Source organism: Papaver somniferum, chromosome 6 (genome assembly GCF_003573695.1).
Source record: "Papaver somniferum cultivar HN1 chromosome 6, ASM357369v1, whole genome shotgun sequence".
NCBI lineage: Eukaryota > Viridiplantae > Streptophyta > Magnoliopsida > Ranunculales > Papaveraceae > Papaver > Papaver somniferum.
The window spans coordinates 108,179,793-108,251,881 of record NC_039363.1 but is presented as its reverse complement, the minus strand read 5'-3'; the positions used below and the strand labels follow the sequence as shown (position 1 = coordinate 108,251,881).

Below are 72,089 nucleotides of genomic sequence, written 5' to 3'. Positions count from 1 at the left end.
ACAGGGATATTTAGACTATTGTTAGTTCTAAAGACGATCTTGTGATAATCCATTCTTAACAGACTCCGCTCTGTGCGTGATTGATCACAAGAGATTCAAGTGATTGTGTGCAGGTTTTTATTGAAGATTTAAGAAGATTTGAATACAAAGAAGATATTGAAGATATGACTTGGGTTTTATAATCTTTGGTGTGCACAATACTTGTTTGGGTAAAAGAGGATCCAATTAATAATCGATTTATCCTTGTGGTAGATTGGATTGATTAATTGAGTAGATCGGCATCAACACGGTTCTTCGGATTAAAGGTGTTGTTGCCTTAATCTTAATATATTACCTTTGGGTGATTGAACATAAGATAGATCTAAACCTGACGAAGGAGTTTATGTTAAGATAAACGGAAGAGCCTTTGTCCGACTCATATCACTTGGTTGAATAGAGTTGATACCAAACAGATTTTTTGTTCCTTTACTATTTGGAATACGAACCAAAGGGATTGTTCCAAGTACGTGACTTATTCATAAGTCGGAGGCGTGGGAATACAAACGGAACTAGGTGAACTATAAGGTTAGTTACTTGGTCTCAACTATACGAAGTTAAGTGTAATTTTGTGTAGCGGCTTAATCCTGAGAGTATTCAATTCTGGACTAGGTCCCGGGGTTTTTATGCATTTTCGGTTTCCTTGTTAACAAAATCTTGTTGTGTCATTTACTTTTATTTTCTGTATTATAATTTTTTTTATTATAATTAAAGTAAATTACACAAACGTTAATTCCTATTTACTTGATAAGCAATCCTATTGTGTTTGGTTAAGTCCGAACCTTTATATCAAGTAAACATACTTCGTTGGTGTATTGTCTCGATCTTGTATCCATAGACGATCACACGAAGTGTGAACCGATTAGTTGTATCGTATCGACTCAGTCCATAGACAATCACTTTCGGAGAAAGGACTTATAGGTAGGAAAAGTTTTAGCTTGAGGTATATTTGGATACCCTCGCCTTTTTAATTGGTATCAGAGCAGGAAAACACGAAAAGATCTAACAATCTGTGTTTGGTGCGATCCAACCTATAAGAATGAACTCGAGTTCTCATGAATCGACTTCAATTAACGTGCCGCCAAGATTTGACGGAACAAACTATCTGTGGTGGAAATCTTCTATGAGATCTTTTCTTCAATCACGAGACTTTAATACTTGGTTATTAGTCGTCGATGGTTATACTCTTCCAAAGAGAGAAAATTCAGAAACTGAACTCAAACGTTTAGTAGAGTTTTCGAATGAAGAAAAGGCACCTGCAATGCAGAATTCAGATGGTTTGAATACTATTATTCATGTTGTAAGCCGTGACTTACAACATCATGTGTTTACATGTCAAACTTCGAAAGAAGCTTGGGATAATCTTCAGATCGTATTCGAAGGAAACTCATCAGAGAAAGAAACTAGACTTCAAACCCTCACTTCCGAGTGGGAAAACCTTTGAATGGATGACAATGACACTTTTGAGGAGTTTCATATTAATCTCTCTGAGATAATTAATGCTTCTTTCTCGTTAGGAAAGACTATTTCTAAAAAAGATATAGTATGCAAGGTTCTCAGATCGTTGCCATCTAGATACGATTCTAAGAAACATGAAATCATAGAAGCAAATGATCTTTCAACTCTCACACGAAGCACACTCGTTGGTAAGTTAAAGATCTTTGATCATGAATCACAGTCTATTCAAAGTAAAGGAATCACTTTTAAAGCAAAATTTTCAAATGCTCAAATGGAGAAGAATAGACAGTTGGATGATTCAAATGAACTGATTGCAGAAAATTCTGATGATGAAATTGAACAATCATTATCATTAATTACTAGACAGTTTCGATATCTCTTGAAGAAAAGAAACAAGAGATTCGTTAAGGATACTTATCGATCTTCTCGACCACATGATCGGGTTCCTGTCAAAAGGGATCAGGAAGAAGATGATGAATATCAGCCGCAGTGCTTCAAGTGTAAAGGGTTTGGTCATATTGCTAAAGACTGTCCCAATCTTAAGAAATACACTGGAAGCAAGGCATTGGCTGTAACTCTAGATGAGTCCTCTGAGTCATACGATTCTGAAGATGAGGAAACAGCTGATGTTGCATTAGTTGTCAACCTTATTACTTCCTCCACCATTAGTGATTTACCCATTTTAAGAATGGACATGTCTTCCGATGTAATTAAATCATCTAATGTTAAAGGGAGAAATAAGACAAGATACAAAAACTGTCTTAATAGAATTACTAAAAGTTGCATGTGCAGTTTCAGTATATCCCAAGATACTTCGTTGGTTCGGGGTAATAGAAAGAGATCTTTTCATACTATACTAGATCAAGAACACTCTGGTTGTTCAAAATTCCATAATGAGATAAAATCTCATACTAATGCCACTTGATCGTTATTATAATTCTTTCCTCATCTCGTGTGCCAATTTTTGAGTGAGGAAGAAGAAAAATCAAGGCACTTTTGTGTAGATTATGGAAATAATATCTAGTATTTGAAGATATTTAATATATTCGTATATTTAGAAATATTATATTTTCAAAAGTATGAAAATTATAAAAAGTCTCTTCTCCTATTTTGATCATTCCTTGTCCGAACATTGGGTCCGGATCAAATGGTTTCTCTGGAGAAGATGCAAGATCAGAAAGATCATCTTAAAACTAAGTCTGGATTATCTCTTGACATTAAGGGTAAAATCAGAAAGGGAGATTGGCTTAGCAAGAAGGAAAGAGAGAATACTCTGAAGAAAGATCAGTGTATTGAGGCATTGACACATTTTTGTGTTCAATCAAAGACATAATTACATGCTCTTGCAGAATCCTTCACGAAAATTTCTCATCTGCAAGAGTATCTGGTCAAGCAACAAGGGTTTCTACTTGAAGAAATTCAAAAGCTGAAAAGTAGTAATCCACCTTTATTCAGCTCGGACATGAAGGACTAGGTTGCAAGGAATAATAGACATCAATTTTTTGATTTCTTTCACTGATTGTATTGGTCTATTATGAATAAAATTATTTGATTAGTAATTTTTTTTTGTGATGGATTTCGGTTTACATAGCTTGTGCTTAATTGCTTTTATCTTATTGCTATGTATGTTTATGGGATGTTTGATTTCGGTTTTACTACCTTAATATTCGATCTCATGTATGGTGAACCCTCATGGTGTGGGTGACTTTTAGATTTAGCGGGATTAAGTTCTAGCCCTAGTAGGTAGGCTTTATCGAAGTATTATGAGGGCTTCTACTAGAAACAATATGTGAAAAAGTCACAATATGTTGAATCGGTTTTGGTTTGGCATAAAAGTATAAGTGTTTCAACGGTTTTCAACTTTTGCTTGCAATTGGTAAAACCGGTTTTCAACCTTTCTCTGGTAAAGGTTGAGGTGTGTTGTTATTCTTTTGTTTATGCATAAGGATAACAACGTGGTGATATTTCGATATCAATTCTCCCTGGACGAAGATGCTATCATATTGGAAAAGTGGATGCAAAATTTGAGGTAACAGTCTTGTTAGTTAATTACTTTCCTGTTTAGGAAAAGCCTGAGTTTATATTATATATATTTGTTGTTTTTTCTTAACAAAATTTAGGTTCAATTGATATTTATTCCATGATGTGTGTGTGGATGTGTGTTTCAATTGGTTCCTGTTAAGAAAAACTATTATTATCTTGCTTTATTGTGTGGTATCAATCCTTTAGGCTTACAAAATTTCGGTACAATTGATGTGTGTGTGATTCAATTGGTTTGGTTAAGAAAAACTATTGTTATCTTGCTTTTGTATAGTTTCAATGGTTTAGGCTTACAAAATTACGGTGCAATTGCGATGCTTTTAATGTCTATGTTGTTTCAATTGCTTCCGGTTGAGGTGAATAATTATGCAAGTTGATTTATGTTGGTTTGTATGAATTATTTATGGCTTAACGAAATAATTTGTGTACGGGATGAGTTGTTTAATCCAATTCGATTCCGGATAAGAAACTAAGTTAATTCTGATCTTAGTTTGTCTTATCGAAGTGAGGTTTCGGTTATTCAAGTCTAATTGAATGCCTAAACAAGGAAATGCTAGTTAACTAACCTAGTATTTGGTTTGTTTAAAATTGAAAGGTCTAAGTTTATGGATAATTAGAACCTGATGAGAAAAATGGAGTCTATCTTTATTTTGGTCTTATCGAATCAAGCGGTTGTTTTTGAACAATCGGTTTAGCAAAGGGACTAATGTGATTAGTTGTTTTTTTTGGTTTACTAATCTAAATGGGAAAAATTGTTTCGGGCAATTGTTTACTTGGTAACATATCAAAATAAGACTACTTGTAGTTTCGTTTTTGATATTGGTTATTAGAACATGATGTGTGGAACCCTCATGCCTAACTCTACAGGTTTGCAAGTCTATTATGAGATTTGTAAGATTCTTTTCGTGTTGTCCTTTATTTTTTCGTTTCTTTGTCATTTTTGTGACAAAAAGGGGGAGAAATATATGGAGTAAACAAGTGATACTGGAATTGATTTTATATTAATTGGTATCACTAAGGAAAAGAACATTGGTACTTGAATGTTTTATCTAACGAAAGAGTGAAAGCACAGACTAAGGGGGAGTAACATGTCATATTGATTGGTATAACAAAGACGTGCGGATTTAATATCTACCTATCTTCCTTATGGAGAGTATTAGATTTGTTATTATAATGTCAACAACGGCATTTTCAAGGATTGAATGTAAGCAGTTTTACTGTGTTGTTGAATCGGGAATCAAGCGGAGTGTAATGAATTCTTGTAATTTGTTTATCCATATGATGTAAGAGTTTTTTCACTAAAGTTGACAAAGGGGAAGATTGTTAGAGCATTGCTCGGTTGAACCCACCAAGCGTTGGTATGTCAAGTTTGGTTGTCATATTTTAGTGAATCAAAACTCATGTTAAGAGTCGCTTGATTATGTACTAGAGTTAAACTTCGTATAGGTTAGCTTGAAAGCATTAGGATATGAGACATTACAAGTATTGAGAAGTCTTGAAAATGTGAAGAAGCAAGAAGCTACAACGACAACAATCATCCTTCCACTTGAGGTTAGTGATATTTGACTTGAACTGTTTCATTCCCTAACGTCTCTTTCAAGTCGTGCATATTGAAAACATAACTGCGAAGAATATATGAAGTACAGATAGACATAGTATTAAGGAATAAAATACGAGGTTTATTGATTAACCATTAAACTTTGTAGATAAGACATCGTCATAATCATTTGAATGTTATTGTGATTATGTACGGGTATGAGGTGAGGATTTCATCCTAGGGAACAATGTTTACATGTGTTGTAAGGAAGTAAGTTCATAAACTTGTTTGTGGACCGAAAAGGAAATTGTCAGGAGTTATTGTTTTTTTTTATTCATTGCATATCTTATGAACAACCAACACGTGTGATAGAGTATAACTGCTCACAACTTGTTGTGTTCCTGGTAGAACTATTCACAAAGTCCCGACTTTTGTATTGGTATAACTTTTATTAGTAAAACCAATCTTAAGTAATCACCCGTGGTATGATCGGATTATGTATGCCTTGGGGAAAGGGAACCGATCCGAGTAAGGGATATAGAACCGATCCTTGTAAGGGAAAGGGAACCGATTAGTAAGGGAAAGGGAACCGATCCTTGTAAGGGATGCAGTACATCAAGGGGAACCGATCCTTGTATGGGGTGCAGCAAGGTTTATAGCAGAAAGGGGAACCGATCCCATGAACATGTGCAACACATATAATTTAGATACCATATATATGTTAGGAACCAATCCTAGTACCTAGTCAACCGAATCTTTGGGAAGCTAGTGTGACTATACGTAGTACTCACATGGAGGTAGAACCGAAACTTATTTTGGTAGAACCGTAAACCCATGATTGTGATTGAATGTTGGTTTGATGAATCACATAGTTCTTGAAAGTCATATGAATTAACTCTAAACTTGTTTGGAAGTGTGGCAAATCGGTTTCAAGGTTGTAAGTGTGAAAGAGAACTTACAAAGTAAAGATGTCGACTAACTTTGAACACGTGCTGTGAATATTTATTTCTATAATTGTTCAAAGATATTCCTTAACGGCTAAGGGAAGAGAATCCCAGGATTGAAACATAAGTAAGTTAAGAATCTTTTAATTAAGGTTATTAATTTCACTTTGTAGGGAAATTACAGAATTAGTAATGTGCATTTACTGATTAGATTTTCCAAGAGATTTCGATTGTTATTTTTGGACAGAGCATCTCCAGGAATTATGGAAACCGAATTTGTGTTTCAATGAATATCTTGAGAATATTTTCGGTTTTGGAAATTCCTTGGTGTCCAAACTTCCTTGTCTATAAGTACACGAAGTTTGCCTTTCTAGCAAACTAATCCTTCGTAACAACAAACTTCCTCTTTTGTCTTTGTTACTGGTGTAGCCGCCTATCGGAGAGGAGAGTAATCTAATTATGTGAAATCTCTTACGGCTGCTCGTTTTAAAGTCTTCTTTGGGATGAAGAAGCTCTAGCGCGACCCGTTGGTGGGAAACTAGATAATTGCGGTTTATCTTTGTTTTCGATTGATTTGATTGACTAACTGTGGTTGAAATCTGATTGCACCTAGTTTGTTTATTCTTGAGAATCTTCTCTTATGATATAAGATTCACTCAAACTAGTTCAGAGTTTCGACAGGGATCTTTAGACTGTTGTTAGTTCTAAAGACGATCTTGTGATAATCCATTGTTAACAGACTCCTTTCTGTGTGTGATTGATCACAAGAGATTCAAGTGATTGTGCGCAGGTTTTTATTGAAGATTTAAGAAGATTTGAATACAAAGAAGATATTGAAGATCTGACTTGGGTTTATAATCTTTGGTGTGCACAATACTTGTTTGGGTAAAAGAGGATCTAATTAATAATCGGTTTATCCTTGTGGTAGATTGGATTAATTAATTGAGTAGATCGGCATCAACACGGTTCTTCGGATTAAAGGTGTTGTTGGCTTAATCTTAATCGATTACCTTTGGGTGATTGAACATAAGATAGATCTAGATCTGACGAAGGAGTTTATGTTAAGATAAACGCAAGAGCCTTTGTCCGACTCATATCACTTGGTTGAATAGAGTTGATAACAAACAGATTTCTTGTTCCTTTACTGTCTGGAATACAAACCAAAGGGATTGTTCCAAGTACGTGACTTATTCATAAGTCGGAGGCGTGGGAATACAGACGGAACTAGGTGAACTATAAGGTTATTTACTTGGTCTCAACTGTACAAAGTTAAGTGTAATTTTGTGTAGCGTCTTAATCCTGAGAGTATTCAATTCTGGACTAGGTCCCGGGGTTTTTCTGCATTTGCGGTTTCCTCGTTAACAAAATATTATTGTGTCATTTACTTTTATTTTCCGCATTATAATTATGTTATTATAATTAAAGTAAATTACACAAACGTTAATTCCTATTTACTTGATAAGCAATCCTATTGTGTTTGGTTAAGTCCGAACCTTTATATCAAGTAAACATACTTCGTTGTTGTATTGTCTCGATCTTATATCCATAGACGATCACACGAAGTGTGAACCGATTAGTTGTATTGTCTCGACTCAGTCCATAGACAATCACTTTCGGAGAAAGGACTTATAGGTAGGAAAAGTTTTAGCTTGAGGTATATTTGGATACCCTCGCCTTTTCAAGAGATAAAGACACTTTCAAACAGATTCCATGAATAGTTGTTGTGTACAAATCCGGAACAATAAATGTTGATGATTTTGTATATCTGGAACAAGGTAATTTTCTTGGTGATAAAGTTCTTCGAAACATTGATCGGAAAAAGTGATTGCAAGTTTAAATTGAAAGAGACCTGCTATTTCTCAAAGATGAGTGGAGTAGAAATTACAAGTAAGTAAACTTGTGCACGATATGTATGTTGTTTTGGATTTGAAATTTCAGTTGCCTTTGATATTTCAGTTGTCTCACTAGACATGGCTTTGGTACACATGTTGGCTTTGATATTCAGTTGTCATAGTAGACATAAACGATTTCGAATGCACAATCTTTAAAGCCCCAGAAGAATTTGTAAGTGTTGATGTTATGCCATTTGCTGCAAGGGTATAATTGATCGTAAATTAAGTAGTTGGTTAAACTATTGAGTGTTGTTGCTTATATGAACTTTGCAGACACTAGGAAATATTCCATGGAGCAAGTATCCAGAATATGTTCATCTTTACAATCATTCAAGTGTGTGGGGTTCATGGTGGAATGACGGTAAATGGGGTTACCAATGTTGCAGACAAATGGTAAAAAACAGTTACTGCTCAAGGTTGATCTGACAAATTTTTGCGTCTCGTGCGAATGAGTGTACTAACTAGTATCCCATGTGCTTATCACAATGAACTCCATTTTTGCATATAAATATAAATTTAATAGTGGCGCATTTATCTTTTCTCGATGTCACTGCTCACTGCTCACTCTCGCACCACTGCTTCATGAGAGAAAGAGACCTGAACAAGAATCACTTCGTGATTTACCCAAGTATGCCTCAACATGATAGAGTTCATCTAACAATGAATATTAATTGCTTTTTTAGTAAGCTATCTTAGCTTTGATTGTACGCAAACCTGATTTGAAAGACTATATAAGGGAGAACTCTAGCATCTGGGAAACCTAATCCCGAACGCTCGTGTTTCCTAGTTGCAAACTAGAGTCGATTCTCCTTTAACCTTGGTTTTCCAAAACCATTATTAGGTTAATGACTTGAAGACTTCAATTGGGATTCATGAAGCCAGATCCAATTATTTTCTCTGTAGTTGCGTATACTGATCTTACTTGTTCTATCGTTTTGAGTTTTTATCTTCTCTAAGATTTACTCGAGATTCGTCTCCGATAGGTAAGATATAAAAAGTAATCACAACAGTTCTTCATCTCAGACTCTTGTGATTCCGCAATAACTTATTATGTTAATCAGTTAGGTTATTATGAGGTGACTAATATTTCTAGAATGCTTTTCGGGAGTATATGACCAGATTATTAGTTGAGTTTCCAGTTCACCTTGATTTATCTAAAGACGAAAAAAAAACCAGAATAGACATATCTATAGGAGACAGATTTGTTTATAAGTTTTCGACTTTGGGTCGTAGCAACTCTTAGTTGTGGGTGAGATCAGCTAAGGGAATCACGTGCGCAGAGTCCTGCTGGGATTCAAGAGGCGTAAGAAACACGACTGTACCTTGATAAGTGTGAGGCTTGGTTATAGATCAACTGCATTCCATTTCGAAGTTAACTTAGTAGGCTAGAGCCTATAGCGGCTTAATACAGTTTGGTGTTCAAATATGGACTTGGTCCCGGGGTTTTTCAACATTTGCGGTTTCCTCGTTAACAAAATTTCTGGTGTCCGTGTTATTTCTTTTCTGCATTATATTTGTTTATATAATTGAAATATCATAGGTTGTGCGTAGTTCAATTACATTTGATGAATCTGAACTTGTTTGTTGGATAAAACTTGATTGACACTTGGGCATTATTTTTTGGTACCGTCCAAGTTATTCTCATATTCATCAGTCTCATGGATTTCTATCTAGTTGATTTACTGATTGTATTGAGAAAGAGATAAAGCTCTTTGATATCCTTTTTTATTAAGTCTCACTTTTAAGTTGGTGTTCTTGGAATTATATTGGAGTTTAGTCCATATATATTGCCGAACGAAATATTGGGTGTGGTTACCCCTGCATTTTCATAAGTAATTGGTGTTTATTTATTGTTCTTCGAACACATTATTAATACTTGTTATTTTCCGATTGTCGTTGAGTTGGAACAAAGTCTCCAAACAAACCTATTTGACATATCCTACAAAATGTTAGATTTTTAATTTCAAATGGTTCCTATCGATGCCTGCATGGTAGCATAACTTACTCTATTTTGTTTGGCTTAGTTGAGAATCTTTACAAAAATACATGGGAATTTTTTTTCTCTCCTTTAATTCCCTTGTTTTGTTAGAAAACACCAATATCAAAACTCATTATTATTCATTATGATCATACGTTGATGATCGTCAAACATTAAAGTTTACTTCCCATTCAATCATTAGAATTAGAATCTATTAAAAATAACTTATCATACTCCCTCGATCCCATGGTGTTTGCATAATTCTTAAGAAAATTATGGAAAAGGATATGATTCATGTGAACGTTAAAGCCCAATTGTAAAAGCTACAAGCTAATACAAAGCATACCATGATAAACATCCGGTGCATTGTAATTTCGGTGTTGGTGACCTGATATAGTTGAAACTGGTAAGGGATGATTGAAGGGGAAAAGTAAAAATTTGAAGCCATTGGGATATCGACCGTTTCGTATTCTCGACCAGATTTTTGACAATTAATGCGTTTCCTCTTGATTTACGAACTTGTCTATATATATATATATATTCAGTTATTAATGTCGAGTACCTGAAGTTTTTTGAGCCATCACTATAGACGATGATGGAGACGATAATATGATCTTGCCACATATAAAAAACTTGTGGTTTTATCAAGGAAAACTACTCAAATATGATTGCATTATGGACAGAATGACAGCTATAGGATACGACAAGAAGAGAATGAGGCTTTCTAATTGGATATTTAGGTCAAGTTATATTGAGAGTAAAATTTTAAATTTTACTTTTATGAAGGAATCTGTACACAGACTGCTCCTATCAAAGCAAAAGATCATCATACCGGATGTTAAAATGTAATACACAAACCCATCTTATACTGATTCAAAAAGAGAGGGTACCAAGTACACCACTAACTTTTTCGTTTGATATGAGAATGAACCCGTGAAGTACTTTTAACAATCAAAAGAATAACTTTTAATGAGGAAAAGTAAAAAGCACACATAGAAGAATTTTGTTAACAAGAAAAACTGCACTGCCATAAAAATCCCGGAACTTCGTCCAACTTTGAATACCACACTGTGTTAGACCGATAAATACTCTATCCTACTTTGGAATGGATTATAGTTGAAATCGAATTAGACCTCCAAGCAATTCAACTGCAGTCATGCTCATGTACGTCTCTGATCCCACCGTGGTTCTATGCAGTTGATCCCTTAACTGACATCCTTTACATCCTAAGAGTTTCTTTAACCTCGGTGAATGCTTTTGATACCTATTTGTCTCTAACAAACAAGCCTATTTGATTTCCCTTTCGATATGTTTCCTATTTGAAGTTTTCAAAGTCGTGACCTAGTATAGTTTCGTGAAGAAACCTAGGTTATAAAATACGACTCTAGCTGTGAAACTAGGACAGAAGAGTGCCATGGACTCAAAAATCTTGTTGCAAGAGTCTCTCTATTTATAAATTTTCAAGGCTACATGTAGCTTTGATTTCAAGCTAGCGCTACTTGGAATTCAAGCAAACACTTTCCTAGTTTGGATGAAATTATAGTTAGAAATTCATGTAAGCATGTGAAAAAGTATGTACCATTGTCCAAATAATTGGAACCATGCACAATGATGGTCCATAACGTCTAAGTAAGCTTGTAAACCTACAAGCAATAACAATGTTTAATAACACCAAAGACTCAAACAATAATTCACAAGCTCAAAGTAATTCTTCGAATAAAGTTGTCTTAGAAGTGTATATGAGAGATGCAACAAAAGTGCATTGGCACGGTCAAGGTATGCACAAACAGGTTTGCTTGACCTTTGGCCGTTCGTGAGCTTTTGCCTTCTGGAAATGGGTAGGTTTGCATATATCGGGTATATGTACCTCTTGGAAGTTCGTGAGATCAGGTCCATGGGGTATGCATACCTTTATACAGGTCGCGAAGTCAGATCAGAAGGTATGCGTAAAGGGTATGCATACCTCTCCAAATTCCATAACTCAAATGTAAATAGTAGCATACCGGGCCTGCGTACCTATCATGTTGGGCGGAATTCAGATGGACTAGGTGTTCATACCGGGTATGCATACCTTGCTCCAGGCAGTGTAATTCTCTCATTCTTAGTTTAAAGCATTTCCTATAGTCATAGACCGTTTCTACTGTTCACTTGGGCAATTTCCAAATGAAGCAAAAATAGTTTGTAATAAATTGTTCTAACTAAGATTGCTAAAGATCTATGAACGGACATCCATTGCTCGAATCATATTTCAAGAGTGCAATTAAAACACGCTTGAATCTAATTTATTCTTTTCCATAGTCTCATAAGATATAACGGTAGATGCAATGAGTAAATATAATAGGTCGGTTTTCATATACCTCTTTGCCGATGAAGTTCTCGCAAATGTAATCGTTTGTTTTTCCGTCTTCAATCTTCGAGGGTTATTCAATGATCTCTCATACTCAACTACCATGCTCTAATCCTAATCCAAGACTTGACTTTAGTAAACTAGTTTATCACCCGTGCGATGCACGGGTTTATTTCTTTCTTGTGGAATATTGGGCTCATGTTTAAAACTAATTTCTACCAAAACTTAAGTTGGTGCGCAAGAAAAATGGTAAAAAGCAATAAGCTAATATTTAAGTTGGTGCGCAAGAAAATAAAACAAAAAAGGGCTAACAGTTATGAATTTTGTGGAAAATGCATTGAAAATGAAATTTTTTTAGCATTCTTTGACATCTTCTTTTTCTTGCATGTAAAACATTTTTCCACCTCTTCTCTCTCCCTGTAAGGAACGATCACTATCTTGGACATAAATATTCTTCATTTTCTCCTTGTCTTGTTTTCCATGTTGAAACCAAAAGAACAACAAATATAATATTTTTTTTTTAATTATCATCAAATCATTAAATATTCCCAAAAATCTTCTAGATTGTTTTCCTTCACAATATTATGCAAATGTATCATTGTATTTCTTGAAAAATATCGGTATGAAGGTAGTAGGTATTAGGATAACTAATTCTCAATACCTTTTTACAGAGCTTTTCGATGCTACATTACATGAGTTGTTTTCTACTTACATGATTTAATTGTCCTAAGCAGTTTAAGAAGGAAAAAAACATACCATTTTCCTCGAGTAGTTTAAGAAGATAAAAATGTAATTCTTTCAGCTCCATCATGTGTTTTCTTTCGAAACACGCACCATCATATTTTTAAAACCTCTAATTTGTGGTTTATATAAAGTAGGGTTGGACATATATATTTTGATGACTAATGAGAATTGTTTCTATATTATATTTGGATTTTAAAGATGTTTGGTCTCGATTATTTGGAACATGTACGTTTATGCACATTTGGTAAGAGTGATAGATCCCAGCGAGATCAATGCATTTTTACAGAGTGCCAGGGTAAAGGGTGAATTGCACCTTGAGAATTGTGAGTATTCATCAACTTAAGGTTAATAAAATGGTCTTAATTTGTTAAATAACTTGTTAAGCAACAATTGATGTGAAAGGTGATTGTCCTGCAAGGATTTTTAAAACGGTGTCATTGCTAGCTAACTCCATAAACATCATATGATCTGCAAAATCGCTCCTTAATATGACAGGAAAAACCACTACATAATGCTGGAAGTTGGAACTAATGAATTCGTGACTTACAAAAAATCTATCAAAACAACTACCAAAACAATACATGCATACTTGTAGTTCCTAAAATATCAAACAAAATTATTCTTAAGAAAAAACAACCTAAAGTTCAACAAAAAGAACAATAGAGAAACTCTAAATAATTAATCCAAAGGAAACAAATTTAAAACCAAATCATAATATATTTTTATTCACTGATCACATTCCTGTAGGCCACTGGTTTGTGAACAATACGGTATATAATCTGGTATTATCATATACGTATTGATGCACATCTCGTGAATTTTTTCTTCTTGATGAAGATAATTTTCCCAGTTCTCGTCCATTTGAATAAATAAAGTGTACCTTTTGAGTCACGACTATGAACCCTCCTAAAATTCATCAATTTTGGTTAAGTTTATGAGCCACTTTTTGAGTGTGATAGTGAATCTTGGTACATGCGTGTGGTCGGTGGTTTATAAGGCCTATTCCTATGCAACATGTTGAAAAAAATTGTTTGAAATGCCATGTGTCTTGGAAAATAAGTTTCCCCCATATGGAAAATTTTGATAAAAAATATAAATTTAATTATGTTGGGTGGGACCCTAATGAATAAAAAATATATTTATGTTTGTGTGGTGGGGTATTTATAAAAGTTTTAGTATTATAATATATTTAGTGGGACCTTTTAATTATAAAAGTATATTAGAATAATTAAAAAGCAGGAGATAAAGAGAAATTATATATCATATATGTAAAATTATTCGGATATGGAAAAACCATCGAGCGACGGAGTCTCTATTGCCCGACTCCATAGCATATGTTTGTATATATGTTTGGAAATTTGGCATACCCATAATGAATGCATATATATGATAAATATAATGGTTCTACATGCATAGGAATATGCTTAGTGATTATATCAAAAAAAAATTAGAGGATAAGAAGCTTTCATTCTAATACCACAGTTATCTTTGTGTATTCTCCAAAACGTCTAGCTACACAATATGTGTGCCATATCTAGCAGCAACCGCACTATAGTTTAATATTTGCTCCTTCGTGTATGAGAGCCTAAAACACTCGTACACACCTTAAATTATTATAATATTTGTTTTAGATTGAACTACAATGCGTACAACTATATGGTATTTGATATGATGCAGATAAGGTTCATGCGTAGAAGAAAATAAATGATAGTACTTACCGATTCATTTTTTTCCTCCAATATGTTGACCTTAAAGAAAAAAATATACTCGTAAGGAATATTAAAGATTTTCTAAATTTCCTGGCACCTTAAAGAAAAAATATACTCGTAAGGAATATTAAAGATTTTCTAAATTTTCTGGGACCTTAAAGAAAAAATATACTCGTAAGGAATATTAAAGATTTTCTAAATTTTCTGGCTATTGGTCTTATATTTTGTGGAATCTCATTATTCGGTATACAAAGTGGGGTTAGCATTGCTTGCAGGAATGTATTTGGGTTTTAGAAAAGAGCTCGTCGTTGTGTACCGAAGGATAAAATTCTAATCATTGGGTATCACAATATTATTACTCTACCAAAAAAATCGTTAATCCCCATATTATGTACTAGAGCTGGCAAACGGGCGGGCCGGGGCTGGCTTGTTACGGGTTACACGGGTTCGGGTTAATACGGGCCAAAACCCGCGGGTTGATATTCTTCACCGGTAGTCATTTCTTCAACCCGTGCCCGTAACGGGTAAAGCTTGCGGGTTCACGGGTTACCCGGCTTGTTAGATTAAAAATCAAATCAAATTTTAATTAAGTTAATTTAGGACAAATTACAAAGATCAAACACAAGTATTACAATAAGCAAACACAAATCCTTCCAAATCCTTCCCTATAACACCTAACATACATCTAATCAGTCCATTTTCAGCTCAACCCATCGTTTCTTCAATCGCAGCAAGAATTCTATACATTTGAAGGTGAAGTTTTTCTCTTGCTGAGAATCATCCAAATCCAAATGATGGACACCAACTCTTCCCTCAGTTGAGCCAACTTATATACAAAATAAAAAAAAATAGTTAGTCGGGAAACATAAAAGAATCAGTCACCAACCCCTTTTAGAATTAGTAGATAACTTTACAAGAAATGACACCATTTAGTTACAAAACTAGATAATAAAATTCAGGGTGCAATACCATTTTAGATGTTCAACCCCCGTGATGGCTAGAACTGAGTAATGCCAGTTAAAACATACTACAAAAATGTTGCAGAAGAATCTGTGCATTAGCTCCTTCAAATCACAAGGGATTTTGTTGAGACAATTTTTCAACCACCCTCCAAGCACGAACCTTGCCATTTTAGTCACCAACTCTTACTGCCATCAATAGCTCTCTATTTCTCTCCTTTTTCCAAACAATAACAATCCCATTTAACCAAATCATCTTCCACTCTATAAAAACAGAGATGAAAATCAATTTCAATTAGAATATATACTTCAATTAGAATTATCATCAACAACTGCAATTACATCCACAGGACCATATATACTTCAATTAGAATTATCAACAAACAAAGGCATACCTCATTCAACAATACTACTAGTAATTCGATCACACCAGTAACTCATATTTTTGCAATTTGTCGTAGGTCATAATTAAGGCGGAAAAAATTAAATAAAAAAGGAATGCAAACGGGAAGGATGATCTACTGACCATTGAAAGTGTTGTGGATCCATCACCTTCTTTGGCCTGCAGAAGTATGTAAAGAATTTCAACTCAATCTCAATGCATAAGAAACTATTAATAAACCAAACAAATGAAGAATGCCAATTAACCATCTCATAAAATTGTGAGGAATTTTCTAGTTACGTCTTTTATTTATAATTCTTCGTAAACTAATGATGTCAATAAAGTTCATCAAACTCGTACCTTTTCAGCCTCTTCTCGTGCTTAGATGCTAAGATGATCAATAATCAAAGATTGCAGAATCGGTGGCTAATTCACTATGTTTTCAGAAAGAGAAATCAGATAAGCAAACATAATTTGGATTTGAGGGTTTACCGTCTTCCTTGAGGATAAACAAGAACATCAATTTCTTTGTCTGGCCACCACCAATCCATATTGTCTTACATTTACTTCTGTTAATGGTCCGTCTAACCAATGAGTAAAACAGAAACTGTGCAATAATGCATAAAACAATCAATCAATCTAATGATTTACTAAAATTGCAAAAATATGAGTTACTAAGGCATACCTCATTCAACAATATATACTTCAATTAGAATTATCATCAACAACTGCAATTACATCCACATGACCATACATACTTCAATTAGAATTATCAACAAACAAAGGCATACCTCATTCAACAATACTACTAGTAATTCGATCACACCAGGCATATTACTAATACTAACTCACTTCAGTTCTGCGCTAATAACTGCAGTTCAACCTAACAACATGCACATCCAAGTATCAGTTCAACATATATACAATATCTTAAATACTCATCTCAAATCCTGGTTCATCAACAACCACATAGTCTCGACAACATACATAAATAACTTTACTAATTCGATTGAGAAGAATAATTACCTCAAACCAATCCAACTCAAGCAATTGAATTAGATTCTTCTTACTCTGACCTGACTCAGAATTCATCTCAAGATCACCACCATCTACCAAAACCAACTCTACCCTTCTTCTGTCTCGATCTGAGTCTCATAATCAGCAACCCTCAGAAACTCTAATTTATAAATTGGGGAAGAACATGAGGAACCCTAAATCTGCAATTTCTTAATCAATTTTTCAGGATAACTCCACCATTTACATCAAATACCAATCAAAAACAAACTCATCTTCTAACTTCTTCTTATTCACCTTTAATTGAATTCTCGATCAATTACAGAAAACCCTAACTATTGATTCTTCAATGATTCGTCACTGAATCAACTTCAAAGCTTAAATTAAAAAACTACTCATGAATCTTCAACAACAATAACTTCATAATTTATCTTCTAAATCTTCATAACATCATCCAACTCTATAAACTCTAATTCATATCTTCACTGATTTAATATTTCCTCTTCTCTCTTTGTTCAGCCAAGAACAACACCACCTCCAGCAACAACCCATGACTCTTGTCTAATTATCCCAACCTCACCACCTCAGAGCCTTCACAAGAATTCACCAGAGGTGAAAAACAGAAAGAAGAGAAGAAGAAAGAAACGAGAAGAAGAAGAAAATATAAATGAGAGTTTATCCTCTCGGTCGATTAATCCAGTGAAGGAGAGGCGACACGTATGAAGTGCGGGTTCACGGGTTAAACCGTGGTTTCACGGTCCGGGCCGGGTTAACCCGTTTCTCGACGGGTCACCATTTCTCCAACCCTAACCCGGCTTGTTTAGAAACCAGCCAGTCCGGGTTCGGGTTTTCACGGTCCGGGCACGGGTTAACCCGCGGGTTTCGGCTTGTTTGCCAGCTCTATTATGTACGGTAAAAAAAGTATCATAGTTTCGGTATTTGAAGGCTTCAGAACTTAACCAAAACTAATTATACTATTTCAGTAGATATTTAGGCTGAGGCCTTGACAGTTGGGTTGGATACACCACTAAGTTCAGCGCCTCTTTGCAGCTAGTGCTATTTCAACAATTTTTTTCATTAATGCTGATCTTACAACTAAGAGACATATTTTTCGTTAGCTATGATATCCATACAACTAAGAGAATGCGTCAACAGTTTTATTGATCTTTTTTTTCTTGGAAAGACTCGCGTGGAGATTTTATTAATAAAAGGAAAAGCAAACAGAATGAGGGGGACATGCCAAACCTCACGAAAAGAAGAAAAATAAAAATAAAGAAATCATGCTAAAAATTATTTGAATTGATAAAAAGACAGACTCCATCTGTCACCATCCAAAATTTCTTGGATATGGCGGCTCATTCCACCATTGAGACCGTGTAATAGCACAACAATTCTATTGATCCATATGTAGGCAAACAAAATTATTGACTGTATCAGTTTCATCAATCCGTGCAATGATCTCTTTTGTTACCTTAATAATCATAAAATTGTTGGTTAGTCGACCAACAACAAAAAAACATACTAAAAGAAAAGAATAATTATTGAAAATGATCTATGATGAGATTAAACAAAGCTTAATAATCATAAAATTGTTGATTAGTCGACCAGCAACGAAAAAACATACTATTTTTTATAAAAAAAAAAAACACCAATTATTGAACATGATCTGTTTTGAGGTTAAACAAACCTTAACTTTTTGATCTAGCACTATGCATGAAGCAGAGACAATATGAATATACATTAATAAGCTTTTATGCATCCTTTAGACAACTAATCAAAAAATAATTATTGTTTTTAATTTACGAAAATATTCGCGGAATGATTTATACCTTTAAAATCTTTGACTAAGGCGCCGCTCCAACGTACATTTATTACAGGTGCACGATCGAGGATACATCCAAAACAGAAAACAAAAGTGGATCAGATTAAAAAAATCTATTTTATGCATCTTTAGACATGCTAATCAAAACATAATTATTGTTTTTAATTTAGAAAAATATTTACAGAATAATTTATACCTATAAATTCTTTGACTTATGCGCCGCTTCAACGTACATTTATAACAGGTGCACGATCTAGGATACATTCAAAACAAAAAACAAAAGTGGGTCAGATTAAAAACAATCTTAATAGCAAGAAAGGGAACAAAATAATCATAAAAAAGTGAAGCAACGTGGAAACCGTAGAATTTTGGTTTTGCACGAATGCTTTATATAGAGTTACCAATCCCACAAAAATGCTATAAGAAATCAACTTTGTTTTGGAAATAATATATATATCATAAATATATAAATATTTTTTTAAATATTCGTATAATTATATGCCGATACTTGCTTTAAAAATAATATAAGTATTTTCATAGTTATATATTTCTTGATCTGTATATTAAATAGCTATAACAAAATTTCGGCAAAAAATATTATTTTTTCACACATAATATAATCTTTTATCTAATGGAATGAACGATATATTTAGCATATTTACCTATAAGATAAATAAATAAATAAATATTATTTTTGGACAACTATATTTTTTATTATTAAAAAAGATTTTCCTTTCCTTTTTCTCTAATTAAACCTTTGTAACATCGTACTTAGTTGGTATCCGAGCAACAAGCTGGGCGCCAACCCCTTTTTGAATAGCAACACCCAATCTATGGAAAATAAAACTACCTAGACCACTACCAGCATCATGACTGACTAAACAGTTCTTCAAACGCTTGAAAAAGCAAACAATGTCTTCATTGAGTTCCCCTAAGGTGGTGAACGCCAAAACTCCCAAACCATAACCATGCAAATCACATTCACTCAAATATTTAGACCGTTTGCGCGCAATTGCTTTAGAAATAGCCTGCCCCGGAATGAAAGAACGGACTCCATCACCAGTAAAAGGTGAAACATCTGTGACGTCCATGCAAACATCTTGGCCGTTTTCCCAGTTGAGAACAAGGATATCCGCTGGGCGTAAATCCTTGCCAGATACCGAAGAAAAACCCAAAGAGACCTCCTTGCGTGCAGGAACACCAGCTTTGTAGCAAATACTCGCAATAACATCCTGAACTAAATCATGACGAAACTTCAACCCCACGTCATTAGCACAATCTAATGCATGGTCTCCAAAAATATCCATAGATCTATTACAATAAGAGCACAAACCATCTTCAACAAACAAAGGGATGCCAAGGCGATAACAAACAACTTCTTTAGAAATAGCCTGCCCCGGAATGAAACAACTGCTCTAATATCCATAGATCTATTACTATATTTATTTTTTGAGATATTTTTTCTAAAAAATTATTAAGTATCTTCTACACGTCAAATAAAGGAAACTGTTTCTATTTTTTTTAAATGAATAATATTAAGAAAAATAATGTTGAAACCAATATTCATTTTGGTTGATTATATTTTTTTATCGAGGTGTTTTGGTTTCTCATTTTTAATTTTGTTTAAATCATGTTATGTTATTTTCATGTTTTTTATTGACGGTTTTATTTCGAACTATTGAACAGGATTAACGATCGTTTTTTGCGGAACGGGTAGCACGTTTTGATCCGGTAAGCATTCACAACTCTATGTATATTGATTTTTAAAATTTGATCAAAGTTCTTACTTCTTTCGAATTGTAAATGTAATCGTAGTTAGAGTTAGTTTTAATATTAATTAATAGCTTGGAATTGTAATTAAGATTAGTTTAATTATCAAGAATTGTAATTGGACATTGGACAGTTTTCTTATAATTTTGTGATTGATTTAATTATTTTATGAAATCGTGATCAACAATATTCTTTTTGATGTATTTTAATTTTGTTTGTACAATATTTTGTTTGTGAATTTAATTGTTAGGATTAAATGTATTATATTTTTTAAACATTTTTGGCAATGCATAGATTTTATTATATTTAGTTATTTTGGGTAATTCGTTTGTTTGTTGTGATTGGTCGAAATATATTATGAACTAAAAATATTATAAAATTACCAAAAAAAACAATATTATGGTGGGGCAAGAATCAACCAGAAGCTCCGGTTAGAGATATCATTAATAAAAGGAAAAGCAAGAGGGGACAAGCCAAACCTCACGAGAAGAAGAAAAACAGAAATAAAGAAAGCATGCTAAAAATTATTTGAATCGATAAAAATGCAGACTCTGTCTGTCACCACCCAAAATTGCTTGGATATGGCGGCTCATTCCACCACAACAATTCTATTGATCCATACAGAGGCAAACAAAATTATTGATTGTATCAGTACCATCAATCCGTGCAAAGAACTCTTTCTTTACCTTAATAATCATAAAATTGTTGGTTAGTCGACCAACAACAAAAAAACATACTAAAAAGAAAAGAAAAAAGAATAATTATTGAACATGATCTGTGATGAGATTAAACAAACCTTAATAATCATAAAATTGTTGATTAGTCGACCAGCAAAGAAAAAACATACTTTTTTTTTTAAAAAAAGAACAATTATTGAATATGATCTATGTTGAGATTAAACAAACCTTAACTTTTTGATCTAGCAATATGCATGAAGCAGAGACAAATTAAATATACATTAATAAGCTTTTATGCATCCTTTAGACAACTAATCAAAAAATAATTATTGTTTTTAATTTACGAAAATATTCGCGGAATGATTTATACCTTTAAAATCTTTGACTAAGGCGCCGCTCCAACGTACATTTATTACAGGTGCACGATCGAGGATACATCCAAAACAGAAACAAAAGTGGATCAGATTAAAAAAATCTATTTTATGCATCTTTAGACATGCTAATCAAAACATAATTATTGTTTTTAATTTAGAAAAATATTTACAGAATAATTTATACCTTTAAATTCTTTGACTTATGCGCCGCTTCAACGTACATTTATAACAGGTGCACGATCTATGATACATTCAAAACAAAAAACAAAAGTGGGTCAGATTAAAAACAATCTTAATAGCAAGAAAGGGAACAAAATAATCATAAAAAAGATAAGCAACGTGGAAACCGTAGAATTTTGGTTTTGCACGAATGCTTTATATAGAGTTACCAAGCCCACAAAAATGCCATAAGATATCAACTTTATTATGGAAATAATATATATATCATAAATATATAAATATTTATTTAAATATTCGTATAATTATATGCCGATACTTGCTTTAAAAATAATATAAATATTTCCACAGTTATATATTTCTTAATCTGTATATTAAATGGCTATAAAAAAATTTGGGGAAAAAATATTATTTTTTCACACATAATATAATCTTTTATCTAATGGAATGAACGATATATTTAGCATATTTACTTATAATTTATTTTTTGAGATATTTTTCCTAAAAAATTATTAAGTATCTTCAAAACGACAAATAAAGGAAACTGTTTTTTTTTTTGAAATGAATAATATTAAGAAATATAATGTTGAAACCAATATTCATTTTGGTCGATTATATTTTTTAACTAAGGATTTTTGGTTTCTAATTTTTAGTTTTGTTTAAATCATGTTATGCTATTTTCATGTTTTTTATTGACGGTTTTATTTCAAAGTATTGAACAGGATTAACGACCGTTTTTTGCGGAACGGGTAGCACGTTTTGATCCGGTAAGCATTCACAACTCTATATGTATTGATTTTTAAACATTAATCAAAGTTCTTACTTCTTTCGAATTGTAAATGTATCGCAGTTAGAGTTAGTTTTAATATTAATTAATAGCTTGGAATTGTAATTAAGATTACTTTAGTTATCAAAAATTGTAATTGGACATCAGACATTTTTCTTATAATTTTGTGATTGATTTAATTATGTGATGAAATCGTGATCAACAATATTCTTTTTGATGTATTTTAATTTTGTTTGTACAATCTTTTTTTGTTTATTTTGTTTGTGAGTTTAATTGTAAGGATTAAATGTATTAGATTTTTTAAACATTTTTGGCAATGTATATATTTTATTATATTTAGTTATTTTAGGTAATTCGTTTGTTTGTTTTGATTGGTCGAAATATATTATGAAATAAAAATATTATAAAATTACCAAAGAAAAATATTATGATGGGGCCAGAATCAACCAGAAGCTCCGGTTAGAGATTTCATTAATAAAAGGAAAAGCAAACAGAATGAGGGGGACAGGCCAAACCTCACGAGAAGGAGAAAAATAAAAATAAAGAAAGCATGCTAAAAATTATTTGAATTGATAAAAAGACAGACTCCATCTGTCACCACCCAAAATTTCTTGGATATGGCGGCTCATTCCACCATTGAGACCGTATAATAGCACAACAATTCTATTGATCCATATGTAGGCAAACAAAATTATTGACTGTATCAGTTTCATCAATCCGTGCAAAGATCTCTTTTGTTACCTTAATAATCATAAAATTGTTGGTTAGTCGACCAACAACAAAAAAACATACTAAAAGAAAAGAAAAAAGAATAATTATTGAAAATGATCTATGATGAGATTAAACAAAGCTTAATAATCATAAAATTGTTGATTAGTCGACCAACAACGAAAAAACATACTATTTTTTATAAAAAAAAAAAGACCAATTATTGAACATGATCTGTTTTGAGGTTAAACAAACCTTAACTTTTTGATCTAGCACTATGCATGAAGCAGAGACAATATGAATATACATTAATAAGCTTTTATGCATCCTTTAGACAACTAATCAAAAAATAATTATTGTTTTTAATTTACGAAAATATTCGCGGAATGATTTATACCTTTAAAATCTTTGACTAAGGCGCCGCTCCAACGTACATTTATTACAGGTGCACGATCGAGGATACATCCAAAACAGAAAACAAAAGTGGATCAGATTAAAAAAATATATTTTATGCATCTTTAGACATGCTAATCAAAACATAATTATTGTTTTTAATTTAGAAAAATATTTACCGAATAATTTATATCTTTAAATTCTTTGACTTATCCGCCGCTTCAACGTACATTTATAACAGGTGCACGATCTAGGATACATTCAAAACAAAAAACAAAAGTGGGTCAGATTAAAAACAATCTTAATACCAAGAAAGGGAACAAAATAATCATAAAAAAGTGAAGCAACGTGGAAACCGTAGAATTTTGGTTTTGCACGAATGCTTTATATAGAGTTACCAATCCCACAAAAATGCTATAAGAAATCAACTTTGTTTTGGAAATAATATATATATCATAAATATATAAATATTTTTGTAAATATTCGTATAATAATATGCCGATACTTGCTTTAAAAATAATATAAATATTTTCATAGTTATATATTTCTTGATCTGTATATTAAATAGCTATAACAAAATTTCGGCAAAAAATATTATTTTTTCACACATAACATAATCTTTTATCTAATGGAATGAACAATATATTTAGCATATTTACCTATAAGATAAATAAATAAGTAAATATTATTTTTGGACAACTACATTTATTTTTTGAGATATTTTTCCTAAAAAATTATCAAGTATCTTCTACACGTCAAATAAAGGAAACTGTTATATTTTTTATTTTTTTTGGAAATGAATAATATTAAGAAAAATAATGTTGAAATCAATATTCATTTTGGTCGATTATATTTTTTTTATTTTAGTTTAAATCATGTTATGCTAGTTCCATGTTTTTTTATTGACGGTTTTATTTCGAACTATTGAATATGATTAACGATCCTTTTTTTTTGCGGAAAGGGTGGCACGTTTTGATCCGGTAAGCATTCACAACACTATATATATTGATTTTTAAACTTTGATCAAAGTTCTTACTTCTTTCGAATTGTAAATGTAATCGCAGTTAGTGTTAGTTTTAATATTAATTAATAGGTTGGAATTGTTGTTAAGATTAGTGTAAATTGTAATTGGACATCAGACATTTTTCTAATAATTTTGTGATTGATTTAATTTTGTGATGAAATCGTGATCAACAATATTTTTTTTGATGTATTTTAATTTTGTTTGTACAATATTTTGTTTGTGAATTTAATTGTTAGGATTAAATGTATTAAATTTTTTAAACATTTTTGGCAATGTATAGATTTTATTATATTTAGTTATTTTAGGTAATTTGTTTGTTTGTTGTGATTGTTCGAAATATATTATATATCAAAAAAAATATTATGATGGGGCCAGAATCAACCAGAAACTCCGGTTAACCACATCGCTCGAAAAAGTTCTGTTTTTATATTGAGAATAAGAGGCCTCGTCAGTAAACAACTAAAATTTGGATTGCAAACAAGTGATGTCACGAGTGACTTCATATAAACAGCTTTTCATTATTGAATTTTTGAAGCAGCACGAGCACACCCTTGAAATGCTGACAGAAACGTATCGGTTGGCACTTTCCTTCCATTTTCCATAAAGTCAGAAGAAAATTTCTTTTGACCTTCTAGACTGTATAAAGCGAGACGGCAATTTATATACACCGAATCAAAATACTTGCACAGAGGTTGAAAATACCAGAAATTTCGGTATTTCAAAATTTTGTTTGCTGCGCACGATTGACTACCGCCATTAAATTTCTCTTCTCCACACAATGAATTACTGAATTGAATGAGCAGCAGAAACAGCAGAAGGTGGGCGAGTTCTTTCGTAAAAATGGCAGAAGCAATAGGGAAATCTAATATTGAAGCAACAGCAACATCGACATCAACTTCTACTAGTACTAGTACTAAATCTGGATCTCGATCTCTTTGGCCTTCCGTTCTTCGTTGGATTCCAACATCCAATATTCATATCATTGCTGCTGAAAAGCGTCTTCTTTCCTTAGTCAAGTTAGTACATCTTTACGAACCCTAAATTCTTTTTCTCTGTGCCTAATTTAGAAAATTCGTGATCTTTTTTCTATAATTTTGTTGATAAATTCTTTGTGTTAATCCTTAATAGGCCAATTCCATTTCCAAATAATATGGGCAACATTTTGGTAAGGAATTCTTGGCTAATTTTGTGAATTATCTGCATTGTAGAACTCCATATGTTCAGGAGCAGGTTAATATAGGATCAGGACCACCTGGATCGAAAGTTGCATGGTTTCGTTCTGCGAGTAATGAACCTAGGTTTATAAATACCGTTACATTTGATAGTAAAGATGATGCGCCAACACTTGTTTTGGTTCATGGGTATGGTGCTTCTCAAGGATTTTTCTATCGGAATTTCGACGCTCTTGCCAGTCGTTTTAAGGTTATTGCTATTGATCAGCTTGGGTGAGTTGTGTTACTTCAATTCGCATTTTGTGCGTGTCTTGATTATCCTTCCTAAGGCTCTATTACTTGAAGTTTATGTCAGTAATACCATTTTTTTTGCCTCATTTGTATTCGTTTTCTGTTTTTACAGCTGGGGAGGATCGAGCAGACCTGATTTTACATGCAGAAGCACAGAAGGTTGGTTTTCTTATTTTAGGCGGTAGGATGCTTAATCAGGAATTGAAATTTGAATCTAGAATCAGTTTGAAAAAAATAGATGGGTATGCTAATTGGTAAAACAGAAAATTAGGTTAAAGGACCATTAAAATGGGTATGCTAATTGGTAGGTTCTCTAGGAAAAATAACCTACCTATCTAATTTACCATGCACATTTCAATATGCCTACCCAAATTTATCCAGGATACACTATGCAGCACATTTTGGTGTGCCTACAAACACCAGAGATATGCACACTGAAACGTGGATACTGAAATTCGTTGCGTCGTACTTTTTGTCAACGAGAAAATGTGTGTCCTAAAAACTACTGACTTCAAATTTTGGTCCTTAAGCCTAACAATCTTTTCGTAACAGTACTGTACTTCTGTTCTTTTTATTCGAAAGTGTATCAGGGTTGAAATAATAGAGATTGTATTAAAGTTTTGGTTTTGCTTGGATGCAGAAACTGAGGCCTGGTTCATTGATTCCTTCGAGGAATGGCGCAGAGCTAAAAACCTCACGGACTTTATTTTACTAGGTCATTCTTTCGGCGGGTACGTTGCGGCCAAATATTCCCTCAAGGTAAATATTTGTATTTGGTTAGTGTTTGTTGTGTCAGAAATATCATACCTTTGTTTTTTATAAACTCTGATAAACTTTCTCCTGCAGCATCCTGAACATGTTAAGCATTTGATTCTGGTGGGATCTGCTGGATTTTCTTCAGAAACCGATGCAAAGTCTGAGTGGCTTACTCGATTTAGAGCGACATGGAAAGGAGCTGTATTAAACCATCTATGGGAGTCCAACTTTACACCTCAAAAAGTAGTTCGGTAGGTCTCATACTTCTTCTCATGTTTTTGCACAGAGATAAAGATATGTTTATGTCAAACTTATAATATGAATCATCGTATTTGGACATTCTCCTTAGTTCTTATCTGTAGCCCCCTAATTATGTGAAATCCAATGTGCTAAAACCCTTTCGAGAAGTAGACTCAATAAAAATCTTACCCTCATAATTTTACTCTAGTGTATCTCTCGATCAAATTCGGTATCAGTAGCCGCTATGGCAATGCAGCTGAGTCTTAGGTTTATGCTATTTATAGGTTAAAAACTAGTATTGTTATCAACTATACCAAGGTAGGGAGAGTTAACCGAAATTTCTAATACTTTATTTGTTGCATATGCTGATTTTCATTTTCTGGAATGTGAATTTTGATTGAATTGCGTTTTCATATGTAGAGGTCTAGGTCCTTGGGGACCTAATCTGGTCAAGACATACACAAGCAATAGATTCAAAATAACTTCGCCTAGTGACGTAATGAATCAAGAGGAATCCCAATTGCTCACAGGTACTTTTGAGTTCTAACATACAAAATAAACGTTCAACCCGAGATGGCAAAATATATTTCTTACACCATGTCAACCAATTGCAGATTATGTTTACCATACTCTTGCTGCCAAAGCTAGCGGAGAGTTGTGCTTGAAATACATATTTTCTTTTGGAGCTTTTGCACGGCAGCCCCTCCTTCAGAGGTTTGATGCTGTCACATTTACTTACAGTGATTTCATTATTTACCTACCATTTCTCCCCTTATCTTAAATTTTTTGTTTTATACTTGCAAGATGTATCATCATTTCTGAGAGTAGGCATAAAGTTGATTTTCTAGCCTAATCCTTTTAGTTAATACTTGTAAATTTTGGTACACGGATTACATAGTTCTTAAAATTAAACAACAGAGTAAGACCGATTTCTGTCATTAGAATTTACTGGTTGCAAGCACATGTATGATCACACATGCGTATCATATTCAAAACTTTTCCCAAATGCACATCAATATTAGTAATTTTGTTATATTTATAAGCTAATAATTGTGCTGAGATCTGATATGGCTTCTCCTTTATCTTTCTTGGTGCAGAGCATCGGAATGGAAAGTGCCAACCTCCTTCATTTATGGTACGGATGATTGGATGAGCTACACAGGAGCCCAGAAAGCTCGTGAGAATATGCCTGTCCCTAGTGAGATTATTAGGGTACCGCAGGTCTGTCTGTCTCTCTTACCCTCACACGCACACGCACCTGCATCATGCGTGAACAAACAAAAACACATATGTAAGCATGCGCACACACAAGCCTATTTTGGAAATAAGGGATGACTCAAATCCCTTTATCACCCACCAAAACTGCACTCTTTGGTGAGATCGAGGCTCATTCACCCTTGACGGATACAGTTCAGATGGTAATATGGTCTCGACTGTAATCTTAAATTTGTGGTTGGGTATTTGAGCCTTGTAAGCACCCTTAGCTACTGGTATCAGAATGAAGTCCAAACTTACTTCACATTGACCATTAATGTTAAACATGCGATGATGATTTCTGCAAGCCATGATATGTTTGCATCTTTATCTTTACTGCTGCATCATTAGCAATTTTGCAAGAGTAACAGAAAAAATGTACAAATGTTTGATTGCAGGCGGGTCACTTTGTGTTCATAGAGAATGTACCAGGGTTCCACTCAGCTCTCTTTTATGCGTGCCGTAAATTTCTATCTCCTGACAACTGCGAGGATTTGCCCTTCCCTGATGGCCTCATTTCTGCTTAAAGGAAAATAACACAAAAGGAATAGAAAACCGTTACACGGAATGGAAAACCATTTGTCTATAGGCCATTCTTATTAAATTGAAAAAGATTTCGAATCATTGTATTTTCTGTGTTATTAGCATCAGAGTTCATGTGTTGTATTTCTTTCCCTTCATCAATTTTCATGTACATAACAATTACTATAAAATTAAGTGTGTTCATTTAGCTGTGGTGCCAACTAGCCTGGAACCATGCAATAAAAAATACTAGTAATTTCAAGTTGGAAGGAATAATCATCAGAGTTTTTTCTTCAATAATCATAAGTTTTTTTGTTCTTCCAATGGGTTGATAGTTGTTGGAACACTTCCAAACTATTTATATGCGCCTTCGTAGTTGTGCATTACCGTTTCATACTTTTGGAAAAACAAAGCAGAAGTTCAGACTACAGGTTAATGAGATTTTCATCTCCAGCCACGGTAATTTAATAACCGGTAACTAGGTGTATTTCCGATGGTAGTTCTTGTGAACTCACACTGGAAACTCTCCGGTCTCCAACTGCTGTCGATTACTCGACCAGTAAGTTGGGATTGTAAGTTTGACTTTTTAACATGAACTCAGAGTCAGATGTTTACAAACTAGATAAACGGTGCGATTGATGAGGACCATGGAAATTTTGTGGTACTCAGCTGTACTAGATACCAATCATACCATCCTGAAATAAACCCAATTCAAGGCATTTCTGAATCAAAAGAGTTTGGGGTTTTCTTCCTCTGCATCTCGAGTGAGTAGGTGAAATCGAAAATGGCGATGGTTCAGTGGTGCGGCGCTATTGCAAGGAGAGTCATGATGGCGGAGCGAGTAGCAGCGAAGCCATCTTTGCCAGAACTGTGCGGTCGTGGTGACAAAAGAACGAAGAAAGGGAAAATATTCAAAGGAACTTTTGGAAATTCAAGACCAAAGAAGGAGAAGCAAATTGAAAGGATTAAAGAAAGAGTTGAGGTTCCTACATCTACTCCTTGGCCTCTTCCTTTCAAGCTCGTATGAAACCTTAAACTTTGATCTCTCTGAATGAATCATCCTCAGACGCAGGAACTAGAAAAAGCTAAGTTGTATTCTGGCATCTCTTTATTGGATATTTAGGGTTAGTATCTTTTGTTTCTGAACGCAAATTGAAGTCTGTACATTTGATTTGAGTGAAAGAATGGTATTTTTGAATTCAGAATAATGATTCTCATTTATCTGTTTCTTTGCAATTGAAATCCTAGAATGGAGAATATAGGGACTGACTGTTTCATACCAAACATATTTTTATAGCCAGGAAGATAGCATACTAGTTTTACTTAAATTTGAGCTGCTGTTCGCGAATGCTGTCAATATGCTGCGAATTAGATTGCTTAATTGCTGATTCTTATTTTATATGTTCTTGTTAATGAATATTGTTGATAGAAGTTATCTCCATGGAAACAAGTTTATGCAGATTTCAGCTCAAACTCCATACATTGTTGTTGGGGTAAAAACTAATCAGATAGAGATTGTGTGCATGTTTTAGGTTAGGTTGATAAGTTTATACTAATAGTGGGTCTGTGGATATCATAGAGAACATCCCAACTCCTTATCACACAGTTTTTGCTTTTGATAGCAAAATGTACAAAAAACAAAGAAGCTGACTATACCTTCAGAGAGAGGATTTTCTCGCAGAGACAAGGTAATCACTTGTCAGTCAAGATGTGGGAAAGAGCCTATGTAGATAGCTTATGAGCCACAATATTGACCTTACGCCTGATAAAGATAAATTAAGTGTTGTGGGGAGCTTTTCTCCTGGTATCATGTGCTAAGGGCAAGAGGAATTTTCTGAGTTCATAATGGAGATATGAGACCCGCACCTTCTCCTTCAGTGTAAATGTTGTCAGCGGGCAAGCTTAATTTCGAGCGGCATACCTTTAGATTGCGCAACAATGGAAGTTTTAAGTTTTGCAAAGTAACAGCAGAAGCAAGAAATCTTTCGTGACATTCTCTTGCAACAACAGCAAAGATGGAAAGGAGGTATTTAGAGTCAGAATTAGCTCCATCTAAGTTAAATTTGTTAGGAGCAGGAAGAGTAGACTTGTTAGGAGTCTGGTTGATGATTTGCACCAGCAGTTATTTCTTTTTTTCCTTTCTTTCCATTTTTACCTATGGTTGCTAGAGACAGGAGTGTTTTAGAAATCATTGATAATTTGCCGATCAGCTTGAAGGTGAACCAATCATCATTAACAGCCTTCCTCCCCTTCCCTAGGATTTGAACCCACGACCTTACTCTTCAACCTGCTCCTAATAGCCAGCCGATAGACAGACGCTGAAGAAATAGTTCTCTCCTCAGACTAGCAGAAGATCAGAAGTTGCATTGCTAGATAAACTGGCTTTTCTGTGTTTTGTTACTTCCTGTTGCTATACTGATTTTGTTGACCTACACCTACTCCTTGGCGTCTTCCTTTCAAGCTCAGATGAAACTTTACCTTTTGTTCTCTCTAATGAATCATCCTCAAAAGGCAGGAACTAGCAAAGCTAAGTTGTATTATGGCATCTCTTATTGGGTATTTATGGTTAATATCTTTCATTTCTGGACGCTAATTGAAATCTGTACATTTGATTCGAGTGAATGGATAGTTTTCTTTAATTCAGAATGATAATTTGCATTTATCCGTTTCTTTGCAATTGAATTCTTAGGGCAAGTTTAAAGCTGAGGATGGTAACTTGTCCATTGTATGCTATTTTTAACCTTATCCTACCTGATATGATTGATCCTAGAGAAGTAGAACTAGATTAAGAGCATCATTTTTTATATATATATATATTTTTTCCCGATATCATTGTGAAACTGAATTTGGAATGGAGAATACAGGGACAGACTGTTTTATACCATACATATTTTTGTAGCCGGGGAGAGTTGCTAGCATATCAGTAAGTTTTACCTAATTTTGACCTGTTGTTTGCTTATACTGTCAGTATGCTATGAACTTGATTGCTTTATTTCTGGTTCTTGTCTTATATGTTGGACGAGTATAGTTGATAGTAGTTATCTCCACTGAAACAAGTATATAGGATGTCGTCTCGAACTCCATACTCATTGTTATTGGTGTAAAAACTAATCAAATAGAGATTGTGCTTGTGTGCTAGTTAAGGTTAGGTTCATAAGTTCTCGTAGTGGGTCTGTGGATATCATACAGAACATCCTAACTCAGTATCCCGTGTTTTTTAATTTTGACAGCAAAACGTACAAAAAAAAAAACAAAAAGGCTAACTGTACCTTTGGAGAGTATTCTCTCGCAGAGACATCATTTGTCAGTCTAGAGGTGGGAGAGAGCCTGTGTAGCTAGCTTATGAACCACAACATAGACCTTGCACTTGATTAAGATTAATTAAGCGTTGTAGGGAGCTTTTCTCCTGATATCATGTGCTAAGGACAAGAGGAGCTTTCTGAGTTCATGTAAATCTCGAGTGACATACCTTTAGTTTCAGCAACCATGAGAGTGTTAAGATTTGCAAATAAGCAGCAGAAGCAAGAACCTGTCGTGATCTTCTCTTGCAAGGAGGTATTTGGATTAAGAAATAGCTCCATCTATGTGATTTGCTTCCTTACACGCCGGGGCGATAAGCTCCTCCTTCCCCCAGCCCAAATGAACTACACCAAAAAAAAAAAAAAAAAAAAAAAGCAAAAATATTTCCGTTGCCGGGACTTGAACCCGGGTCTCTCGGGTGAGAGCCGAGTATCCTGACCACCTAGACTACAACGGAGGGGTTGACGAAGTGTTGAATTTAAACTCCTTATCCAAATCCGAGAAGTGGAACCGAGAGTGCAGATAGAAAGGAGAGGAGAGGAAATCACTAGAAGGCAGACTGGTAGAGAGAGAGACATCATTTTCTACCTCTCTCTGAAAATGGAAGCATCGAACGTCTTCTGTTCCCCAAGAGCACCTCTCTTTCAGCATCACCACCATTATCAGCCATCAAACAGACTTCTTCCTCCACTTCCTCCTCTTCTAATTCATCCTCGCATCAAAATCATTAACAAAAACAACAAAACTGGCAATGCCATGGCAGATAATGGCAGCAATAATAAACAAAGAGGTACCCATTTCATTTGTTTCTCTAGTAGATGGGCTGATCGTCTTCTCAGTGATTTCCAATATCCCACCACCACCGCACCCGACTCTTCTGAAAACAACACAAACACTCTGACTGCTACTCTCCCTCCTTCACCTTCTCCTGAACGGCACATATCACTCCCAATAGACTTCTATCAAGTATTAGGAGCTGAAACTCATTTCTTAGGAGATGGGATTAAAAGAGCTTATGATTCTAGGGTTTCTCAACAACCTCAATATGGGTTTAGTCAGGAAGCTTTATTTAGTAGACATCAAATATTACAAGCTGCTTGTGAAACCCTAGCTAATCCTTATTCTAGAGGGGATTATAATCAGTCACTTATTCAAGATGAAGATTCTACTTTGATTACTCAAGTTCCTTGGGATAGTGTACCTGGTGCTTTATGTGTTTTGCAAGAATCTGGTGAGACTGAATTGGTTCTTAAAATTGGGGAGAATTTGTTGAAAGAACGACTGCCGAAGTCGTTTAAACAAGATGTTGTGTTGGTAATGGCGCTTGCTTATGTTGATATTTCTAGAGATGCTATGGCTTTGTCTCCTCCTGATTTTATTCAGAGTTGTGAAGTTCTTGAAAGGGCTTTGAAGCTTTTGCAGGTAGATTCTTTTGATACCTCTTTGTTTATTTGTGTATTAATTAATTGAGTGTTTCATGCTTTTCCGTTCATTTTGCCTTTCGGTTGCTTTCAGAATTGCCAGTAGTCTCAAAATTTTGACAACTCAATCCTTTTAAATCCCAACAAAAACAGTAATTTACTCGGAAATTTATATATGCAGCAATGTAGGTATCTGTATTGTAATGTTAAGACAAACCCACACATCAGAGAGTAGTGGAAACACTAGAAGCTTTGTAATTTTGGTTTAGTTAGTGGTGACTTTCAACTCAATTAGATCTGTATCTTTTTACATTCAGGAGGAAGGAGCGAGTAGCCTTGCGCCTGAGCTGCAATCGCAGATTGATGAGACACTTGAAGAGATTACCCCTCGTTGTGTTCTAGAGCTTCTAGCATTACCACTAGATGAAGAGCATCAGACAAGACGAGAGGAGGGATTACATGGTGTCCGCAATATTTTATGGGCTGTTGGAGGAGGTGGTGCCTCTGCAGTTGCTGGAGGATTCACTCGTGAAGACTTCATGAATCAAGCCTTCTCACGCATGACAGCTGCAGAGCAGGTGAATAATGTGAAATACTGTTAAACACTTTTAAAGGACCTTAATCTTGCATTTCTCAATTGTGTGTGCTTTCTCATTGCTTTTGTGAAGGTGGATCTTTTTGCTGCAACTCCAAGTAATATCCCAGCAGAGAGTTTCGAAGTTTATGGGGTTGCACTAGCTCTGGTAGCACAGGCCTTTGTGGGTAAAAAGCCCCACTCAATCAAAGATGCTGATAACCTTTTCCAACAGCTTCAGCAGACCAAGGTTGCCTCTCTTGGTGCTGTCGTTTCTGACGATGCCACAAGGGCCGATCGTGAGGCGGACTTTGCCTTAGAGCGTGGACTCTGTTCGCTGCTTGTAGGGGAACTTGATGAATGTCGTTCATGGTTGGGCTTAGACGATGTGAATTCACCGTATAGAAACCCATCTATAGTGGAATTCGTCCTGGATAATTCGAAGGACGATGAGGACACAGATCTCCTTCCTGGGCTTTGCAGACTATTGGAAACTTGGCTAATTGAGGTGGTTTTCCCAAGATTTAGGGATACAGAAGATATACAGTTCAAGCTGGGTGACTACTACGATGACCCTACTGTTCTAAAGTATTTGGAGAGGCTGGAGGGAGTTGGGGGATCACCGTTAGCTGCTGCAGCTGCCATAGTGAGAATTGGGGCTGAAGCTACGGCAGTGCTTGATAACGTAAAGACCACAGCAATCAACGCATTGCAAAAGGTGTTTCCTCTAGGTAACAAAGAGGTGAGTATAAAGCGAAATGAAGATGGCAATAGCAGTAGTTTCTTTTCTGCTATAGAAAGCGAGGGTCCTTCAGGGATGAATACTTTTGATTATTCCGGTGTGTCAACTGAGGTATCTGGGTCAATTAGTCCCAATGGATTCAGAGATGAACAACCAATAACAGAAAAAATAAAAGATGCAAGTCTGAAGATCACATGTGCTGGTGTGGTTATTGGATTACTAACTTTGGGTGGCTTGAAGTGTTTACCGCCTAGAAATGGATTATCTGCATCTCGAAAGGAAGTAGGATCAGCTATGGCTTCTGATGTTATCTATGTGGGTACGGTCAATAATACCTGATTTTATATTATTGTTTTGCATATGAAGCTCGTATTATAGGTTCATTCTACTGTGAAATAATGATTGACCATTTCCTGCTGAGCTCCTAAATGAGGAAAAGCTTTTGTTAGGCTACCCACTTTAACAACTTAAATAGGGTTTTTGTTAGAGCATTATGGGAATATGGAGATTCTAGAAAAATATTCTTTGAGCAGGATAATTGCAATGAATATAGTGCTATATGCATCTGAACCTCTCTCTGGTGTTATTTTGTGAACTTTGGAGATCCATTTTTATCTTTAATTGCTTGTAGATGATTTCCTCGCACATGAAAAACTTGCTGAGGAAATACCAAGAATGGATGCAAGATTGGCAGAGAATCTAGTTCGTAAGTGGCAGACCATCAAGTCTCAGGCCCTTGGTCCTCAGCATAATCTCGCAGAACTGCCAGAGGTTAAGGAGTCTCATTTACTTATCCTATCTTTTCCATTAGCATTTCATAGAAAATAAGAATAGTATCCCACGTGTTCTCTTTCACGAAAAAAATTCTTCTTCTGCTACTGTTCTTTTACAACAACGCCATGGGTCCTAACATTTTCAGACATGACCAGGTTTTGGAGGGTCAGATGCTGAAGATATGGAGTGATCGTGCATCAGAGATAGCACAGCATGGTTGGTTTTGGAAGTACACCCTTTTGGGCCTGACAATTGACAGTGTGACAGTCTCACTAGATGGGCGAAGAGCCATGGTTGAGGCAACCCTCGAGGAGGAAGCTCAGCTCTTAGATGTTGCGCACCCTGAGCACGACGACTCTTACAGCACAACCTATAGCACGAGATATGAGATGTGTTGTACCAAATCAGGATGGAAGATCATAGAAGGTGCCGTCCTCAAGTCATAATTGGATACTTACGATTTTGATGTGTTCTCCGGACGGTTCCCTCACTGTAAATTCCACGTTTCTCGGTTGTGTTCATTATTTTCTGTTTTGTTACTTTGTTGGTAATCTTTTAAAGACGGTTTTCTCTTCTTTCAAAAGATTTTTGGTGATAAATAAAACTTGCCATGATTTGTTAAATAGAGAACAGGCGTAAAAGGACACAGAAATGAAAAATCATAAAAGGCCAGGAAATGAGAGAGTAGACCATGTAACCAAGAAGAAAAGTCTAACCATGTTTGCTCCTCACCGTGGCCACTACTTACTGTTAATTTCATTACAGTGTCTCAATTCTTTAAAAGATTTGAGTCTGTGATTATCCCATGAGGAAGAAAGCTGAAACTTCCCAATGTTGCTAGGGCCAGTGGGGAGAAATCTGAAAAGTTAAAAAGAGTTTTCCAGAGAATGTAAATGTACTTATTGTTCATATAACTTGGTGGATACCATCGAACTTTAACAGTGAAATATAGATGCTAGTATGAACTGATGCCGCAAAAAAAAAGCTAGGCTCATCAGTTTCTTTATTAATCATCATCAGGTAGTAGACGCAAACATCACTAATGAGCAATAACACAATGAAATTCAGTTTTAGCTGTGCAAATATACAAACTTTTCTTCACACCGCTATCAAGAATCGAGATCAGAGGATCAAAAAAGAAGGAAGCTAAGGCTGAGGAATTAGTGGTAGATTTCAGTCAGAGATGGAACCAATCGTTGCTTTATATAGCTGCGCAGAGACCACTGGTTACAGGCTCATACGAGGGAGGATAGCGCCTTTCCAGCTGTAAGACCTTCGTTTAATAGGCCGAGGAGTGAAACTGAGGCCAAACATCTCCTTGAGAGCCTGATCTGGCTCGACGAGCCCAACCAGCTTCGCGACAAGAGAAGCACTCTCCTTGATGTGATCCATGTCTTTTGTTTCAGTCCAAAGAAGATAGGCCAGCTGGAGTTTCCTCTCATTTGTGTCTAAACTGACTCCCCATTTTTCGTAGAGTCCTTTTCTCTCCTCTTCAGAGAATTTCTTCTGCAACCGCCTGCTCAGCATTTCCCTCTCCCGATAAAGTGCTCTCAAACTGTAACTCCAGCAGTGACATGTTAGTTTTTTTCTGGGTGCAGTAAATATGAAACATATTGCAAAAATCCAAATTAAAAAATGTTATAGATAAAGCAGATGGGCATCGAAAGACTGTCACTACGATTTTCAAGAAATATCAGGAATTGATAGTATGTGTTATTGTAAAATTCTGCCAACTAAGGTATTACCTTGAATCTGGGGTGAGAGCGCGGCCTCCTTCAACAGCGGGTTTATCACTATTTCCTCGAGAGAATTTTTCTTTGAGAAACGACAACCTCCTGAGCTCCACCTCCATGTATATGTGGTCCATCGGATCACCTTTAAACAGCAGGAAAAAATATGTTCTATGGACAAGTGAAACATTGCATGTGTGCCAAAGTTCAATTATTTCTTTTCGTTGCCTCTCAAATACCAAGGGAAAATTCGAAGGAGATTCCATAAAATCTTGCATTGGGTCTACCCCCACATCTTTCCGAGTCTTTTGAAGTTCATCTATGCTTAGTTGTGTCTCTTGAACCTACAATCCATTGAAAAACATATATAATTAAAATACCAATGGAGTAACAAGTATACACCTGCTTTGAGTCGAAACTTCTCAAAAGAAGATTGATATTGGGAAAGAAAGCGCCACTTATAAAAAAGCAAGTATAAAACAGAGATATCCAAGTGATACCTTGACATCTTGTCCTTTCAGTTCATCTATGATGCCATTTTGATGAGAAGTCTCAGAACTATTTTCCCGTGATAAGCTTTCATTTTTCAGTGCAACACCTTCATGTTTACCAGGCACATATTTCTCTGACCAATATTTCGGCGTGTTATACATGTCATCTGAAATCTGAACGCTGGGAGATGCCGAGCCAGTCGTAAGAGTTGCTCTACAACTTTTGCTTTTACTCAGCTGCAAGTTTCTAGAGCTAGAAAGATTCGATTTGAGAACTGACATAGATGTTTCATCAGGGTAAGATTTGGCAAGAAAGTCAGTAATAGTTTTGCGCACATCTACAAAATTTTCTGGTGGTGTATAAGCTGCAGTGCTGTTGCTCAACTCTCCATCTTTCCTTACGGATGCTACTAATTCCTGGTCAGCTGTATATTCATTTGGAGTGAAAGGTGAAATCACTTCACTTTCTTCAGGTGTTGAAACAATGGGGTTTCTGTTTCTATTTGTGCTACACTCTTCCATCTCGATGCACCGAACCTCCTTGCATAGGTCATCAAAATCTTCATGACTGCCTTGGGTGATCCCCTCCCAGCTTTGGGATGGATTAGGTCTGTCAAATGTAGAAGTATCAATTGGGAGTTGTGGAGCGTTACCATCAGAAAGAAAATAGTCTTCAACATTTCCAGGAAGCTGTAGGTCGTAATCCTCGCCATGATTCTCACTGTGATCATTAGAGTACAGAGATGTATTGGATTTTGTAACACCCACATTCAAAAAATGTTTTTCGGAAATCCCTTGAGAGTCTGATACTGAACTTCCACACTCCCATGCTTTCCGCGGGATAATATGTTGTGTTTTATCAAAATCGTCCTGAAACAGTGAGTGAAGACACATTAGCAGGTGGAGCACTGAAAAAAAGAAGTGAATTTAGATACTTTTGGTTACAGTTGCTACAGCAGAATACCCATTTTCTTGAATTTCGGCCATTTCCGACTACTTGCAATAAATTGTCGAGTCGAGATTGAACAAGATCCCTTTGCTGTGTCAGCTCTTTTATCTCTTTCTCCATCTTCATATGAAAGAACAGAAATAAGGAATCTCACCAAGATAATTCAAGATCAAGAAAGTAGAAAAATTATTTCTATGGGTGACAAAATGAAATTGAATCAAGTCACCGAGGCTTAAATGCATGTGGGTGCAGTTGAAAAAGATACCTCCCGTCTTTACTAGCCATGTCAACTAGTGTCCGCATATTCTTAACCAATTAAAAATCTATTCTTACCTTTTCAATCTGAATATCCTTCTGTCTTAACAATGTTACGGTATCAAAGGTGGCAGAAGTAGGAGCTGGATTTCTCATTTCACTCTCTAGTCTAGCAAGCTCCCTTTGCAAATGCTTTACCAGAGCCTTATCTGACATGACTACATTGACATGTGCATTTGTAGACACCTCTTTTGCACAACTTGCAAATAAGAGGGTATTTTTTGACTGTTCAAGATGGTTTCTCGCAGGACTAACTGTACATATAATTGCTGTTCTTGCATTGCCTCCTAAAGAAGGTTGAAGTATACGTGTGAGCTTAGAATCTCTGTAAGGAACATGCCCATTTCTTCCTTTGCTGCATCCGATGATAACATGTAAACCAATAAGCCGGTATCAATCATTTCATTGATGCTGCCTGACACGAAAGAAAAGCTTAACAAGAAACAGTTCAATGAAAGAAAAGTTTAGCAACCTTAGCTTGCGAATAACCGTTCCTAGAGTAAGCAAACTGCGATTTATGTGGCAACCTTCTTTCAGTCTCGTACCAGCTGATAATGCTTGAGATGCACGTTCGCTTCCCGCCAGATCAACTAAGTTCTGTACTCAACCAAACCCAGAATTCTTGATAATCGTTTCAGTTAATTCAAGGAACAAGAGCCATTATTACTAAGAATTACATGAAATATTTACTGCAGAAGTTCATACCACACTAGCTGAGAGAGTGGTTGAGTTGTCCTTCCCTAAAAACTCATATGCTGAACTTTCAACTGTCTGCGTGGTGAGATCAAGGAGTTAAAAAGCTATAAACCAGAAGTTTTTTTTGAAAAAAATTCACTTCTTTCTACAGTACTGGTTAAAAAATGAAAGAACCCACCAGTCTAAGAATTTGATGTGATCTGGAGCTATATTCATTTAAAGAAGTCTCCCCCACCCGTCTTTGGACTGCAATAAAGGAAATTGAACACTTATAAGAATGCAGAACCAAAATGCAAGCGCAGTAATGGTAAAGGTTGCAATTACCTTCACAAACAGAAAGTAGCTCCTTTAGATGACTCCAATCCCTCAGAGTTTCCTCAGTAAGTTTCTCTATAATCGTCCCTCTCTGTCAAATTAAGACGTGATTAGCATGACTAAATTATGAATTTCGAGATAAATTTAACCCAAGACTAAATGTTACCTCTGGGTCATCGAGAAGTCTTAGTGGAGTAGAATCTCCACTTAGGAGGTCCCTGACAGCCTCGTTATAGATTTCCATTGCAGAGAACTTCAATACAAATGCTCTTTCCTCATGCTTGATCAATAAAGAGAAAAGAATTATTTACAGTAACATACTCAATAGAAGGAAAAAAAAATTACTCCAACATGAAAATGGGTAACTTCGGAACTGGATAAATTTTGATTACCCTCTTGATATAATCGTAAATATCTGTCACTGTATACTCGGTAACTCCATTCATGGTGTATGTTTTCCCACTACTTGTTTGTCCATATGCAAAAATAGAAGCTGAAAAACATATTGAGCTGTCAGAGAATGTTTTTTCACTCGCTAAAGGTGTGTAGAACAGATTCCACAGCAATACAAGACAAGAAAACCAATAATCTCTACTCACAGTTAATACCACTGATAACTGATAGAGCAACTTCTCTAGCAGCTTCTTCATAGACTTGTCTGGTGGTGCAATGACATTGAAATACTCTATCTATTCAACACAAAAAAGCCGAGTACCGAATTAATCAGCCCAATTCCAATTCCTCAATTGAAAAATTACACAAAACTTGAAGTCGAAACAATCTAAAGAACATACACTAAGAGTAAAACAAAAGACTTCAACAACCAAAAAATGCACAATTAAGAATGAATGGAGATAAGGTGTTTGGATAATTACCCAATGTATAAGCAGTTGGATACATTGATCTTTCAGGAATACTATTCTTGAATATAATGGTATTATCACTAATACATTCCCAATCTGAACCATCATTATTATTCTTACCAATCTCTCTAGCATTCAAAGGTCTTAACCTAACTGAAACAAAAATCTTCTCCTGAGAAGATGAAATATCTTCCATTTCAGTTTTCTCCCACTGCATTACAGTTTCTTCACTGCCCACTGAACAACCCATTATCTTCTTCTTCCCAAACTGACAAATAAGGAAAACTCATAAGTTAAGATATGGTTCAGTACAAAAATGAAAACCCCATAAGTACTCAAACATACAACATCTTTACCCCTTTTTTGATACTCTATAAATGAAAATAAAGTTTGTTCAAGTGTTAAAAGCAATGTTTGTTGAAAACTCAAAATACCCACTTACTTACAGTGATCTCTCCATTAATCATCATATCCCTGTTCTAAACTACTTACTAAACATAGATTTTGTGTTTAAAACTAATAACATAAACAAACAACTTCTCTAAATCTTCCTATGTACTGCTTTTCTCTACTTTAATAAGAAGAAGAATCTGCTCAATTTCATTACTTTATAAAATGGCCATCTTTTTTTCTTTTCTTTTCTTTTTTTTAATGCTTTGAAACTAAGTTAAATGGGGGTTTTAATTTATTTTATAATTTAATGACCATCACCTCCCCTAAAAGCTTGGATTTTTCTGAAATGGTCCCATTTTAATTTTTATATTTCCAGACTGTTTTCATCTTCTTCTTCTTCTTCTTTGTAATTGTAACTCTTCTTCTTCCTTTTTGTCTCTTTATTTTCTGTGGCTTGTAAACAACAACAGTAAGATAGAATGTTTCTTTTCAAGTAAACAGAAAAAAACAACCTCTGTAACATTCTGCAGTGATTTTATTGTTGTACACGTACCTTCAGTGAACTAAATCTTCTCAGTGACTGAAAAAACTTCAATTGTTTGTTTGATCATAATTTAAGAACCCCATTTTTGAAAGAGATGAAAGCAAAAGTTCTTGAGAGATTTGGGGCACGATCTAAGCAGGTGGTAGTTGTAACTTGTAGGTGTTACAATGTTTTCTTTTTCTAAGGAATTTATTTTGACTAGTCGGGTCGTGCCGTATTAAATGGTGATATGGTGTTTATACCATTTCGGTGGATTTGATGATGATAGTGTGAATCGCGTGGTCTAGTGCTTCTTTCACCATGAGGCAGACGTGATATCGTACTTTGAAGAGGGAATTTTATCCGTTGATTACTCAATCCTATGGGTGGACAAAGCCTGCAGGAGGTCAGTGGGGGGTTGAGGAACCTTTTTGACCAGGGAAAAAAAGTAATTAGAGTCTAGGTTTAGGAGGACTCTAGGAGGTAACTTTTGGTTATTGGATTTCAGTTAAACTCAATTAAGAGCCTTCAAATCCGGAGGATGAGAATGATTCTTTACGGACCAACCTGCGGGTCAAACTGTGGAGGTTTCGGATATAAAGTAAGGATGATTCTTTACGGATCCAGAAAACTGACTACGGAAGACAACAGGGGGCCGATGTTTTTGAGAGAATTTGGTCTCGTTTTTTTCTTTCTCGCGGTTTATTTCGTTGTCTGTGAAGAATTTTTGATAAAGTAAAGCCTCGTGTTTTAGGGGCCACTCAAAAGAATTTAGGGGCCAACAATAAAACAAAAAAGGTCACCCAAAGGAAAAATGTAGCCAGCCCTTATCTCGCGTAATTCGTAATGGCAAAATTACCCTTATATATTCGGAGAATATGATAACATTTTTATCCTCCGATTTCAATCGGAAGACAAAAATTTACCCAGACTTCCGATTGTAGTCGGTGTAGTATTAGAATGATTTCTGTTTCATTTTTTCCATTTCTTTTTCATTTTTGAGTTGTTAGAGTTATAGAGAAGAAGGTGAAGGAAAAAAGGGAAAACTCATTTTATCACTACAAAAATGGATGGATATGAAGAAGAAGGTGAGAATCATGGCGAAGACGATTTGGGGTATATGTTGAATGATCCAAACTTTTGTGGAGAGGAAAACCTAGACGACCCTTTCATGGAAGAAAATGGAGAATCGCCTGATATTGAAGCTAACGATGCATGTAAAACACAGGTATTGTGTTAAGAAACTCAAATACTCGATTTGCATGCTTTTGTGTGCTTTTGTAAACAAGAAAAACCGATTATTGCATGCATTGAATGCCATGAACTACCCAGATTCGGTAGATAATTTCTCGAATAAACTTACGAATATAACACACTGAGTACCAAATATGTATATTCGGTAGTTCCAAGATAGTAGTTTACTGCCGAATATGAGAAAAAAACCCAAACTGGTTTTCCAAAAAAATCTGCATTCGGTAGTTATGTAGAGTTATTTACCTCTGAATGGCCCCAAAAACGAATTCCTCAAAAAATTTCAAAACTCAGTATTCTTATCCTTTACAATCGGTAATAATTTAACATTATTTGACTGCCGAATATAACAGTGGCCTCAAAATAAAATTTCCGAAAACTTGAAAATCGGATGTTAATCGATTAAAGTTATCTCCCGATTATTTATATTCGGCTGTTTTACTATATATTTTAGATTCCTATTATATCATTTTTTGCACTCAGTAAACTGTGTACATTCATTTGCATAAATCGGGTGTTTTGGGTAACCGATAGGATTCCGAATATAGTATATTCGGCAGTTTGACTTATTTAATAACCTCCGATTATTGTATAATAATTTGTTGCTTTCATATGCAGGCCATTGAAGAGTTTGTTGATGATTTCTATTTGAGGCCGGACACTTCCCTATACTATGCAAACGATTTGGTATACTCATTACTACTTTTCTTTTTTTTTTCAAAATTTATATGTTAAATGGTTATGCTTATTAGATTTGTTTTGTTTTATGCACGTTTAGACATTTGGAAGTAAGAAGGAGGCAAAGGAATGACTTATGAACAAGGAAAAAGATAAAGTTCAAAATAATCATGTTAGTGACACTCGATTTGAAATGATTTGTGAGCGAGGTGGGACGCGAAAGAGTCACGAGGGAAAGAATAGTAAGTACGTACGGAAGACGAATAGGAAATACCGAAGCAATACCAAGAAGATAAGATGCCCATTTAAGATTGTCTTCTATAAGCCCGATGGTATTAAAGGTAAAGAGTATAAAATGTATAAAGTTGATAACGGTTGTCACAACCGTGATGATCCGTTGGATTTAATTGGACATGTAATGGTTGCCAAGTTAAAACCACATCAAATGCAGACGGTGAGGTCTATGCGGATCCAAAAAGCGAGTGCAGTCTTAAGTAAAATAAAGGCGGACGACCCCGAAAACTTGTCTTCTTTGTCTACAATTAAGTCGGCCCTAGCTACGATCAAAAGGACTGAATGGGATGGTAGAACGGTCATGCAACAATCGGAGTGGTTAGCGGAGTTACACGGCTACACCTTGAGAAGGGAAGAAAAGGATGGTATAGTGGTTCGTATTTTATTGGCACATCCCGAAATGATCCAATTGGCTCAATGCTTTCATCAAATTTTGTTGATAGATGCTACTTATAAGACAAACAAGTATAACATGCCGTTGTTGAACATTGTTTGCCATACTTCGGACAAAAACACGTTTACGATTGCATGGGGTTTAATGGATCATGAGAACAATGTGAGTTTCATTTGGATGTTGGAGACGTTGAGGTCCATTTATAATGGTGATAATTTTCCAAGGGTTATTGTAACGGATAACGATCAAGCCTTAATGCATGCAATAGCGGTAGTGTTTCCGGAAGCCCAAAACTTGCAATGTACGTGGCACATTCAATGCAATCTCAAAACCAATTTCCATCATCATTTCCAAGCTAAAAGACCAAGGAAGGGTACCAAGAGGTCAAATGAAGAGGATGAGCGCATTAGTAAATTAACCGTGGAAGAACGTAAGGAAGAGGATAGGTTATTTGAAGAAAAGTGGAAGGAGGATGGAATTATTTGGAAAATGTTCATGAAAGCATGGGAAAAAATCGTTTGGTCGATGACCGAGGAAATTTACGAATGTAACTTGAAAAAATTTGAGGATGAATACGGCAAGGACTACCCAAAACCGGTTGAGTATTGTAAAAAACAATGGTTAACGATTAAGGAGAGGTTTGTGTTTGCATGGACATATGAATATCATAACTTCAAGAACGAGGCGACAAGCATTGCGGAGGGGTCTCATGGTCGACTAAAGAAAATACTAATTGGTAGTCAAAATGGAGTTGTGTCGATTCAAGAAGAAATCCATGAATTCACCAATCGTGATCTCGTAAAGATTAGGAAATGTATGCAATTTAGTGTACACCAATTCCGGATGGAACATATTAAGGAAAAATTGCTTCTAAGGGGAGTTGTTCATAAAGTTTCAAGATGGGCAATAAATCGCATGATGAAACAATTGAAGTTATATAAAACTTATGATGACGAGAATACGGTTTGTGTTTGCAAGGATATGATAGGTATTGGACTCCCGTGTCGTCATAAGTTGGGTAGGTATGTTGAAGTGATTGACATCAATGATATTCATCCATTTTGGAAGCAATTAAATTTCACTCCGAACACCCCGGTAGTTGATGGTCCGTCTTTCTTGGAGTCGGAATTGTGTGCACGAATAGCCGAGCGTTACGCTACATCAAACGGCACCAAAAAGCAAATATTGATGCATAATTTGGAGGAAGCCCTTCACCCTTGTTTAAGGGAGGTTGATGAACCTATTAAGCAAAAGAACACCGGTAGGCCGAACACCGAAGTGTCGAGGACCATCCAAAGAAAAGAGTTGAAGGAGTATTTGTCTAATAAAAGAATATTGTCTAGGCACGAGCGTTCGGAAGCCGAATTTGAAGATGAGCCGGAACCTAAGAAAAGAGGTCGTCCAAGAAATGATCAAAGTGGACCAACCACCCGACAAGTAAGGCCAAAGATCTCTAGCCTTCTCAAGTAAGTCAACCCAATGTTGTCGAAGAAGTTGTTGAGCAAATGAACGCCTCGCAACAAACCCAACCAATGGAAATTCTTACTATAAAAGAGGACAAAGGTACTCTTCGTTGCCCTAGAGATCTTAATGGAAGACCAAATCGATCCACATATACAATATACAAAGATTTGGAACAACTCCCTCCACTTCTTATCATTTCATTATTTTTGTCGAGACGCGAGGTTGAGTGGGGATGGAAATTGTGGGTTTCACATGCTACAACAAATGGGTACTTTAGAGAGGCGGATATCGAAGATGTCACCCAATGCCAATATTTAAGAAATAAGATGGCGGTACAACTAGTGAAGGACAAGGGTTTTATATGGAGATGATGAGGCGAGGAGATAGATACGACAAAGAACAAGAGTTCAAAGACTTAGTTGCGCGTGTGAAGTGCCGAAAGGGATTGAAGACAATCGGATCCAAGTATTGGATGACAATGCCTAAATTTGGATATCTCCTAGCGGACGTTTTGAATTGCGTGGTACATTTCTTTGTTCCTCCTATGTATGGACTTAGCATGACGTTTGCACCCACAAGAACGGCTTGCGACGAGTCGGTTAAAGATAGAAGAATCGTAATGGCATTTGTGAATGAAATGCATTTTATCGGTTTAAGAGTAAAGAAAGATTGTCCGTTACCTCCGTTGAGTAAGTGGCACGATTACTTCCCGATGAACCATTGCAAGGATTGGGTGAAACAATATGAGTCCAACATGGTTGATTGGGATCGCGTTATGGACAACAACTTTCCCGCTGAGTTACTCGAATTGATCCCCTCGGATGATGACGATGTTTGATCGTTTTTTTTTCGAACATGTAATTTGTACAAGTTTTTTGGAAACTTTTTTGTGAAGATATATGATTTAATCGGTCGCAAAAATACAATGTTGTCTCCCGAATGTAGGAATCGGGCTCTTTGATACACGTTTTGATTCCGAATATTATAATCGGTTGGTAATGATACACGTTTTGATTCTGAATATTATAATCGGTAGAACTCTTAAATATCTATCTACCGATTTGGTGGGTATTTCGAGGCACGGCTATAATTTTTTTTGAAACTATGTAATCGGAACAACAGTATTATAACACTTCAATCCGATTAATCATATTCGGGAATTCCATATTTTATCAAACCGCCGATTAATATTAAAAATTTGAATTTACAGCACTCAAACATCACATGTTATTCTTTTTTCCCAGTCCGAGATGCAACAATCAACGCGGCTTCGAAATGTAGAAACGACTCTCCTCTCCACTTGGAATAAGCATCTTGTGCCGCAAACCTGTCGTCTCTGTGCCTAGCAAGAATACGGTTGTACTCGGTGCACAATTTTATAACATGGTGCACCCTTGAAGAAACATGGGATGGTTCATAATTGTGGCGTGGCTTCTTGTACTTACCAACAAAAGGACCCAATGAAACGTTAATCCAAAATATACGATCGTCCTGCTGTTCTTTGGGTAGATCTTTCACAATGTAATAATTTTTTATCCATTCGGTCTCTTCCTCAACTTGTTTTAATCTTTCTCTATGATGGAATTGTTCTTCACCTCGCTTCTTAGCCTTGATTTCCTCTTCCTCCTCCTTCGTTGCCACTAACGATGGTTTAATTTTTTTGGGTTGTTTGTTCCTTTTTTGTATTTCTTCTTCCATTGCTGCAATTGATGTAGTTGTTCGCTTGCATCTTCGAAGTATGTTGTCGATTGATGATGGACTTGCCATTGAAAAGGTTTTTCATTCTGATTTTTTACTCAATAATAACTGAGAGGGGTTACCCTCCTTATATAGATTAGAGTTCCAACGGCTCTAATTTTTGAAAATATGGCCGTTGAGGTTTCTGAAAATATGGCCGTTGAGGTTTCGTATCAATGATGCACTACAATCGGTTGCTAACGATACACGTATTCCCTCCGAATAAGACATTCGGTAGCGAACTTAAATTTTTATCTACCGATTAGGTTGGTATTTCTAAACACGACTATATTATTCGGAGGATAATTTTTTTTTGTAAAGTCCCGAATGTACGATGGCCCAAAAATCAGAATTTGGGAAAAACTGATACTTTTCAAATTTTGAACTTGAAATAATCGGAAGTAACTTAGTTACCCAAACTTCCGAATATGGGTTGTCTAACCTTCTATATTGGCCCTTGGAACCACCTAGAGCCATGGCATGGTTTGTTTTGAACTTGTAATATTCGGAGGATAATTTTTTTTTAAAGTCCCGAATGTACGATGGCCCAAAAATCAGAATTTGGGAAAAACTGATACTTTTCAAATTTTGAACTTGAAATAATCGGAAGTAACTTAGTTACCCAAACTTCCGAATATGGGTTGTCTAACCTTCTATATTGGCCCTTGGAACCACCTAGAGCCATGGCATGGTTTGTTTTGAACTTGTAATATTCGGAGGATAATTTTTTTTGTAAAGTCCCGAATGTACGATGGCCCAAAAATCAGAATTTGGGAAAAACTGATACTTTTCAAATTTTGAACTTGAAATAATCGGAAGTAACTTAGTTACCCAAACTTCCGAATATGGGTTGTCTAACCTTCTATATTGGCCCTTGGAACCACCTAGAGCCATGGCATGGTTTGTTTTGAACTTGTAATATTCGGAGGATAATTTTTTTTGTAAAGTCCCGAATGTACGATGGCCCAAAAATCAGAATTTGGGAAAAACTGATACTTTTCAAATTTTGAACTTGAATAATCGGAAGTAACTTAGTTACCCAAACTTCCGAATGTACAACACAAATCATTGTCATTTATATTCTTCTTTACTTTACGACCGTGACTACCTCCCAGTCTGCACGACCACGGGTTTGAGCACCTTCAGTTGGAGCACCTTCAGCCCTCGATGAAGCTCGAGTTCTTTTACCCGTCTTTGATACTGCCACCTTGGCGGATGCCTCTTCGTGACTTTCTCCCCAAACTGGGCAGCATAATCTTCGTTATCCATATTATCAATAGTCTCTAGCCTCTTTGATCTTCTCAGCTGGCATGGGATCTCTGCTCTTCAGGCATGCAGTTAACATTTTGGAAACACGCTTGAACCTATTCACCTGTTTTTTATACGTAATGACATAACATCAAACGGTAATTACCTAAGATTTATAGGAATAATATAAAATGAACAAAAATAAGAACACGCACCAGTCTATCATAACCAGCTGGTTTGTCTTTGATGATACAATTATAACTTGAACCCGCCGCAGTAGTGTTGGATTTGATTTCACGGATAACCAAAGGATGTGATACGTTGTTATACCAACTCATATAGTCTGGAGAATTTTCATCACCTCGGGTGGTTCGTCTACCAGTGTCGATAATGAAGTCATTCCTCTTATCCCAGTTATCAAAACAGTAGGTGGGTCCTGTGTGAACAATCGTGAGATTGTCACCACTAGAAGAGCACAACTCCAACTCCAATTTGTAGTAATCCCCATTTTCTCCACAGGTGATGTTGTATATACCCGTGTTGTCGCATCACCCTAGAGGGGTTATACATCACATATCCTGTGGGGTGCCACAATGGTCCAAAATAAAGGGACAAGTCCGACCGAACATTTATATGCCCACTGTCTCGATCTTCCTTGTATGGATCAAAGCATACGTCTGAGGCCTCCAATTGGCCCAAAATCTCTCATGCTCATGCAACACTGCTGCTCTTTTGTCCTAGAACGGTTGTCTTCAAATATACTTTGTTCCTCTAGGAGTACCTTTGCAACCTCCCCGGGTTCTCTCCGGCCAACTTCAGGATAGGAAGTGGTCATAGATCCATGCCTATATACATAAGAAACCAAGTTTTAGTAAATAGATTGTGTATATTCGGTAGTAATTTCCAAACATTATTTCCGATTATATTAATCGGAAATAAAACTGAGTACCTATCCACCGAATACCCAACATTCGGAAATAGATATGGATCATTTCCTAACGAATATGCGTCATTTGGAGTTCAGTAACCTATAGTTTTTCTGGCCTGTATATTCGGTAGTAATATCAAAAGAATATTTCCGATATATATAATCGGAAATAAAACTAAGTACCTAGCCACCGAATAACCAACATTCGGAAAAAGAGATGGATCATTTCCTACCGAATATGCGTCATTTGGAGTTCAGTAACCTATAGTTTTTCTGGCCTGTATATTCGGTTCTAATATCAAAAGAATATTTCCGATTATATATAATCGGAAAACAAAATAAGTACCTAGCCACCAATAACCAACATTCGGAAAAAGATGGATCATTTCCTACCGAATATGCATCATTTGGAGTTATGAATATGCATCATATGTATTGTCTACCGAATAACTATAGAGTGAGTTATAGAGTTAAAGAAAAAACCTGCAATAGAGCCACGTTCCCGGCAACTTGGCAGGTTCCTAGCCTCGAAGCCTTTCTCAACTCTTCCATCAAGAATGCTAGGCATGCCGTGCCCCAAGAATAGTCACCGACTTCATGGAGAGGATCCAAAAGGTGTAAGGTTGGCGTCGATCCGGTTGCCAGAAGTATTGGGGAATATGACACATCCCAATACACAAAGGAGATATGCGGTGGCAGCGTGGTTCACTTGCTCATCAGTTAACGTTCCATTCTTTTCCTTCTCCAAGGTGCCTCGGAACATATTCATCAAAGCTGTAATGTTGATCTGTCTTGTTCTGTAACTTGCATGCCTCCTAAACTCTGCTGTTGTTGTCTCTTCATCCCAACCTAAGCACTTTTTAGTTAGAGCATAAAGTTTGTGCCCAACTTAACTGCTTTGTGTAGTTAAACTTCACAGATGTGCCTTGGTCGGAAGGTTAAGAATCTGCACAACATCATCCGGAGTAATCGTCATCTCCCCAAACGGCATATGGAAAGTATCGGTCTCAGGATACATTCTCTCCACGAACGCCGATATGGCCACAGATCATGTTCCAACAATGAATTCTCGGCGGCATTAGCTAACCGAGTTGGCAACAATTGACTTGAACCTTTCACATTCACCGGATAAAGGCCACGCAAGCATTTTGTTGGTGCGGCGGTAGGTTTGAGTAGACGGAGCATCTTGATGATCCTATTAAAGTACATAAAAAATCCTTAATACAAATATTACGATATAACACATAGACAATACATTAATAAAAAATAGTAATTTTATTACCTCGGTTTCGTATATTTCTCTGGCCCATGAGTCTTTGTATCCAAATAGCAATTTTCCTCCATCCGCCGGTAGCCCAAGGATTTGCCTGCTGGAATACCCTTCTTCTTCAAGTGCTGAGGGACAAGATGTGATGCTTTCTTAGCAATATCCTTCTTTACACCATCTTTTCCTTTTTTGGCTTTTTGGGTACCACTTGGTTGTCCTTCTTCTTCTACTCTTGGCACTGGATCAACTGGTTCAATTTCATGGTGGGGTGTAACTTGTGGAACAGTTGGTTCTGCACTTTGTTGAGCGGCTTGTTCAACACTTGGTTGCACCCCTTGTTCACTGCCTTGTTGTTCTACACTTTGTTCAGCACTTGGTTGCACTCCTTGTTGACTGCTTTGTTCTTGTAAGCTTTGTTGAGCACTTGAATTATCTTTGGCACTCCTTTCCCTCCTAGCACTAGCTGTCACTTTCTTCCTCCTTTCTCGACTTTGTCTAAACAACAAAGAAAGGAACAATATTTACAAACTATACAATCGGAAGACAAAGTATGGAAATATAACCCGAATGTACACATTCGGACCTAAAAAGACACATACGGTTCCCGAATACAAAACAATCAAAAACTAACTAAACATATTTACAACCGAATATGCATCAATTGGAGTTCAGAAGCTCTAAATTTTTCATCCTACACAATCGGAAGAAAAAGTACAAAACTATAACCCGAATAAACAAATTCGGAAGTAAGAAGGCACATATTTTTCCCGAATAAAAAACAATCGGAATATAACTAAACATGTTTACAACCGAATATTCATCAACTGGAGTTCAGAAACTCTAAAATTTTATCCTACACAATCGGAGGTATAAAACATTATATTGTCTTCCGATAAATACTGGCCCCAAAATGGGATTTTTCCTATATCAGAAATTTTGAGATTTTTTCAATATATATATATATATTCGGTAGTGAGTGTACTTCCGAATACTGTGTGTCTACTTAAATATATTCGGGAGCCAAAAAATTCATTAAACTACCGATTATTACCAGTTTGTATCCAGGAAGATATGGCCAACAATATTCGGCCGATAACCATCAAATATTTCTCCCGAATACTGTCGATGTTCTTGAGAAATGAAGAACACGACTACATTCGGAAGTAGATAAGCATGAATATCGCCCGAATCTGGATAAATAACCGAAAACCCTTCAATTTTTTTTTCTCGATTCGTCGAATTAAAGCGAAATAAACCCCAAAAATGATAGATTCTTACCTAATTGGGGGCATTTGAAGTTGACGAAGTGTTTGACTATCGGAATCGCAACCACCGACTACATCGACGGGTACTTCTTCTTCGCGTTCTTTTTCATTTGCAGCAATAATTTCTTTATTTCTTGCTAAAATCCCAATCTTTGGATCGATACCTCGAGCAAAGTTTTTGGTTCTAGGTATGTGGGTTTCATTTCCCTTATCCATTGTTTTATAAACGAATCGACGATGTTTTGATTTTACGATTCGCGACGATGTTTTGGTTGAACACAAGAACGAGGGAAAGTTTTTTTTTCTTCCACAATCGGAAGATAATATGAAACTGGAAGAAGAAGAGTTGAAATGAGTAGAATTTTTTTTGATTTGGTTTTTATACAGTTTTACCAGAAGGGCATTTATGTAACTTCAATATCATATAGGGTACCCCTTAACTAGAGTCTTTGGATGGGTATAAATTGATGGCCCTTAAATCCTTTCGGGTGGCCCCTAAAAACGCGAGGAAGTAAAGGAGTAGATTAACACTTGAGTGGATAGACTAGGCGGCTATAATCCGATTGTCTCGACTCTTGAGGAAAAACCATGCCTTAGACCGGGTCTTATGGCTCTCGCATTTCTGTTTTTTGTTTAGCTTTCCCCAAGTCATTCCCAGTTGTTTTTCCACGTTAGTTTGAGTCTTTTCCAGTGACAATTCCTCACTGGGAAGAGCTTGGCCCATCGGCAATTTCCCATTTCAATAGTAGATGAACAATGGTCACATGTTCCTGAGGAAAAAGAAGGATAACCATCGTTGTTTTTTTTTCTTCGCGGAAATGAGTTATCATCATCTATTTCTTGTGGAACAGATACTCGTTGGCCATTTTACTTATCTTAACTAGTCAGCATCGATTAGAACGGACTAGAGCTGGCAAACAAGCCAAAACCCGCGGGTTAACCCGTGCCCGGCCCGTGAAAACCCGAACCCGGCTCGGCTTGTGAGTAAACGAGTTAACCCGTCCCGGCCTGTGAACCCGCGGGTTCAACCCGTAAACCCGTGACTGAGCTATCTTCACCTATAAAAGACATGGATGAATGAATCATATCACTTGAAAACTTACTTATAGGTATTGTATAGAGTGAATGTTGGTTGATTTAAATATATTTCATTTCTGTAGATGGTATGTCTTGGAATTAGGTACTACTGCCAAGTTCTTGCATTTCCCTGATTCTTGCCATGGAAGAAGAATTTCGCATAAACCACATGTTCTTGTTTCTTTTCCTGTAACAATGTTAGTACTAGTACTACTTCATCATCTTCTATTTTTAATATCTGGGTTCTTCTTCTTTCATGAATTCATAGATGGGTTTTGTGGATTTGATACAGGGAATTCAATCCCATGTTCTTGCATTGTTCTAGAAAATCTGTTCTTGTTTCTTCACCTGCAACAATGTGAGTTCCTTATCTTCAGTTCTGAAACGGGCGGGCTAATCCGTGAACCCGCGGGTTCAACCCGTTACGGGCACGGGTTGAAGAAATGACAACCCGCGGGTTTCAACCCGTATTAACCCGAACCCGTGGAACCCGTAAGGGGCAAGCCCCGGCCCGCCCGTTTGCCAGCTCTAGAAAGGACAACCGATGTATGTTTCATATTTTTTTCACAGAACTCACCGAGAATTCGTCTCCAGTTATATTTGATTATGTGCAAAAGAAAAAACCAATTTCTTCACTCCATAAGTATTTTCGGCTAGTTCCTTCAAATTTTTTGATTGGGTTTATTCTTCGAACCATCCAATTGGTATTTCCATCTTTTTAAGGAGTTTTATCATCTCAATAATCAAAAGTAATGCATTAAGAAACTTAAACCCTAATTTTGGTTTTTGTTCAATTGATATAATTTTTGTTACGTTTTTGGATAAGTAACACTAATTGTTTGTTGGTTATCAATTTGTGTTGATTAACTTAGCAGAACGTTATTAATTTTAGTGATTTGCTGATGAACATGGTTAATTTTCTAGTGATAATCATAATCATAATCCTGGTGTCATAAAATTGGTAATGATAGTTGTATTATTTTGGTAATTCATAAATTGTTAATGATGTTGCATCTTTAATTCCTTGGTTTTGAGTATGAAACTTATTTGGTATTTAAATTTTTTTTAAATATATTTGTTAGACCATTGCTCGGTTGAACTCACAAGTGTTGCTATCTCAAGATTGTTGTCAAATTTAGTTGATCAAAAATACATCTTGATTTCTAGTCTACATTTAGCCAGTCTCGGATTAGGATATAAGTGTGTAGTTGAGTACCAGACATCACTGCGCTCTACCGTTTGATGACAAAGATCAACTGAAACTTTTGGACAACTTCATCAACAAAAGGTAAGTGAAGATTGAGCCACCTATTTCTCAAGTTTTCACCTTTCTATTTATGAGACATTGTCGCATGACTAAATTAGACATTACATGCATAACAGAAATTTCGAGTCAAGTTTATCTTGACTAATCATTCTCGAAATATGCTAAGCTTAAGAAGATTTGTTCATACTTGATGAATTTGGTTAAGAAATTTATTGTTTATGACCTAATTATGGTTCAAGATTTAATAATTTGAAAATATCCTGGAACAGTGATATGTGTCATTGATGTTATTCAGGAATGTTTCAATCGATTATTAGAGAGATATAAAACTATTGTAAATCTAGATACATGACAGTATGCATACCAGTTCACATACTGGAAGAAATGTTATAAGTTTGGAGCCGCATTACATGTACCAAGTACACTTACCGACATAGCTATAGTTCGGTAGCGACTTTTTGGTACGTATACGCGGTATCCATACCATAAAAAGTTTTGTTGACTCGTGAACCAGGAAGGTACGCATACCTAATATGCAAACCGGAAAAGATCTGTTGGTTTCAAAACCGAAAAGGTATACGTACCCAATATACAAACCATAAAAGATCTGTGAGTTCCTGAAACCGTTTTTGTCTTAAGAGTACCATGACAGAAATACTCAATAACATGTACAGTACACGTACTTATCCTGTCGAATATTTTCGGATGCATCAGAATTATTTCTATGAGATAATCGACATTTGAAAAACTATCTAAAAACACTATATAGACATGTTTAATCACAATTGTGACTTAAGATTAAAGTCTTAAAGTGTTATATGAAAATGGTTAAGTTTATCGTTCGATTGGCTAGTTTCGTCTAACCTTCATGAACATGTTATTGTACACGGTTCAGTTATGGTTCATCCTAACCAGAGTGCATATTCTGCTATGTTAATCTCAAGTAAATTTTTTCATTTAACGGTGATTATTGATTGCTTGATTCCAAAGCTACCTTAGCTTAAATCCAAAGCAACCTTGATCTTGAGAGTCTATATAAGGAGAACCTCAAACAACTGGGATTTTTGAACCCTGACACTATTCTTGTGTTTCCTAGTTGTAAACTAGACTCGTACTCTTCTTTAAACTTTTTAGGTTTAGTGACTACAAAGACTTCACATAGGGATTCGTGAAGCCAAATCCAACTATCTTTATTTTGATAGTTCATGTATCCTGATCTTGTTTTGATTGTCGAGCCTTTTTTCCAACAAACAAGATAGATAGAAGTCACAAAGTTTCTTCGTCTCATACTTTGTGATCCCATAAGTATCTACTTGTGAGGTGAATAATAATCTAGGCTGCTCTTCGGGAGTCATAAGACCGGATTTTGAGGTTTTCTAGACTTTGTCTATTGCAATCGATTTTCTATATCACCTTGATCTTTGATTAGAATGGAAATCACATATAGGCTTATCTGTAGGAGGCAGATTGGTTTAAAGTCTCCAATTGAGTTGAAGCAACTCTTAGGATGTAAAGGACGTCATCTAAGGGAATCAATTGCGCGGAGTCCTACTGGGATTCAAGAGGCGTATGGAGCGCGACTGTAACTGAATCACTATGATGATAGATTCAGTCTCAATTACATTCCAGTCTGAAGTTCTGATTGTAGGCTAGTGTAAGTAGCGGCTTAATACAGTTTTCTGTTCAAATATGGACTAGGTCTCGTTGTTTTTTTTTTTGCATTTTCGGTTTCCTCGTTAACAAAATTTCAATTGTCTGTTATATTTCTTTTTTCGTATTATATTGTTTATCTTTATAATTGAAATATCACAGGTTGTACGCTGAAATCAATTCAAGTAGATAAGTCCATTGAAATTGTTGGATACGACTAAATTGATCTTTGGAATCGTCCAAGTACTCTCACGGAATAATCAGGTTCAAAAAGTCTTTGTTTACATTCTGATTGTGAGAGAAAGAAACATAAGCTCTTCATATAATTCCTGATTGAGTAGCATTAAGTTGTAACTCTCGTAATTGTATTTGTAGTCCATACAGGTTTCCTAAGAAAAAGTTGGTGGTGTCTTTTGGTACCCCCGCATTTTCAATATTTGTATGTGCAGAAACTTTAGTATTCATAATATCTTACTTGTTTGTTTCATTAGGTTATGACACGGAGGTATCTCAATTGTTGCAGTTGTCCAAAATTGGTAGAGATGGCCATATATATGGTTAAGAAGCATCAAAAATGAATACGATGACTAGCGAAAAGATAAATAATTATTACATAATTGTTGCTCAAAGATCTCCTTTATGGGCGATTAAAAGACTTGTAAGTGTTTTTAGTTTTTCTTATTTATTTACATCAACCTCTTAATCATATTCTTCACTAACCTACTTTTGTATGTTTTTCGTAGGAGCAATATGCAAACATAATCTACCTAGGGATATTGGTAGACATTTCAAGTTTTATGAAAGCAACGTATCATGAAGCTAACACTTTATGGAACTTAACACGGTTTAAGATGGTGAGGAAGATTAACACTAGTGTACCATCATGATAGATTTGTGCGTATATCTCTTGTAAACCCTCCCGAAACACCATTTAACCATTAGGGTCTTAGTGGTTTAAAGGCTTGCTGCACCAGCTAAGTGCAGCCGCGATGCCTGCAAAATTGAGTTAGGTTTGTATTTCAGTAATCCATCCGTGTGCTATATTTTTTCGTATGTGAAATCAATAGAATCATTTAAAAATTTCAGTTGGATTCAATGAAATTGATGATAGTCATTTAAACTTTTATACCTCGATTACAATACGAGTCAGCATATGGTTTTCGTAAAACACCAATAACCACATTGCTATTCAAGTTTTGTTGAGCATCATGTACCCTGAACATGTTCTCTTGTATTCCACAAAAAACTGTTTGTAATTTAGCACTAGAACTCTTAGCACGGACCGGTGTAAAGGGAGTCTAATTACTTACGTATGTTAATTAACAAAATGTTCGCCTTATGTGCCAAAAAGACAATAAAGTTTAAAAACTACAATTCTCTCAAAGTACAAAGTGAAATTTACAAATTTATATATTCATAAATTTCTTGACGATATACAACGAGTACCAACACCCGTATAAAAATATACTTTTTAAAATCATAACAATGGCATACCGATTTAGCTAACAAATCAATTCATTTTTCTAAAATGAACCGCGGTGATAATTATTTTACTAAAATGAGTTCTCTTATTAAAATGAACATGGGATGCTAAATTTATTTTGAAGAATGGACCATGAGATCACGATTTATTTTCTGGAATGAGCCATCGAATGGTATTTGATTTTACATAATTTTTCGGCAATTCATTTACTGAAATGGACGTTCGGATGACAACTCATCTTTCCACGATAACAATTCATTCAGATGTTCGAAATGAACTATAAAATGGCATTTATTTGTCCAACTAATAATTTAACCAATTCATTTTGCTAGATTTTATTTAGGAAAATAATTTATTAATAAAGAAAAGAAAAACGTAAGGAGGGGTCATAAAGCTGGAACCACCTGAAAAAAGAAGCAGAAAACAAAAACACAAATAAAATTGGTAAAGCAAAAAATTACACCAACAAGCTCATGTAAATGTTTCATCGTAAAATTCTTTTCAGGAATTTTTACGCAAATTCCTTGCTTCGGTTTATTTTTGCGCAAAACAAAATGAAAACCATCTGATTGAGGAGAAGGGGTATCTTCTATCACCATGTTCTCCGATACCGACATTTATGAAAATGTTGGATAATCATCCTATTATTATCATATATATAAATATTAGCATATTATATCTATTAGATATTATAGACGTAATAAACCTCATCTTCCTCTCCAGAATCTTCCCAGCGAGTTCCTTTCAAAGAGTCAGGAATCACAGTATTAACAACTTACTACCTGGACTAGTTGTAATATGAGATTTTTCGTTAGAACTTTTATTGTTAATTCTTATATGACTTAATTACCTACTTGAAGCGTTATTTGTTCAACAAATATAAGTTATGCACTGCTGGCATCGACCATACCACAGATTCATATCATAATAAAAGGCAATGCATAATAAGCAGACTAAACTATGATATTATTATAACCAAATTCATTTAACCAATTATGTTATCATGTAAGACCCAGTCTCTTTCTCGTTTCAATCCTTAGTGATTAATTTGGTTTTTTCGAGTGTGCTAACTGAACCTATCCGTTGTTCAAGAACGAACCCCTTGAGGCAGAGACTTATAGGTTAGAAAGGTTTGTCTGGACTTCCTATGGATTAAAATTCATTGAGAAAACAATAAGATATTTTCCTAGATTGTTCTTCCGAGATTGGCGATAACATGCTTATCTTATGTTCTTATTGTTAAATAATTGATTAGTTAAACCCACTGGCATTTATAAGTCAAGTCAGTTGTCAAGTCCAGATTCCAAAATACTTTATTGATTTAGTCTACGTACTAAAGTCAGTTTTGGAATAAATTAGGTTTAGGTAGTTAAACTACATAATCAAAGGTATCCTTGAAAAAAAGATTGAAGACATCCATATAGAACTTAATTTAAGGTCAGTAACAAATACTTGATTCTCTTTTTTATTATATCTCTCTATCTATCGAAACAAAGTGCTCACTCTATGCAACAATTTCTATGATGGTAAATATAATTTTTGTGTATATATCCAAGGATTTTTGAGCCCAATCCTTTAGTGAGAACAACCATTGACCTTGAAAATATTTTCATTTTATAGTGAATGAGAATACGATTCCAACGAGCCAAGAATCACTAAATCCCGGGTTACAATGAAGAATTTATGAGTGATTTACTAAAGATGAAAAGTGTGGCTAAAGGTTCAATTCGTAAATAAGAAAGAGTTCACGAACTTTCAGTGACAGTTTGCTATCTAAAACATCAAAAACATGATTGAAGGTTTATTTTAGTCAAGTTTTTGATGTTTCATTCCCTATACAAGGTGGCTTGAGTTTTTATGCAATTATCCTTGGTCATTCACTATAAAAAAAGGTTTCATGTAATTACACAAACCATTTTTTGAAATATTTTGTGTGTATTGCATAAGGTTGTTTTACATGTTTGTTCTTCACGAACAAGAGTGAATTTTGAAGACTTTACTTGAAGATCGTAAATCTTAGATTAATATTTTTCTTCTTGGGTAGTTACAAGACCTGCTTGAAGATTTAGACCAGTATCTTCTAAAGAGAATCAGGGTTCTGTTAGAAGATTTACAACATCGATTCCTAAAGAGAATCAATGTTCTTCTAGGAGTTTTACAGGTGCATGAATATAATTAAAGCAAAAATTATATCTAGTCCGAATTTTGACAGTATGTAATTGGTGTAACAATTTAAATCAGTGTGTGTTCAATCTGGACTAGGTCCCAGGTATTTCTACGAGATTATAGTTTTCTTATTAATAAAAATTTATCGGGTTAACTCTTTGTTTCTCAATGGAGCATATTAGTCGGAACATTAGTGGAATAAGAAAAGATCCTGAACTAGTTGTGCTTGATATCTTTATTAGTTCTACATGGGGTAGTAATAGGTGTAACTACATTTATTTGGCTTCAAGGGGTGCTTAAGGTGGAATCATTGTGGTGTGGAAAGAGGGTTGTGGTAACGTAGGAATACTTACTTAGAGTTTTCTCCGTTTCCGTCAAATTCAGGAATCTAACTGGTGATTTTGTTAGTTTCTTTTTTATGTTGTTTATGGTGCTTCTGATTCTGGTTATTATAATTAATTTTAGTAGGAATTGAGAGAAGTAAGGTTGTTATTCGATGAGGCATGGTTAATTGGTGGTGATTTTAATACAATTAAAAGTGATAATGAAAGAAATGTTCGCGGTGAAGTTTAACCAAGAGGAAATATTTCGAGTCTTTATTCATCGAAAACATAAAAAACAAAGTTAAGTTTGTTACAATGAAATGATATTAGTGACTTGGTCAATATATTTTGATCAACCTATCATAAGGAATGATATAAATAGTTGTTTATGCAACCTAAGTATATATAGTTATAAAGTATAATTCATCCATGGACTTCGTGTTCTCGACGCGGCATCAATCGATAACTTACTATTACATAGTATGTTGAACTTCCAAATGAATCTAAATATTTGGAGTTATGTTTGAAATTAATTTTAGAAATACAATTTAAGGAAGTATACTTCCCAAACTTCTTACATAGTCAAAGAGTGGGTTCATGAGCGATCCCTGGAGAGAAACAATTACAAGTCATGACCGATCCCAGTACCGATCCTGATTATGTCTGACCTTTTGTTTTTTTACATTTTCGATATGTCTATTATATTTAGACATCAAGTTGTACACGAGTTAGACTGGAATGTTCGTAAGTGTCGACATAGTGTTCGAATATGGGCTAAACTATAATATATTATTGTTTAAGTATATTCCTTTGATACTCAAGACAATATCTTGGAACTGATTTTTCAATACCTATTTTGAAATAGGTATCAATAATCCAAGGTAATTCCCTATGTAAAAGGTTTGGAACGGCCTATGTAAAAGTCCAAGGTAATGCCTTATATTTGGAAAAGACTCGGAAGACTTGAATGCATCAATATTTGTTTTTATGTCCTTGCACCCTTCACAAGAAAGGGTAAGTTGGAAATGACATTTAAGGTGCCATGCTTGCAAAACATGCCAGAAAGGAAAATCAACGTACATTTTCCTGGTGAGAAGGAAAGTTGTAAGGCCCAATCACCATGGTACTATTGGTGCATCATGTATTTTCGGCCTACTGGACCTAGTGCCGGAGGCGAAATTTTCAGGTCCATCACATGTGTTCTATCTAACTTTAGATGTCATTCTATGAGATAAATCGGTTTATGAGTTGGAATACAACTGGAATAATTTTCTAATTTCAGAACAAAATATATATTGCAAATCTTTAATATTTTCGAAATTGGTAAATCTTGTTTCTAAAAACGCGGTGGTATAACAACCACACCCAAGATTTCGTTCGGCAATCTATATGGACTAAACTCCAATATAATTCCGAGAGCACCAACTTAAAAGCGAGCTCTATCAAGAGATATATCAAAGAGCTTTATCTCAATTTCTCAATGCAATCAGCAAATCGAACAGATAAAAATCCGTGAGACTGATTGATATGAGAAATAACTTGGAAGGTATCAAAGACCAATGCCCAAGTGTCAATCAAGTTATATCCAACAATCAAGGTCGGATTTATCAACTGATTGAACTACGCACAACCTGTGATATTTCAATTATATAAACAAATATAATGTGGAAAAGAAATAACACAAACACCAGCAATTTTGTTAACGAGGAAACCGCAAATGCAGAAAAACCTTGGGACCTAGTCCAGATTTGAACACCACACTATATTAAGCCGCAACAGACTCTAGCCTACTACAAGTTAACTTCGGACTGGAATGTAGTTCAGCCCTAACCAAGTCTCACACCGACTAAGGTACAGTCGCGTTCCTTACGCCTCTAGAACCACGCCGTATTCTACGCATTTGATTCCCTTCACTGATCTCACCCACAACTAAGAGTTTCTACGACCCAAAGTCGAAGACTTATAAAAAAAATTGTTTCCTACAGATATCTCTATCCTTTATTATTTTTATTCCGTCCTTTGATACAAAGATCAAGGTTAACATGAATCAACTAATAATCCGGTCATATACTCCCAGAGAGCATCCTAGAAATATTAGTCACCTCACAATAACCTAACTGATTAACATAAGAAGTTATTGCGGAATCATAAGAGTCTGAGACGAAGAACTTTTGTGATTACTTTTTATATCTTACCTATCAGAGATGAATCTCGAGTAAATCTTAGAGAAGATAAAACTCAATACGATAGAACAAGTAAGATCAGAATGCACAACTATAAAGAAAATAGTTGGATCTGGCTTCACGAATCCCAAATTAAGTCTTCAAGTAGTTAACCTAATAATGGTTTGGGAAAACCTAGGTTAAAGGAGAATCGACTCTAGTTTTCAACTAGGACACACGAAAATGTCGGGATTCGGTTTCCCAGATGCTAGAGTCCTCCCTCATATAGTCTTTCAAATCAGGGTTGCTTACAATCAAAGCTAAGATACCTTAGTAACAAAGCATTCAATATCCACCGTTAGATGAACTCTTGATTTAAGATTCAAGCTAAGTCTGCTTAGAAATTAAGCAATCAATCTCCACCGTTAAATGGTATTAGCTTGATACACACAAATGAAATATACCTATATTTAGATATGGATGAACCGTGCCCAAACTTGTATGCTCTGTTGGCTCAATAATAGTTAACCGAAGTTATCTATATTAACACTTATAACTTAGCCATATTCACCTAACACATCTAGATCAAATGTGATGATCAATCAATCATGATCGATAATCAAACGAATCTAAAAGTGTTTCGAGAGAGTTGTTCAAATGTTCATCATTCCATATAAATATATATACGAACCATTTAAAACAAAATCGCTTTGTTTGTAATTATACAAAGTACTTTATACAAGAACCAATTCATAAACATAATGCCACGGTTTGTAAAACTATTTTACATTCTTTAATATATTAAAGTTCCGGGGACTTTAGTTCGGAAACTAAGTTCACAAACGAAGCTGAGTTCATGAGTATGAAAATCCATACTTGACGATTTTCGAACTTGACCACTACGTTCACAAACTGAGTACGCGAACAAGAGTTCCAGACTTTAGCTTTTTCCAGCCGTTCGCAAACAAGGTACGCGAACAACTGTTACGGACATGGCCTTGTCTATCCCGTTTGCAAACAAGGTATGCGCACATCAGCTCCGGACCTTTACAGGTAAACAAGTTCACAAACAAGGTTCACAAACAATAGTTCCGGTCTGAACTAGACTCACACAGTTAATATACAAGGTATACACTCTATATTATATCCAGACATAGTAGTAGTACTAAAAACTCTCATTTAATCATTGAAACATCCTTGTAAGAAAACAATGGTACACATACCACTAGCTTCAAGTAATTTTCAAATTACTAATCGATCAATACGAAACTTCCCAAGTTGACATCAAATGATTGTCTCACAAAAATCATGTAATATGTTTAAGGTAATTTTCACATGATCATGTTTAAATTAATATTTAGTTTTCAACAAATAAATTATCTCCAACTAAACTCGTCAAGAATATGATGAACTTAGCTAAAGCTAAAAGCTTCCAACACGTATTTCGAGAGATAGATAAACGAGATAAACTCGGATCGAAATATCAAATGTGTATAGTGTAAAAGTATATATGGTTATACGACTTAGTCTCACTAGAAGATATAATAGAATAGACTTCTGAGTGATAGATAAGTTTTAGTCTCCACATACCTTATGTTGATTAAGTTCTTCCAAGATCTTCAGTGGATCTTCTTCTTCAATTGGTGAACGCCGTGAAGTCTAAAAATCAACTACGCACTTATATCCTAATCCGAGACATAACTATAAGTAGACTAGAAATCAAGTATATAGTTTTGATCAACTAAACTTGGCAAACAAGCTTGAGATAGCAACGCTAGCGAGTTCGACCGAGCAGTGCTCTAACAATCTTCCTCTTTGTCAATTTTAGTGACAAAACTATCAACTCTTCCATCATGCTTGATTTCCTTGGCTCTTCAACTTACTTAAATTCTTCGTTACTTCAAGTTCTCCATCGATTTATAATGTGTTTAACTCAGTATCATTGTTTTTGAAGATCCGTAGCCATAACAATATGAAAACGAAAGTTCTCAAACATTGTTATACAGTGTCATAGTATTATTATATAGAATCAAAGTCCAATTGCATCACAACTTTGAAGTAATACTACGGTGATATGTATCACTCCCCCTTAGTCAATACTTTAATAAATCAATGAAAACCACTCCCCCTTACATAATAATCCGTAAACCATATGTATGTAGTGTGAACTACCAAATAATTGTCCCTATTTTTTTCAATCTAAATTGGCAAAGGTACAAAAACTATGGGATCATAATGAATTCTCAAAAGATAATTCATGACTAAAAGAGAACATATCAACTTTGTTTCGATGATTTCACATAGTCGAAACTTAGTGTATTCATCAGGGAGTTTATAAAGATACAAGTTAACTGCTACAAAATTCCCCAACCGCTCTCCCCACAAAGATATGACAATTAAGCCCAAGTTCATTTAAGAACTCTCCCCCATTTGATGTCATTCCCAAGAGAACAACATGAGTGACCTTACTTTATGAGAAAAGAAGGATTTCTTTAGAAATTAACAAATCACATGGATTTGTATCCAGTAACTCGAATGAATTAACCACAAGAAGATCTTATTGATTAATTTAATTAATCAGAAAGACTCAACATTAGAAAACTTACGGATCCATACAATACTTTCACATAATAGTGGATCAGGAAAAGATCAATACCGCGAAATTTTCTCAAAAAGTTCATTCTATCTTTTATCAATATTTGCATAAACTTAACTTTTGAGCATATATGATATAATCACCGTTCACGAACGTAAACGCGCACACACACACACACACACACACACACACACACACACACACACACACACACACACACACATATATTATAAGAGATTTGCAATATATAAAACCAATAACATTAAATACTGCAAGATCAACTTCCAAATAACTTAGAATTTAAATAAATAAATATAAAAATGTTGCAAGATGAAAATCGTTGGAAATAGCTATGTGTAATCACAATAATTGCCATACCAAACCCTAGTCAACCTTCTTAAACACAATAATAAATTCTTATAAAAAATTTCTAGATATTAAGATTCTTGAAAAATTATTTATCGTCCCCGAACTCCTTGTTGTCAACAAACATTGGAACATAAGGTTCATCAAGAAAGGAGTCAATTCCAACAAACCTTCTTGATTGTTGCCAAAATTCTGAATTTCAAGAGATCTTAGAACAATAGCCTTTATTTGCTGCATCTCCATCCTTGTTTCTTTTAACTCTTCAAGAACAACAAAAAACTTTTGAAGATTTGAGGTGTTAGCCCTTGGTTTCTTCATATTATTCCTTTTTCTCTTCAAAGTTATAGAGGAATGGGATTTTTCTTTTTCCTTTATGACTGGTGGCTTAACAATCGTATTAATATCTTTTCCATCAGAAGAGATGATGCTTGAAGTCTCCATGGCTAGAATATGGGTTTGTGAAAAAAATCACAAGAAAAACATCTCCACAAGCAATCTTTTGATGAAAAGAGTTTTAAAGAAGGAAAAAGACTATAAAGTAACGTAACCTATATACAGGGTATGTAAGGTTCGCATACAACCAACACGAACAACCCTAGGAGTGTAGAAATGTCGATTTTAACCTTTTTATTCAGAAAGGGTGAAATCTTTTCAACACCATTATTTGAAAGAGAAATTCAATTAACAATATCCAAGATACAAACTAAAGTAGTTTATGTTAAAGCATTGCTCGGTTGAACCCACCAAGCATTGGTATGTCAAGTTTGGTTGTCATGTTTTAGTGAATCAAAACTCATGCTAAGAGTCGCTAGATTATTTACTAGAGTCAACTTCGTATAGGTTAGCTTGAAAGTATTAGGATATGAGACATTACAAGTATTGCGAAGTCTTGAAGATGTGAAGAAGCAAGGAGCTACAACGAAAACAATCATCCTTCCACTTGAGGTTAGTAATACTTGACTTGAACTGTTTCATTCCCTAACGTATCTTTCAAGTCGTGCATATTGAAAACATAATTGCGAAGCATATTTGAACTCTAGATAGACATAGTATTAAGGAATATAATACGAGGTTTATTGCTTAACCATTAAACTTTGTAGATAAGACATCGCCATAATCATTTGAATGCTATATTGTGATTATGTATGGGTATGAGATGAGTATTTCATCCTAGGGAACAATGTTTACATGTGTTCTAAGGAAGTAAGTTCATAAACTTGTTTGTGGAAAGAAAAAGAAATTTTCAGGTGTTGTTGGTTTTGTTATTCATTGCATATCTTATGAACAACCAATATGTGTGATAGAGTATAACTGCTCACAACTTGTTGTGTTCTTAGTAGAACTATTCACAAAGGCCTGACTTATGTTTTGGTATAATTTTTATTAGTAAATCCGATCTTAAGTAATCACCTGTGGTATGATCAAATTTTGTATGTCTGACCAATTAAAAGGAAAGGGGAACCGATCCTTGTAAGGGGTGCAGTACATCAAAGGGAACCGATCCTTGTATGGGGTGCGACAAGGTTTATAGTATAAAGGGGAACCGATCCTATGGACATGTGCAACACATATAAGTTAGATACCATATATATGTGGGGAACCGATCCTAGTACCTAGTCAACCGAATTTTTGGAAAGCTAGTGTGACTATGCACAATACTCACATGGAGGTAGAACCGGTGTGACTATGTACAATACTCACATGGAGGTAGAACCAAAACTTGTTTTGGTAGAACCGTAAACCCATGATTGTGATTGAATGTTGGTTTGATCAATCACATAGTTCTTGAAAGTCAGATGAACCAATTCTAAACTTGTCTGGAAGTGTGGCAAATCGATTTCAAGGTTGTAAGTGTGAAAGACAACTTACAAAGTTAAGATGTCGACAAACTTTGAACACGTGCTGTGAATGTTTATTTCTTTAATTGTTCAAAGATATTCCTTAACGACTAAGGGAAGAGAATCCCAGGATCGAAACATAAGTAATTTAAGAATCTTTTAATTAAGGTTATTAATTTTATTTTGTAGGGAAATTACAGAATTAGTAATGTGCATTTACTAATTAGATTTTCCGAGAGATTTCGATCGTTATTTTTGGACAGAGCATTTCCAGGAATTATGAAAACCGAATATGTGCTTTTATGAATATCTTGAGAATATTTTCGGTTTTGGAAATTCCTTGGTGTCCAAACTTCCTTGTCTATAAATACTCGAACTTTTCCTTTATAACAAACTAATCCTTCATAAAAACAGATTTACTCTTCTATTGTTGTTACTGGTGGAGACGCCTGTTCGTAGAGGAGAGTAACCTAATTAGCAGAAATCTCTTACGGCCGCTCAGTCTAAAGTCTTCTTTGGGATTGAGAATCTCTAGCGTGTACCGTTGGTGGGAAACTAGATAATTGCGGTTTATCTTTTGTTTTCGATTGATTTGATTGATTAACGATGGTTGAATTTTGATTGCACCTAGTTTGTTTATTCTTGAGAATCATATCTTCTGATATAATATTCACTCAAACTAGTTCAGAGTTTCGACAAGGATCTTTAGACTGTTGTTAGTTCTAAAGACGATCTTGTGATAATCCATTGTTAACAGACTCCGTTCTGTGCGTGATTGATCACAAGAGATTCAAGTGATTGTGTGCATGTTTTTATTAAAGATTTAAAAATATTTGAAGACAAAGAAGATATTTAAGATTTGACTTGGGTTTTATAATCTTTGGTGTGCACAATACTTGTTTCGGTAAAAGAGGATCCAATTAATAATCGGTTTATCCCTGTGCTAGATTGGATTGATTAATTGAGTAGATCGGCATCAACACGATTCTTCGGATTAAATGTGTTGTTGGCTTAATATTAAACGATTACCTTTGGGTGATTGGACATAAGATAGATCTAAGGACCTGACGAAAGAGTTTATGTTGAGATAAACGGAAGAGCCTTTGTCCGACTCATATTACTTGGTTGAATAGAGTTGATACCAAACAGATTTATTGTTTCTTTACTGTTTGGAATACGAACCAAAGGAATTGTTCCAAGTACGTGACTTATTTATAAGTTGGAGGCGTGGGAATACAGAAGGAACTAGCTGAACTATAAGGTTAGTTACTTGGTCTCAACTATACAAAGTTAGTGTAATTTTGTGTAGCGTCTTAATCCTGAGAGTATTCAATTCCGGACCAGGTCCCCGGGTTATTCTGCATTTGCGGTTTCCTCGTTAACAAAATCTTGCTGTGTTATTTACTTTTATATTCCGCATTATAATTGTTTTATTATAGTTAGAGTAAATTACACAAACGTTAATTCCTATTTACTTGATAATCAATGCTATTGTGTTTGGTTAAGTCCTAACCTTTGTATCTAGTAAACATACTTCGTTGTTGTATTGTCTCGATCTCGTATCCATAGACGATCACACGAAGTGTGAACCGATTAGTTGTATTGTCTCGAATAAGTCCATAGACAATCACTTTTGGAAAAAGGACTTATAGGTAGGAAAAGTTTTAGCTTTAGGTATATTTAGGTACCCTCGCCTTTTCAGTTTCCGACCCTGAAACCTGATTGCGCACAATTATTGTCTGTTTTCTAAATGCGGGCACATGAGACAAGAAGTATTTCCAACACAGTTAGACTGTGTTGGTGTGAATAATAATTTTCTCACCACAGGATTCTTGTACGGAATTATTAACATCATTTTTTGTAGATCGTCTAGACCTAGTTCTTTTCTGTAGTGAGAAATCAACTTCTTAGGAAATGAGTTAAATTTACATACCTCGGGTGGATTCATCTTTAGAACAAGCTTGAGCTTGTTTGCTAATCCACTGGCTCTCTGCTGCAGTTTGTTGACATACCTTACTTTATGTTTGTACTTGAAGCAATTAGAGAGTTCATGACCCTTAATAGTACAGTAAGGACATGTCAATATGGAGGATGGTTCAGTCACCATAGCCGAACATGCTGCTAAAAGAAGTGAAGTACCTGAAACATATGAAGTAGAGTTTTCATTAAACAGAGAAAAATTCATTTCATCCTCCAATGTGGTCGATGGTGTTTCTCTAGGAAAAATATCAAGGTTGATGTGAGTATTGATAAAATTATCAAAATTGATATTTTCACCAAGGAGTGCTACACTTGATTTTTCATCTTCAGTCGAATCATAGTGATCAGATGTTTCATCAAGAGTTGCAGCAAGACCTTTATTACCAGTGTATTTTCTACGATTTGGACACTCATTAGCGAAATGACCAAAACCTTTACACTTAAAGCACTGTGTTATATCCTCATCATCAGTGTCGACAATATCCCTGTTTTTAGGGGGAACACGATCATGAGGCTTAACTTATGATCTAGGTTTGTCTCTGGTGAATCATTTATTTATCTTCAAAAGAAAATCTATAAACCGTCTTGTGATCAGGGAAACTGAATTGTCAAGATATTCATATGATGATTCAGTCTCAATAGGATCATCCACAGAGCTGCCAACAGTTTTACTTTTATCAAGTAGTTTAGTGTTCTTTAATGCTATGAAAGCAATATCCTTTCCAGTTTTGGATATATGTTCATGATCAAAGATATTTAAATTTCCAACAAGAGTATTTCTGGAAAGTGTTTCAAGGTTATTTCCCTCAACGATGACATGTTTCTTAGAATCGTATCTAGATGGTAGCAATCTGATAATTTTCATCACAATGTCCTTTTCAGGAATAGTCTTACCCAACGCAAAAGATGCATTAACAATTTCAGACACTTTGTGATTAAATTCATCAAATGAATCTTCATCATCTATACGAAGGTTTTCCCAATCAGAATTTAGGTTTTGAATCCTAGCTTCTTTCTCAGAGGTATTCCCTTCAAATCCGGTTTCTAATATATCCCAAGCATCTTTAGACCTAGTGCACGTAGTCACATGGTGTTGAAGATTTGTGGGTAATGGCGTGAATGATAGCATTTAAACCGTCAGAATTTCGCTTTGCAACACTAATCTCGACTTCATTATATCTACCAATATCCTTTGCAATAGTTACACCCTCTATTGTAACCATTAGCCATTAACAACACGAACCCATGATTGAAAATCACGTGCTTGTAGAAAGGAACGCATAACAATTTTCCACCATAAGTAATTCGAGCCATCTTAAGACTGGAGGTACGTTTATAGAGATAACACTTCTGTCCATAGAGTCAGATTGCTACAAACACAGATTTATGAGGCCTTAGCATGTTTGCATGCTCTGATACCAATTGAAAACGTGGGGGTATGACAACCACACCCAATATTTCGTTCGGAAATATTTTTGGACTAAACTCCAATATAATTCCGAGAACACTAACTTAAAAGTGAGATTCAATCAAGAAATATACCAAAGAGCTTTATATCTTTCTTAATAAAATCAGCAAATCAAACAAATAGAAATCTGTGAGCATGATTGAAGTAAGAATAACTTGGATGGTACCAAAGACCAATGCCCAATTGTCAATCAAGTTCTATCCAACAAACAATGTAGGATTTATCAACTGTAATTGAACTACACATAACCTGTGATATTTCAATTATATAAACAAATATAATGCGAAAAAAAAATAACACAGACACCAGAAATTTTGTTAACGAGGAAACCGCAAATGCAGAAAAATCCCAGGACCTAGTCCAGATTTGAACACCATACTGTATTAAGCTGATAGAGACTCTAGCCTACTACAAGTTAACTTTAGACTGGAATATAGTTGAGCCCTAACCAAGTCTCACACCGACTAAGGTACAGTCGCGTTCCTTACGCCTCTAGAACCACGCCGGACTCTGCGCACTTGATTCCCTTATCTGATCTCACCCACAACTAAGAGTTGCTACGACCCAAAATCGAAGACTTACAAAAAAAATATGTCTCCCACTGATATGTTTATCCTTTATTCTTTTTATTCTGTCTTTTGATACAAAGATCAAGGTGAACAAGAATCAACTAATAATCCGGTCTTATACTCCCGGAGAGCAACTTACAAATATTAATCACCTCACATTAACCTAACTGATTAACATAAAAATTTATTGTGGAATCAAAAGAGTCTGAGACGAAGAACTGTTGTGATTACTTTTTATATTTTACCTATCAGAGATGAATCTCGAGTAAATTTTACAGAAGATAAAACTCAATACAATAGAACAAGTAAGATTAGAGTACACAACAACAAAGAAAATAGTTAGATATGGCTTCACGAATCCCAAATGAAGTCTTCAAGTCGTTAACTTAATAATGGTTTTGGAAAACCTAGGTTAAAAGAGAATCAACTCTAGTTTGCAACTAGGACACACGGAAATATCGGGATTAGATTCCCAGATGCTAGAGTTCTCTCTTATATAGTCTTTCAAATCAGGGTTTCTTACAA

At 35.3% G+C, this 72,089-nt stretch overlaps 4 protein-coding genes, 1 long non-coding RNA gene and 1 other non-coding gene across 10 annotated transcripts; 3 read left to right on the top strand and 3 right to left on the bottom strand.

Annotated features, from left to right (window-relative positions):
* Positions 1-15,881: 15,881 nt before the first annotated feature.
* On the bottom strand, positions 15,882-16,535 carry LOC113286020. The gene is made up of 3 exons (XR_003329061.1): positions 16,387-16,535; positions 16,171-16,206; positions 15,882-15,908 (listed from the first exon to the last, which is right to left on the bottom strand). It is a non-coding gene; the product is annotated as an uncharacterized LOC113286020 (long non-coding RNA).
* An 8,869-nt stretch (positions 16,536-25,404) lies between these two features.
* LOC113288787 (1-acylglycerol-3-phosphate O-acyltransferase-like) lies at positions 25,405-29,331 on the top strand. The gene is made up of 9 exons (XM_026537908.1): positions 25,405-25,788; positions 25,981-26,217; positions 26,348-26,394; positions 26,876-26,994; positions 27,082-27,242; positions 27,652-27,761; positions 27,846-27,945; positions 28,329-28,452; positions 28,884-29,331. Exons 1-9 carry the CDS (start codon positions 25,568-25,570, stop codon positions 29,010-29,012), a joined length of 1,248 nt encoding a protein of 415 aa, XP_026393693.1. The 5' UTR covers positions 25,405-25,567; the 3' UTR covers positions 29,013-29,331.
* Positions 29,332-29,743: 412 nt separating this feature from the next.
* Positions 29,744-30,243, top strand: LOC113286019 (30S ribosomal protein S31, mitochondrial-like). The gene has a single exon (XM_026534743.1). The coding sequence runs from the start codon at positions 29,792-29,794 to the stop codon at positions 30,032-30,034; it is 243 nt and encodes an 80-aa protein (XP_026390528.1). The 5' UTR covers positions 29,744-29,791; the 3' UTR covers positions 30,035-30,243.
* Positions 30,244-32,691: 2,448 nt separating this feature from the next.
* Positions 32,692-32,764, bottom strand: TRNAE-CUC. Its single transcript has one exon. It is a non-coding gene; the product is annotated as a tRNA-Glu (tRNA).
* An 84-nt stretch (positions 32,765-32,848) lies between these two features.
* On the top strand, positions 32,849-36,445 carry LOC113288786 (protein ACCUMULATION AND REPLICATION OF CHLOROPLASTS 6, chloroplastic-like). Its single transcript, XM_026537907.1, has 5 exons — positions 32,849-33,729; positions 34,046-34,306; positions 34,397-35,363; positions 35,676-35,815; positions 35,974-36,445. The coding sequence occupies exons 1-5, from the start codon at positions 32,908-32,910 to the stop codon at positions 36,262-36,264; spliced, it is 2,481 nt and encodes an 826-aa protein (XP_026393692.1). The 5' UTR covers positions 32,849-32,907; the 3' UTR covers positions 36,265-36,445.
* A 296-nt stretch (positions 36,446-36,741) lies between these two features.
* LOC113288785 (kinesin-like protein KIN-7F) lies at positions 36,742-42,282 on the bottom strand. 5 transcript variants are annotated; one of them, XM_026537902.1, is made up of 14 exons: positions 41,624-41,849; positions 41,190-41,445; positions 40,914-41,003; positions 40,707-40,807; positions 40,481-40,594; positions 40,324-40,405; positions 40,178-40,245; positions 40,009-40,074; positions 39,776-39,900; positions 39,322-39,658; positions 39,004-39,108; positions 38,049-38,909; positions 37,564-37,892; positions 36,742-37,373 (listed from the first exon to the last, which is right to left on the bottom strand). In XM_026537902.1, the coding sequence occupies exons 1-14, from the start codon at positions 41,645-41,647 to the stop codon at positions 37,046-37,048; spliced, it is 2,886 nt and encodes a 961-aa protein (XP_026393687.1). In that variant the 5' UTR covers positions 41,648-41,849; the 3' UTR covers positions 36,742-37,045. The 5 variants fall into 5 exon arrangements, with proteins under 5 accessions (XP_026393687.1, XP_026393689.1, XP_026393690.1 ...); XM_026537904.1 differs by lacking the exon at positions 41,624-41,849 and adding an exon at positions 42,124-42,282 and having other exon boundaries at positions 36,986-37,373; XM_026537905.1 differs by lacking the exon at positions 41,624-41,849 and adding an exon at positions 41,889-42,078 and having other exon boundaries at positions 36,986-37,373.
* Positions 42,283-72,089: the final 29,807 nt, after the last annotated feature.

Excerpts from the sequence above, each read along its gene's own strand:
- LOC113288786 (XM_026537907.1), top strand. The coding sequence starts at position 32,908 with ATGGAAGCATCGAACGTCTTCTGTTCCCCAAGAGCACCTCTCTTTCAG. Across the intron at positions 34,307-34,396 it reads GCATGACAGCTGCAGAGCAG|GTGGATCTTTTTGCTGCAAC; the intron begins GTGAATAATGTG and ends GCTTTTGTGAAG. Across the intron at positions 35,364-35,675 it reads TTCTGATGTTATCTATGTGG|ATGATTTCCTCGCACATGAA; the intron begins GTACGGTCAATA and ends AATTGCTTGTAG.
- LOC113288785 (XM_026537902.1), bottom strand. The coding sequence starts at position 41,647 with ATGATGATTAATGGAGAGATCACT. Across the intron at positions 41,446-41,623 it reads TGATTAATGGAGAGATCACT|TTTGGGAAGAAGAAGATAAT; the intron begins GTAAGTAAGTGG and ends CTTATTTGTCAG. Across the intron at positions 37,893-38,048 it reads TGAAAGGACAAGATGTCAAG|GTTCAAGAGACACAACTAAG; the intron begins GTATCACTTGGA and ends AATGGATTGTAG.
- LOC113286019 (XM_026534743.1), top strand. The coding sequence starts at position 29,792 with ATGGCGATGGTTCAGTGGTGCGGCGCTATTGCAAGGAGAGTCATGATG.
- LOC113288787 (XM_026537908.1), top strand. The coding sequence starts at position 25,568 with ATGAGCAGCAGAAACAGCAGAAGGTGGGCGAGTTCTTTCGTAAAAATG. Across the intron at positions 26,218-26,347 it reads ATTGCTATTGATCAGCTTGG|CTGGGGAGGATCGAGCAGAC; the intron begins GTGAGTTGTGTT and ends CTGTTTTTACAG. Across the intron at positions 28,453-28,883 it reads AGATTATTAGGGTACCGCAG|GCGGGTCACTTTGTGTTCAT; the intron begins GTCTGTCTGTCT and ends GTTTGATTGCAG.